At 44.9% G+C, this 60948-nt stretch overlaps 1 protein-coding gene across 1 annotated transcript; it reads right to left on the reverse strand.

Annotated features, from left to right (window-relative positions):
• Window positions 1–30864: 30864 nt before the first annotated feature.
• On the reverse strand, window positions 30865–45357 carry LOC121005217 (regulator of G-protein signaling 9-binding protein-like). Its single transcript, XM_040437819.1, has 3 exons — window positions 45195–45357; window positions 43090–43399; window positions 30865–32073 (listed from the first exon to the last, which is right to left on the reverse strand). The coding sequence occupies exons 2-3, from the start codon at window positions 43358–43360 to the stop codon at window positions 31541–31543; spliced, it is 804 nt and encodes a 267-aa protein (XP_040293753.1). The 5' UTR covers window positions 43361–43399; window positions 45195–45357; the 3' UTR covers window positions 30865–31540.
• Between the last annotated feature and the right edge of the window lie 15591 nt (window positions 45358–60948).

Consider the following 60948-nt stretch of genomic DNA (forward strand, 5'->3'; position numbering starts at 1 on the left):
AAGAGGTTAAAGAAAAATTGGGAAGCCTTTGCAGCGGCTTTTAAGCCTGCTATTGCCAGGTCCCTAAAGGTGTGGATGGGGGAGTTGGAGGCCTGCATTAAAGGGGATACCCCTAGGGAGCAGTTAATTTCTTCCTTCCCTACTATAATCCTTTGGATTTCTTAGCTGACGCTTCTGCGGATACCTTAAGACTTTCCGCTAGGGCTTCCTCCTTATCCAGCTCTAGCCGGCGGGCTATTTGATTAAAAGACTGAAATGAAGATGCTAGTTCCAAGGCCAAAACTGTGTGCTATCCTTTGTCAGGGAGAGTTTTTGTTTGGGCCTGTCCTTGACAATTTACTAGAAAAGTCCTCGGACAAGAAGAAGGGCTTTCCCTCTGTTAGGCACCCAGAAAGTCTTCCCGTTTCAGATTTAATAAGGGAGTCTTTAAGGGGGAAAGAAAGAGCAAAGCAATTTTCAGGTCCGGGTAAGAAGAGTAAGGGATTCAATTTTTCCAGGTCAGATACCACAAAAAAGCAGTCCCAATGACACCAGAGCACCTGTTGGGGGTCGTCTATCTCTTTTTGCACCTCAGTGGCAGAAGATCTCCAACAGCCCCTGGATAAATTGTCATATGGGAAGGCCTAAAGTGAAATTTTCAGAGTTTTCCAGTAGGGAGATTTGTAATTACAGATTACCGTTCAGATCCCGCAAAACAATCTGCCATCATCTCGGAGGTTTTTTCCCTGATACAAAAAGGGTGTTGGTAAGAGTCCCAGAGCAGGAATTGACATAAGGGTTTTAGTCAACTTTATTTCTGGTCAAAAAGACAAACGGTTAGTTTCGGACTATAATAAACTTGAAGTGTTTGAACCAATTTCTGCAGTACAAGAGATTTTGTATGGAGTCCATCAAGTCAGCAGTGAACAATCTTTTCCCGGATTGCTTTATGGCCACCGTATACCTGAGGGATGTGTACTATCATGTCCCCATTCATCCCAGCCACCAGAGGTTTTTGAGGGCAGCAGTCCAGTTAGAGAGACAGATTCTGCATCTTCAATTTGGGTGTCACCCTTCGGCCTCGCCCAAGCGCTGAGCGTTTTCACAAAGATTGTTTCGGAAATTATGGCTCACGTCAAGGAGAAGATAATTATACCATACCTGGACGATTTTCTGCTGGTAGCCCGGTCAGGTGATATTTTTCAGGGTCAGATTGCCTGGTTGAGAGAATCTGCGTTGGGAGATATACCTAGAGAAATCCAGTTTATGCCCAAGCCAGAGATGCAGGTTCCTAGGAATGATTTTGGACTCCAGTTCCCAGAAGTGCTTGCTACTAGTGATGGCCTTGCGGTTCGCACGGCGGTTGTTTCGTGGCGAACTTTGCTCGTTCGCGATTCGCCGAACATGCGGCGATGTTCGCATGCGCCATATTCTTTTTGCGCCGAACTTTGACCCATGACACATGCATCAGGTGGGACAGGATAGCCAATTGAGACATTTCAACACATGCCCACCCTATAACAGAACCCGATCTAGCACCCATTTTACATTCTGTGTTTTGCCAGTGTAGGGAGAGGTTGCTTTGTGGAGCAGGGACAGACTGTTAGGGACACCAAACGCTAGCTAATAGGGCCACAAAAGTCCTTTTTCTGACAAAGTATATTATAGTGCATTTGTATTGTGCAGCAGTTGTGTGCAGTTCTGCTGCGATACCGCAGGTATATAGAGGGACAAGCATTATTGGAACAACTATTTGCAATGGGTGTGATATACCTATTGCCCCAAATACTGATTCAGGAATTCTATATAACTTCTTCCACAAAATACTGATTGAGGGGTGCGATACACCTGCTTCTACAAAATACTGATTGAGGGGTGCAATATACCTGCTTCTACAAAAACTGATTAAGGGGTTTGATATACCCGCTTCCACAAAATACAGATTGAGGGGTTTGATATTCCTGCTTCTACAAAATACTGATTAAGGGGTTGGATATACCTGCTTCCACAAAATACTGATTAAGGGGTTCTATATACCTTTCTCCAAAAAATACTGATTATGGGGTTCTATATACCTGCTTCCACAAAATACTGATTGAAGGGTTCTATATACCTGCTTCCACAAAATACTGATTGAGGGGTCTGATATACCGACTTCTGCCAAATACTGATTAAGGCCTGCAATATACCTGCTTCCACAAATACTTCTCTTCTCTAGGGACTTTTGGCACAGGGTAATTTTGAAAATGACAGGCAGAGGAAGAGGCAGGCCGTTCCGCAGGGGTGGTAGGGGTCGGGCATGTGCACCAAGCCGGAGCCTAAGTAGGAAGTTGGAGAAGGTGCGTGCAACACCCCCAAAGACACCACCACCATAGCCTCTCCACTCGAGACAGAGGAATAATTTTCCCATCCATTCCCAGACTTTACCAATAATGCGCAGCCATTCTTGGCATTGGATAAGGAAGAGGAGGTAGCAATAGCCACCACCCAGCGGACTGACGACAGTACCCATATCGGCCCAAGAAGGGTGGTCCCCGCTTGTTGCTCCCTACTCCGAGATCTGGTGGTGAAGGTGACGATGATGACGTGTCGATGGACATCACATGGGTGCCCAGAAGAGAGGAAGAGGAGGGGAGTTCAGAGGGAGAGACGGAGCAGCAGATGGGGAGGAAAAGCAAGCAGCACTCGCAGTGCACAGGAAAAAAAAAGCAGACTGCAAATGTATCTGGAGCGCGCCATCCATTAGAAGATCTTACACGACCATGGCTCGCCTTGCTCACATTCGGCGGCGACACCACCTGCCCCGCAGACGTCTGATTTGTGACAGCCCGACGCGCTGGAACTCCACTTTGTATATGCTTGATAGGCTGCTCCAGCAGCAACGTGCCGTTAACGACTACCTGTACGAACTCTGCAGCAGGACAGGCTCTGGGGAGCTTGGTTTCTTTTTACCTCGCCAGTGGCTGCTCATGCGCGACACATGCAGACTTCTGCGGCCATTTGATGAGATCACCAAACTGGTCAGTCGCAGCAAGTGTACCATCAGTGACATCGCACCTTAAGCCTTCTTTCTGGAGCGCACATTGCGTCATGTCATTGATCAAGCCGTCAAGGAGCAGGAGCTGGAAGATGAGGAAGTAGCAATGCTGAATGAATTCCCAGGGGAGGCTACACCATCTGAGACAAGTCAGCAGGAGTCTGAAGAGGAGTCAAAGGTGGATGGTGGCTGGGGGGAGGAGGAGCAAGAAGAGCAGGCTGTAAGGGGGAAGTTAAATTTTTCAGGGATCCCTGGTGTTGTCCGTGGTTGGGGGGAGGAGACCGAGGAGGACATTCTCCTGGGCGATGAGCAGGAGCCAGGGCGCTCTACCGCTTCCAATTTTGTGCAAATGGGGGCCTTCATGCTCCAGTGTTTGAAGAGGGACCCCTGTATAAAAAGTATAAAGGGCAAGGACCGGTACTGGCTGGCAACATACTTAGACCCCCGGTACAAACACAAAATGTCAGACATGTTACCAGCATCACAGAGAGCTTTCCACCCACAGCGAAACAGGTGCGGATACCAATCCTACCGTGTCTGCAAGAAGAGGGCGGTTTGAAGATGTGTTGGTCACTTCGGATATGAGATCATGCTTGCAACCAACCCATCAAGAGCTGCCCTTCGGATCCAGCCTCATGGAACGCCTAGACCGACAGGTGTCCGACTACATCGGGTTAACGGCCGAGGTGGACGCTCTGAGAAGCAAGGAACCCCTGGACTACTGGGTGTGCAGGCTTGACCTGTGGCCAGAGCTGACACAATTTGCCATGGAACTCTTGGCTTGTCCCTCGTCGAGTGTCCTGTCCAAAAGGACATTCAGCGTAGCAGGGGGGATCGTGACCAATAAGCGCACTCGCCTAGCTCACGACAGTGTGGACTACCTCACATTTCTAAAAATGAATAAGGCATGGATCTCGGAGGCATTCAACACCTGTGACGACCACGTGTAATTACATTTCCTCATGCCAGCCCACACATATCCGCCACCACCCAGAACAAAGAATGGTCCTTGGCTTATGTATATACAGAGGCATAAAAGGCCTTTTCTGTCAGGTGAATGCATAATTTTTGGTGCCCGTACTGGCTTACAGTAAAATTTTTAGCCGGTGTACCTCCAGCCACATCATCACAAGTTCTTTTCTGTCAGCTGAATGCCTAATTTTTGGGGCCTGTACTGGCCTACAGTAAATATGTTATCCAGGACTATCCCCAGGACTAAAGGTCAACCACATAATCACTTGTTCTTTTCTGTCAGGTGAATGCCTAATTTTTGGGGCCAGTACTCCAATGGACTACAGTAAAATTGTTATTCAGTGAACGCCTAATGTACCTCCAGCCACATAATCACTTGTTCTTTTCTGTCGGAAAAATGCCTAATTTTGGGGCCTGTACTGGCCTACAGTAAAATAGTTATCCAGTGACCGCTTAATATACCTCCAGCCACATAATCACTTGTTCTTTTCTGTTAGGTGAATGCCTAATGTTTAGGGCCTGTACTCCACTGACTTATAGTAAATGCATAATTTTTGGGGCCTGTACTCCACTGGCATACAGTAAAATTGTTATCCACTGACCGCCTAATATACCTCCAGCCACATAATCACTTGTTCTTTTCTGTCCGGTGAATGCCTAATGTTTGGGGCCTGTACTCCACTGGCCTGCAGTAAAATTGTTATCCACTGACCGCCTAATATACCTCCAGCCACATAATCACTTGTTCTTTTCTGTCAGGTGAATGAATAATTTTTGGGCCCGTACTCCCTGGGCCTAAAATAAAAAAAATTCTAGGCTCTAGCAGGGCACATTTTTGAGAGTTTCCCTTTAAGATGCATAAAAATGGCCCCCGATTAAAATACATATTTTTTGTGGGAATTTTTGCCATTGATCCCCCTCTGGTATGTTACTGTCCATGTTGTGGGACTATTTGTGCACTTCTAGTAAGTATTTGGTGGCTGCAAATATGACCTGAAGGTTTTTCAGGTTTGCCTGCCATCAAATTGAATGGGGCCTGCCGCAAACGCAATTCGCGAAATGTCTCGGCCAATGTTAGTCCACCACTACTTGCTACCTCTGAAAAAAGCTTTACTAATCAGATCAAGAGTTCAGCTTCTTCACTCGTCTCCGTCAGTCACCATAAGAGGTGCCACGTCGGTACTGGGTCTCATGAATGCCGCTTTTCCAGGAGTGGAATGGGCCCAGTACCATTTAAGGCTTCTTCAGCTTCAGATCCTGCGGGATTGGGACGGAAGTCTCCCCTCTCTGGACACAGAGATATCTCTATCTTCCCAGACCCTAGATTCCTTGGGGTGGTGGATGGATCTAAAAAAATCTAGAAATTGGAGTTCCTTGGACCAGGGAGGCGGTTCTCCCCTTAACCACGGATGCGAGCCCATCCGGTTTGGGAGCCCATGTGGGGTCCCTACTATTGCAGGGGAATTGGAACAACAAATCTTTGTCCCATTCGCACAATTTCAGGCAATTGGATGCAATCAGGATAGCCTTAGTATAGAGTCTCCTGGCCTTCAGAGGCAGGAACTTAAAGGTCTATTCGGAAAACACGACAGCAGTGGCCTATATCAACTGGCAGGGAGGTACAAGGGCTCAGGCCCTAATGTCTCTCACTCATCAGATTTTCAGCCTAGCAGAAGCTTCTCTATTATCTCTTTCTGCAGTACATCTAAGGGGTTGAGACAATGTGAAAGCAGACTTCCTCAGTCGTCATCAACTATACCTGGGAGAGTGGTCCCTAGATCAGGGGGTTTTCAATCAAGTGGCAGCATTGTGGGGAACTCCGGAGATAGATCTCTGCCACCAGGTCAAACAGGAAGGTAGAGGACTTCTTTTCCCTTTCTCCGGAGGAGCATCCAAGAGCAGTGTATGCAATAGCCTAGTCTTTGGGGCAGGGCCTTCTGTATGCCTTTCCCCCGCTAAAATTGCTACCAAGGGTCCTTAAGAAAATCAGAGAGGAGGAGGCCACAGTAATAGTTATAGCTCCCTTTTGGGCGAGAAGGGTGTGGTTTTCCTGGCTCTGCAAAATGTCGATAGCAACACCATGGGTGCTTCCAGAATCTCAGGAGCTTCTGTCCCAGGGTCCAGTTTTTCACCCAGAGGTGAATAATCTGCACCTGACTGCCTGGTTATTGAGAGGGAGATTTTAAAGAAAAGAGGTCTCTCCGAGGATGTGGTAAACACTCTGTTTGCCAGTCAGAAGAAGGTTACGCTAATTTATTTATGGCTAATTGGGAAGATATCTACATAAGTCCGAGACTGGGGGAGGACCTGGTGCTCTGGCGGAGATTTATAGACGATATTATCTTTATTTGGAAAAGAGGAACTTATGACCTTTTTGGAGACCATTAATAATAATCCGCTGAATTTAAGATTTACTAACAATATAAACGATGTAGAGACCGAATTTCTGGATTTATTGATTAAGAAAGAAGAAGGTAGATACATATGTAGCACTTTTCAAAAGCCAACATCAAGAAATAGCTACATACTATTTACCAGTTGCCATCTTCCAAGATGGCTGCTAAACATCCCGATGGGACAGTTTGGCAGGCTAAAGCGGAATTGTACTAAGGAGGAACAATTTGAAGTGGAAGCTCAAGATATGAAAGTATGTTTTTTAACCACCTCCCGTCTGCCCATAGACTATAAACGTCCGGGAGGTGGTTCTCTATTTCTGAACGGATGTTTTAAAATGTCCGTTCAGAAAGTGCAGCTGCACGCTAATCGTGCAGCTGCTGATCGGGTTGCCCGCTGTCAGTGACAGCAGGGCAACCCAGAGAGAAGACAGGGACAGTGCCCAGGTGTCCCTGCCTTCTGGATCGCTGCATACACAGCGCTCACCGAGCACTGTGTATGCAGAGCAGGAAGCGCATAGCGCTTCCTGTTCCGGCCCGGCGGTCATGTGACCGCCGTGACCGGAGAGTGCAGGAGCTGTGTGAGGTCTTTCACAGACCTCGATCAGCCCTGCTCTGAGGCTGTACAGCGCAGAATTATGCTGTACAGCCTCTCTGGGGGGTGCATTTCTTCTGTAACTGGGGCTACTATGTCAGCCCCAGTTACAGGAGAAATCAACAGTGAAAAAAAAAAAAAAAGTGAAGTAAATGTCCCCCAGAGGTCTTGTATGACCTTATGGGGGACGAAAAGTGTAAAATAAAAAATAAAAAAATAAAGGGTTGAAAAAATAAAATAGAAAAAAGGTTTCACATGTAAAAAAAAAAAATTCCCCAAGTAAGAAATAAAAAAAAATGTTAAAAATAGAAAAAATAAAATAAAATAGACATATTTGGTATTGCCGCGTCCGTAAAAACCAGCTCTATAAAAATATCACATGACCTAACCCCTCGGGTGAACACCGTAAAAAAAAAAAAAAAAACGGTGTCAAAACAAGCAATTTTTTTCACCTTACATCACAAAAGGTGCAACACCAAGTGATCAAAAACGCGTATGTCCCACAAAATGGTACCAATAAAACCGTCACCTCATCCTGCAAAAAATGAGCCCCTACATAAGAAAATCTCTCAAAAAAGAAAAAAAACTATAGCTCTCAGAACATGGACACATTAAAACATAATTTTTTTGTTTCAAAAATGCTATTATTGTTTTTTTTTTATTAATAGCGTTTATTTAACATTTTCAAAATAGTACAACAATCCCATAGGGAAAAAACAATACTGCAATACAGTCATACACGTGAGCAAGATCAGACAATTCCATCAGTGTCATAATATACGACAGTAAGAGACTTAAATGCATTTGGATACAAAACATTCTTGTTGTCATAAAAAAGGAAGGGAAATAGATGTCTGCTCACACCCACTCACATCCATACGTCCACACACACACTTGGGTGGCACAGCCCCAACCAGTAATGGATCTCAAACTGTGCCCTCCGCCTGTACCCATATACCCCAGATTTTGTCAAACCGATCAGGGGTTCCTCTCGCTTCATAGGTCAACTTGTACATCTGGAGATCGTTGTTAATTAGTTGTACCCATTGGCTTATCGTGGGACACTTGGGAGGCTTCCAGTTCAACAGTATATTCTTCCTACCATAGAACATTAAGAGCCGTAGGAGAATTCTACAATATTTGGAAGGAGTCGCCTCAGCAACTAGCCCCAGAACACAAACAATAGGATCGCATATCCCTGGTAAACCCAGTTTAACATTAATGAAATTACACACCCCCTTCCAATAATTTTGTAAGGCCGGACAGGACCAAACCATGTGGAAAAAGGATCCTCTGCCGCTTCCACATCTGTCGCATCCAGGATTTGGTATCTGCCGCATCTGATATAAACGTACCGGAGTCAGATATACCCTATGCATCCATTTGACCTGAATAAGTCGATCTCGAGAGCTCACAACAGACCCCCTCCACCCTAGACGCCATTCCTCCAAGTGAGAATCCTCCAACTCTGGGATATCCGCCGACCACTTAACAAATGATCGCTGGATAGGAGAGTCCTGCATTTTAATAATTTCACCATAAAAGGAAGAAATTGGTTTATATGGTTGTTTCCTTCTGGCTATCGATTCCAGAGGACCACACTCCAAGCTTAGGGACAAGGAGTGGAACTGTTTCTCACAAGCGTGTCTCAGTTGGAGGAACCGGTAAAAGCTCGTCTGTGGCAACAGGAAGTCCGACCGCAAATCCCCAAAGGAGCGAAAGACCCCATCCTGGAATAGCTGCGTCAGATATTTAAGCCCCTTCCTAGGCCAAAATTCAAAGTCTGGCAAGTGTAAAAGCTCAGGGAGATGCCTGTTACGCCATAGTGGGATATACGGAGACCAGATATCCCCTGCTTGGGTGTCCATATGTGTATTTACAAACTTTGCCCAGGCTTCTATAACCGTTATCATAGCTTCTGTGTATGTCCCACTCAACAAAGAACCACCTCCCCTGTAGACCAAGTTTGTTAGAGCTTCATACGAACCCACTAATGCCGCCTCCAGCACCACCGCCGGATTATTGGAGTCTGCTCTAATCCACCAGGAAGCATACATCAGGCGTGTCGCTATGTAATAAACATATAAGTCAGGAAGTTGTAGACCACCCTGCAAGTAGGATGCCTTCAACGTCTTCCTTGCTATCCTAGGGTTCCGATGACACCATAGGAATCGGGACATAACCTTATCTATGACATCAAAGTGGGATTTCGGTACCCTCACTGGAGCCGCTCTGTATATATATAACAGTTTCGGTAGTAACACCATTTTAAAGATGTTGATCCTTCCTATTAAAGTCAAGGGGAGATTTTCCCATGCTTCCAACTTGCGTGTGACATATTCCATAGTGGGCCTCAGGTTCAGATGGCAAAATTTCCGAGGGTCTCAATGTATGTGGATCCCCAAATATAGAAAGCTGTCTACCACTTTCAGGGGGGATACTGGAGATATCTCTATCGCTTCTTCACTGTCCACTATACATAAGCTTGATTTAGCCCAGTTCACTCGTAGCCCTGAGAACCTACCATATCCATTCACCACATCTAGCAAAGTTTCTAAGGATGGGCCAGGGTCAGCTAAGTACACCAACAAGTCATCCGCGTATAGCGAAACCTTCTCCTGTATCCCAGCCACCGTCCACCCCTCTATCAAGGAGCTATTATTTATCAATTGAGTAAGAGGTTCCATTATCAGAGCGAACAACAACGGGGACAGGGGGCAACCCTGCCTTGTACCTCTGTATAATTTAAATGGTCGGGAAAGAGACCCATTTACTCTGATGCGCGCTGAAGGTGCCTGATACAGTAACTGGACCCATTGAATGAAGGAGTGAGGAAAACCAAGTCGGGCCATTGTCTCCCAAATAAAATGCCATTCTACCGAGTCTGCTATTATTAAAATGCTATTATTGTGTAAAACTTTAATAAATAAGAAAAAGTATACATATTAGGTATCGCCACGTCCGTAACAATCTGCTCTATAAAAATGTCACTTGACTGAACCCCTCAGGTGAACGCTGTAAAAATAAATAAATAGAAACTGTGCTAAAACAACCAATTTTTTGGTCACCTTGCCCCATAAAGTGTTATAATGAATGATCAAAAAATCATATGTACCCAAAAATAGTAGCAATTAAACTGGCACCTTATCCCCTAGTTTCCAAAATGGGATCACTTCTTGGGAGTTTCTACTGTAAGGGTGCATCAGGGGGCTTCAAATGGGACATGGCATCTAAAAACCATGTGGAGTTCCTTTTCTTCTGTGCCCTGCCGTGTGCCCATACAGCAGTTTATGACCACATGTGGGGTGTTTCTGTAAACCGCAGAATCTGGGTAATAAATATTGAGTTTTGTTTGGCTGTTAACCATCGATGTGTTAAAGAAAAAAATTGATTAAAATGGAAAATCTGCCAAAAAAGTGAAATTTTAAAATTTGATCTCCATTTTCCTTTAATTCTTGTGGAACGCCTAAAGGGTTAACAAAGTTTGTAAAATCGGTTTTGAATACCTTGAGGGGTGTAGTTTCTACAATGGGGTCATTTATGGGGGTATCCACTATGTAGGCCCCACAAAGTGAAAAACCCTTGTTTGCAAGCACAGAGGTCAAACGTTTCTTGTAATTGATGACCAAGTTTGCGCACATTTTAGGAGGAATGTTGGTCCACTCCTCTTTGCAGATCATCTCTAAATCCCTAAGGTTTCGAGGCTGTCTCTGTGCAACTCTGAGCTTGAGCTCCCTCCATAGGTTTTCGATTGGATTAAGGTCCGGAGACTGACTAGGCCACTCCATGACCTTAATGTGCTTCTTCTTGAGCCACTCCTTTGTTGCCTTTGCTGTATGTTTTGGGTCATTGTCGTGCTGGAACACCCATCCACGACCCATTTTCAGTTTCCTGGCAGAGGGAAGGAGGTTGTCGCTCAGGATTTCACGATACATGGCTCCGTCCATTTTCCCGTTTATGCGAATAAGTTGTCCTGTGCCCTTAGCAGAAAAACACCCCCAAAGCAAAATGTTTCCACCCCCATGCTTGACGGTGGGGACGGTGTTTTGGGGGTCATAGGCAGCATTTTTCTTCCTCCAAACACAGCGAGTTGAGTTAATGCCAAAGAGCTCTATTTTGGTCTCATCAGACCACAGCACCTTCTCCCAGTCACTCTCTGAATCATTCAGGTGTTCATTGGCAAACTTCAGACGGGCCTGCACATGTGCCTTCCTGAGCAGGGGGACCTTGCGAGCCCTGCAGGATTTTAATCCATTGCGGTGTAATGTGTTTCCAATGGTTTTCTTGGTGACTGTGGTCCCTGCTAATTTGAGGTCATTAACTAACTCCTCCCGTGTAGTTCTAGGATGCTTTTTCACCTTTCTCAGAACCATTGACACCCCACGAGGTGAGATCTTGCGTGGAGCCCCAGAGCGAGGTCGATTGATGGTCATTTTGTGCTCCTTCCATTTTCGAACAATCGCACCAACAGTTGTCACCTTTTCTCCCAGCTTCTTGCTAATGGTTTTGTAGCCCATTCCAGCCTTGTGCAGGTCTACAATTTTGTCTCTGACATCCTTGGACAGCTCTTTGGTCTTTCCCATGTTGGAGAGTTTGGAGTCTGCTTGATTGATTGATAATGTGGACAGGTGTCTTTTATACAGGTGACTAGTTAAGACAGGTGTCCTTAATGAGGGTGACTAATTGAGTAGAAGTGTCTAACCACTCTGTGGGAGCCAGAACTCTTAATGGTTGGTAGGGGTTCAAATACTTATTTCACTCAATGAAATGCAAATCAGTTGCTATCTTTTATTTAAAGTTATTTTTTCGATTTTCCTTTTGATGTGCTATCTGCCACTGTTACAATAAACCTACCATTGAAATGATACTGTTCTGAGACTTTTCATTTCTTTGTCATTGGACAAACTTACAAAATCAGTGAGGGGTCAAATAATTATTTCCCCTACTGTATAATAGAGGAATCTCAATCCAAAACAAGAGAGAAAGATAGAACCACTTTCTTCAAATTTAAAAATAAAAATAGAAATGAAAATATTAATATGAATGAAATAGAAATGATTTAACCCCTCAGGTTTAATATTCACAGCATTTCAAAAGGTGACAAAACATTGGAAGGGAGGTGATCATATATCTAGGATGTCCCGACAAGAGTCAAGGAGGATTTTTGAGTTTGATACCATCCAACCAAGTGGTTTGAATGCAGAACTCAAAATCTTCGGTTTCCTATAAATAGGACGCCCCTAGCTGACGGACGACAGGAGTCTCTGTCATCAGTTCCCCCCCCCCCTTCCCCCCGTCTTTCCTTGACTAGGGGCCTCCTATACAACTACACAGCATTTCAGATAGTATTTTCAACACGACCTTTGAAGGATATGTTTTTTCAGAGGATATATTTATGTTTTTGAAAAAACTTTCAAAAACATTCTGAAGGATTCTCTTATATATACATTTTTTATACACTTTTTATGCATATTTTTATTATTTTTTATAAATATAAATAAAATGAATGCAAAAGAAATTTTCATTTCATGAAATGCACTGGAGATATGCAGCAGGAATTAACAGCCTTTTCAACATGGGAGTTGTACAATGATAAAAAACTAAAATCTCAATGGGATGATCCAGGATTCCATTCCTGCTTTTACGGACGATTTGGACATGATAAATCACTGTTGTGCGATCGGTATACTTGGCCACTGAGGAAGGAGCAAGTTCATGCTCCGAAACATGTCTGGTGAACAAGTATACCACTAGTCAAAATAATTTCGGTGGAGCGCTCCAAGAAGAACAAAAACATATTCACAGCTACCCGACCCCATTCCCGGTTAGTAACACGTGCAACGCCGGCAGCACATTGAGGAGGCGAACGCACTAATAATCCGCGGACGAGCGGGAGAATCCGGAGTAACATGGAGACGCCGCTATAACACGTGGGAGGCCAAGTTTGGATAACAGCTGCGATCGGAGGTTCTAAATTTAACGGGATACGGGTCAGTCTGTTCTCTCAAACTGTGTGGGACGCCACACATGGAGACAGACAAACCGTAAGTAAATCATTTTACACATTATAAGTGAAATAAGAAAGGAACTATCTCGCAAAGCAAATATTGTTTATACCCCAGCAATAGTGAAGTTACGGAGGAACTGTAATTACCAAGGAATTGCTGTGATTTTATCTTCAAATACCGATACGTATAGAGGATTAAGGAATAATCCCATTGCGGTTATACCAGCGTTGCACTACATTGCACTTTATTACTATTACTGTTGCTACTGTCACTATTATTGCTTACATTGTCGAAACAGTGTTGCTGGAACATTGCTGCAATTGGAATAGACATTGTTATATCGTCATTTTCTTGTTGAGATATTGCTAGAATACCGGCACGCTGGAACATAGCTGCAATTGTTATCTCGTCATTTTAATGCTGCTATCATTGCCCATATATATTTTTAATGCTGCTATTATTGCCTATATATTTTGTTGATGAGACATTGCTAGAATACCGTATTGCTAGAATATCGCACCATATGTATTAAAGTTTATGCTATTTTTATTTTATATTTTTTTTATTCTTAATGGTTCGAATAAACGTGTTTTTTTATCCATACAAAACAGTTTTTCCATGACCCCATAATTAGAGTGCCTGCCCATCACTACTACCATACTTCTGATCTTAGAGTTTGGAGGACCTTTTTCAGATTCGCCAATAAACCTGTGGATGTGCTAGAAGCTCCTGCCATCCCTCTCATATTAGATTTTCTACAGGAAGGATGGAACAAAAAACTTAGGCCCAGCACTTTGAAGGTCCAGATTTCAGCCTTAAGCGCATTATTTGAGTTTAAGTTAGCGGAACATCCTTGGATCAGGAGGTTTATAATAGCAGTGTCTAAGTTATTCCCGATCTGTAAAAATAGAATTCCCCCCTGGAATTTAAATTTGGTCCTCTCCTCTCTCACTTTAGACCCTTTTGAGTCTATTGATAAAATCTCCTCAAAGTTGCTCTCCCTTAAGCTGGTTTTCCTTCTTGCCATTGCTTCGGTAGAAGAGTTATTGAGATTTCTGCTCTTAGTTGACCCTCCCTATTTGTTGATCCTGGAGTATCGGGTAGTGATTTCTTCTGATCCTTCTTTTTTACCAAAAGTCTCTTCATGTTTTGACCGTTCTCAGAATATTGTGTTACCTTCCTTCTGTGCTTCCCCTAAAAATAAAAAGGAATCAGAATACCACTGTCTAGATGTTAAGAGATGTCTTTTGCAATATCTACAGGTCACTCAGCCTTGGAGATCCTCCTCACGTCTGCTGATTTTGTTTCAGGGAGCAGGAAATGGATCTGCAGCCTCTTCTCACACTATTGCTAGGTGGATTAGACAGGCCATTTCCTGCCATTCCAGCTTACTCTTCTAAGGGAGCTGTTCCTCCCTCGGGGTTTGGGGCTGACTCTAAGAGATCAGTCTTCACGTCATGGGCAGAGAGAGCTTCTGCCTCTATAGAGCAGATTTGTAAGGCAGCTACCTGGAGCTTTCCGCATACGTTTTTTAGGCACTACAGACTACAGTTACCTTCTAATGAAGGTCTTACCTTTGTTTGTAAAGTACTTCAGACTGTGGTCCCACCATAGACAAGTTCTTGACTATTCTCCAGGGGTTCTGTCATAGGCGAAAACGTTTGGATCACACTTACCGGTAATCGGTTTTCTTTGAGCCTACCCAACCCTATATAAAAATTGTATAGAGGTGTGTGTGTGTGTGTGTGTGTGTGTGTGTGTGTATATATATATATATATATATATATATACATATACACACACACACATACACACACAAATATATATTGTAAGGTTGTTAAGATGTTATGTTTCTTAGTTCTTGAGAAAAGAACTGGAGATAGAGGGGATGATCCCTCCTTTAAAAGCGGTTCTGGTTCCTGTACTGAGGAGGTGGAGGCGGTCTTTCCAGGAGTGCTGTCATAGGGTCAAAGAAAACCGATTACCGGTAAGTGTAATCCAAACCTTTTTGCCACTGTTGTGTAAAATGTTGCAGTGCGACACCATTGACTATCACAAAAAAATTAATTAAATAATTGCGCCACTTTTCTGCGACAAGAGTCGTGTGCCACATGTAGCCCTAGCCTTACAGAGAGGGAGCTGCTCAGAGAGGACACAACCCCTGAGCTGTCAACCTGAAGAGAAGCTAGCAGAGCAGCAGTGGTTGTGATAATAACTTGGCACAAACCCTTTTAAAGTGGGAAAAATGGCCCCAGTGGGTTACGCAGAGGTTGCAAAGGCGCCATAGTCACTTCAAACAGCTGATCGGCAGGGACATGGGCCCCCGCCGATCTCATATTAATGATCTACCCTAAACACTCCTATGTGTCAAACGCAGTGCAAAAACTCCTCCTGTGTGACAATATTTTCAAAAAGTCGCAAAAACTGGCGAAAAAATGTTCGGAAATGACTCCCTATCCACTTAAGAAGAATATCGATCCATGTCCTAGTATTAATGGAGCAGAGGCTTTTTGCGCACTTTGATTAGGATAGTAATGGTCCCTCCCTGGTGTACACAGCCTGAAAATCTCAATTAGAGTAATGCATGGCTAGAAAATGTAATCTCCTGAGACACGTTTAATGACCGCCTTTCAAATGAAAGTGTATGCTTTCTGCCTCTGAAAATTGCAAATAGATTTAATTGGCCAAATAAAAGATCCCATTACTTCTTTATTAGTAAAAGTGAAGGTCTACACCCGCCGAGGCTCCAGGCGGTTCACTGCAGATAATAAATGCTAAAACAAGCAGTTGTCGCTGCGTTTCTCATGCGCTATCAGCTGCTCTGACAGTAAGGTCTCATTCAGATTTGGGGGTCATTACAAACGGCGCCAAAAACACCTGTTTTTGGCGTAACAAAAGTTGCAAGGGCCTTTTTTGCTCGACATTCGAGACTTGGGAGTCTTGAGGGAGTGGTGGGGGCTGTGTCAATTTACCAAAATTTACGCCTGAAACAGTAAACATTAATGCACAATCGCTGTACACCTCGTCATAAATAAGGTGCATCCTGAAGCACAAAGGGGAAACACAGACCTGTGTAAAGAAGCCGCTCTTTGTAAATGACCTCCCATGGAGGTAATTTTTTGAGGGACTTGAGACTATTTTAGTTGCAAAAATAGTCGCAAGTTCCTTTTTTCTCTGGCCTTGTGAAAATATTTAGTTGCATGTCTGGTTTTACGCTGCGTTCAGTGGTTGGGTGATGTGGTGAGGTGTCTGTGGTTTTACGCTGCATCTGGTGGTTGGGCGATGTGGTGGGGTGTCTGCTAACATTTACGACTGGAAACAGGTGTAAATGTTGGTGAAAAACTACTCCAGCCAGGGGCTGGATTCGTTTTTACTCTAGGCACATGGAATGCTGAAGGTGCGCCTAATTTATGACAAGGTGCACGCCTCATCATAAATTACCCAAATCTTAGATCAGCGTAGGGTGGAATCTAAGACCGAAGTAAAAGCCAGTCTTAGTAAATGACCCCCAAAGTAACAGCGTGATAGAGAGCTATGATGCTGTGAGTTCACATCACTATGCCTGTGGTCCAGCCAAGATTTGCGTAATATAGACATCCATATTACAACTGTCTGAATGAGTTCAAGGGCCAGCAAATCTGTTCATGGGTTGGATCCAATGGGTAAAATCTGTGGCATTGCCGCAACAGAATAAGGGTGCATTTATGTGAAATCAGTTTTTTCCAGCATGTGATAATGGACTTTCCCCATTTAGGCCCCCAGTAGATATAATGACCCCCCACTATAGTGGCCTTTGTACATATAACGCCCCCCAGTAATGCCCATTTTACATACAATTCCCCCTAGTAGTTGCCTCTTTCAATATAGTGCCCCCCCCCCCCCCAGTAGTGGTCTTTTTTAATGTAGTGGTCTCTTTTAATATAGGGCCTCACTTAGTAGTGGTCTCTTTTAATATAGTGCCACCCCAAGTAGTGTTCTCTTTAATTATAGCCCACCCTCAGTTGTGCATCTTTATAGTGCCCCAAGTAGTGTTTGTAAACCAAAAAAAGGACAAAATGCTCACCTTGTTCCTGCTGCCTGTCCACATCATTCTTCCAGCCTGCTGCTACTTCCTCCTCGGCTGCCTGTATTATGACACAGGTGCTCTGCTCCGGGTTTCTGGTAGTGTGATGACCTGGGGCAGCAGGGTCATCGCAACCTCTTGCACATTAGCCAATAGTTCCCTCCCCCGCCACTCAGTGACGGTGCTCCCAGCGGACCAGTACCAGATGGCCCACAGCCCGGTAGTGGTCTATGGTCCAGTGGTTGGGGACTGCAGCTATAGACTATGCTATGACTAAGAACATGTATCAGATTTTTTAAAACTCACAAGCGTCATTTTGACCGTATTTTTCGGACTATAAGACACATCAAGCATTTAAAGGGGGAAAATAAGAAAAAATATTTTTCATCAGACCTCAGATCAGACCCCAAAATCAGACCTCCTTTCTTCATCAGCCTCAGATCAGACCCCACATCAGCCATTAAAAAAATTAATAAATAAACTTACCTCGCTTGCTCCAGGTGGCGCTGCCACTCTACAGATCCAGGACTCCCCAATCCTTGGTCTTCTTCCAGCTCACTATTAGAGATGTCCCGAATAGTTCGCCGGCGAATAGTTCCCGGCGAACATAGCTTGTTCACGTTCGCCGCGGCGGGCAAACATATGCGATGTTCGGTCCGCCCCCTATACATCATCATTGAGTAAACTTTGACCCTGTACCTCACAGTCAGCAGACACATTCCAGCCAATCAGCAGCAGACCCTCCCTCCCAGACCCTCCCACCTCCTGGACAGCATCCATTTTAGATTCATTCAGAAGCTGTATTCTCAGTGAGAGGAGGGACAGTGCTGCTGCTGATTCAATAGGGAAAGCGTTAGCTAGGGCATTGTTCTGTGTCCACAGACTCATCTGCTGTAAGGACAGCGTCCTGACAGCACCCCAAAAAGCCCTTTTCGGAACTGGTACATCAGTCTGCTTTTTTTAAATTATATATATATATATATATATAGCTGTTGCCTGCCCGTGTGTGAGGGGCTGCAGGCTCAGTCACAGACAGCACTGTGTGCACACCATTCATACAGGGTGTGACAGAAAATACCTCGCAGATAAGAAAAAAAATACTATTTAATCTTTTTCTGTGATATAATCACATTTGCAAGCCAGTGTGTGTCAGGCCCACACAGACTGTATTGTGGCCACTGGCTAGGCCTCCACTCATACCGTTACAGGGTGTCACTCACTACAGAAAATACCACTCATATCGGGTGTGACAGTAAATTGCACAGCGCAGACGCAGTGACCGTGGATTCAAACAAAGGGGAGGGAGCCAGCGTTTTTTTAACCATCTCCCCGTTCGAAAAATCTATTTAATAAATGGACCCCAGATTGGGGACGTAACAGGGATTAAACTGATGAGAATAGTACTACAGAAAATACCACTCATATCAGGTGTGACAGTAAATTGCATGGTGCAGACGCAGTGACTGTGGATTCAAACAAAGGGGAGGGAGCCAGCGTTTTTTTTAACCATCTCCCCGTTCGAAAAATCAATTCAATTCACCTTTCGGGGACCCTTGGTGTTGTACGTGGCTGGGTGGAGGAAGAAACCTTCAATGACATCAACGGGACATGGCTAGCTTGGTATCCAACCTTGTGCAAATGGGGAGTTTGCGGTTGGGCAAATGGACTGTTTGCGGTGCATTAAAAGGGGAGTTTGGTCTGTCAATGTCTGTGAAGCGGGCGTAACCCTTACACTACCTGATCGATACAACATCATACCTGATCGTATACACACACTGGATGTTTTAAACCACGTTGTTCAAAAAAATTTGGATTGTTAGGTGATTTATGCCCTTTATGGATTAAAACCTGACTCTGCGTCAACTACGTAATTTTCCATGGGAGTTTTGCCATGGATCCCCCTCCGGCATGCCACAGATCAGGTGTTAGTCCCCTTGAAACAACTTTTCCATCACTATTGTGGCCAGAAAGAGTCCCTGTGGGTTTTAAAATTCGCCTGCCTATTGAAGTCTATGGCGGTTCGACCGTTCGCTAACATTTGCGGAAATTCGCGTTCGCCAACGGAAAATTTTATGTTCGCAACATCTCTACTCACTATGCCCTGTGACCTGAAGTCGCACAGCGTCAGATCATAGTGCGTGCCTAATGGAAGCGGTCATTAGCATTCTGACTAGAAGACGCACTGCCATTTTTTCCTCACTTTTTAGGGGGAGGAAAAAGTGTGTCTTATAGTCTGAAAAATATGGTATGTAACAAAAATATATTTTATAAACAAAAATTATTTTTAAAAATAAAATAAAAAATACAAATAAAAAGGAAAAAGTGAAAAAAAAAGTGTAAGTGTGTCCCTAGAGGTCTTTTAACTACCTATTTTTGTAATATATTTCTGCCACATAATATGTCAATTATATGTAATAATAAAAACGGCCAAGTCAACCAAAGCCGTCGCCCTATTGCCGTAAAACTTTACATATTACATATGAAAAAGGACTGACCTAAAATAGTGAACTCATTTAAAATTTTTATTTTGGTGTCAGTTTGCATATTTAAAGAATAAGGAGCTATAGTTTTGGGGGGGGGAATGATTTTTTAAAAACCTTTTGCCGTTTTCCCCCAATAAAACAAAAGTTGTTAAAAAATAAAAACCGGATTCCAAAAAAGTTGGGACACTATACAAATCGTGAATAAAAACTGAATGCAATGATGTGGAGGTGCCAACTTCTAATATTTTATTCAGAATAGAACATAAATCACGGAACAAAAGTTTAAACTGAGAAAATGTACCATTTTAAAAAGGGAAAAATATGTTGAATCAGAATTTCATGGTGTCAACAAATCCCCAAAAAGTTGTGACAAGGCCATTTTCACCACTGTGTGGCATCTCCCCTTCTTACAACACTCAGACGTCTGGGGACCGAGGAGACCAGTTTCTCAAGTTTAGAAATAGGAATGCTCTCCCATTCTTGTCTAATACAGGCCTCTAACTGTTCAATCGTCTTGGGCCTTCTTTGTTGCACCTTCCTCTTTATGATGCGCCAAATGTTCTCTATAGGTGAAAGATCTGGACTGCAGACTGGCCATTTCAGTACCCGGATCCTTCTCCTACGCAGCCATGATGTTGTGATTGATGCAGAATGTGGTCTGGCATTATCTTGTTGAAAAATGCAGGGTCTTCCCTGAAAGAGATGACGTCTGGATGGGAGCATATGTTGTTCTAGAACCTGAATATATTTTTCTGCATTGATGGTGCCTTTCCAGACATGCAAGCTGCCCATGCCACACGCACTCATGCAACCCCATACCATCAGAGATGCAGGCTTCTGAACTGAGCGTTGATAACAACTTGGGTTGTCCTTGTCCTCTTTGGTCCGGATGACATGGTGTCCCAGATTTCCAAAAAGAACTTCGAATCGTGACTCGTCTGACCACAGAACAGTCTTCCATTTTGCCACACTCCATTTTAAATGATCCCTGGCCCAGTGAAAACGCCTAAGCTTGTGGATCTTGCTTAGAAATGGCTTCTTCTTTGCACTGTAGAGTTTCAGCTGGCAACGGCGGATGGCACGGTGGATTGTGTTCACTGACAATGGTTTCTGGAAGTATTCCTGAGCCCATTCTGTGATTTCCTTTACAGTAGCATTCCCGTTTGTGGTGCAGTGTCGTTTAAGGGCCCGGAGATCACGGGCATCCAGTATGGTTTTACGGCCTTGACCCTTACGCACAGAGATTGTTCCAGATTCTCTGAATCTTCGGATGATGTTATGCACAGCTGATGATGATAGATGCAAAGTCTTTGCAATTTTTCGCTGGGTAACACCTCTGATATTGGTCCACTATCTTTCTGCACAACATTGTGGGAATTGGTGATCCTCTACCCATCTTGGCTTCTGAGAGACACTGCCACTCTGAGAAGCTCTTTTTATACCCAATCATGTTGCCAATTGACCTAATTAGTGTTAATTGGTCTTCCAGCTCTTCGTTATGCTCAAATTTACTTTTTCCAGCCTCTTATTGCTACTTGTCCCAACTTTTTTGGGATTTGTTGACACTGTGAAAATTGGAATCAACGTATTTTTCCTTTAAAATGATACATTTACTCGGATTAAACGTTTGATCTGTCATCTACGTTCTATTACAAATAAAATATTGACATTTGCCTTCTCCACATCATTGCATTCAGTTTTTATTCACAATTTGTTTAGTGTCCCAACTTTTTTGGAATCCGGTTTGTATATTAAAAAGGGGTCACATAAAAAAAAGTTGCAATAATTATTTTGGTAGTCCAATGAATAAAAAAGCTACAACCATTAAACCATCTTGTGCGCAAAATCACAAGTCAAAGTGTCTGGTCATTAAAAGGCTAACCAATGAGCGCTTTCCCCGCTACTAAGGGAAAGTGCTTACTGGTTACTGCATGGCGCCGGTCACACAGATATAACCTATAACTGGGGGGCAGGAGGCGGTAATAACCAATGAGTGGCGTCCGCTGCAGTAAAGGAAAGCACTAATTTATGAATATAAATCAGGACGGAGGGAAATGTCGTTACTTTAGCCCCTTTTACACTGCACGTTTTTCACGACAATTACTGGGAACAGATTCAGAGGAATGCTCATTCCTGATAACTGGCTGTATAATTGTGCCGCCGATAAACGAGCAATCACTCGTTTGTTGGCTGATTTCCATCTTTCATCAGGAAGAAAGTTGTTTGATTATCACCAGAACATCTCTCAGTGTAATCAGGGGTGTGCTGCCGACTGCGGTAGCGATTATTTCTCCCCATTCACCTTGCATCCTGTGTAATAGGCAGATGCAAACGAGCACTGATTTTTTTGTGGCCTCTTCAAATAGAGCAATGTGACAATTAGGGATGAGCAAATCGAGCAATTTTTTTAATAGGAAACTGCCGTATTTTTCACCCTATAAGATGCACCTGCCCCTAAAACACACCTAGGTTTTAGAGTAGGAAAATAAGAAAAAAATATTTTTCATCAGACCTCAGTTCACACCCCCATCGTTAATCAGACCTTACCTCAGAGCCACAATCTGACCCCCAATGTTAATCAGACCTTAGCTCAGACCCCCAATCTTCATAAGACCGCCAATCAGACCTCAGATCACAGCCCCAATGTGAATAGGAACCCCCCATTCAGACCACCAATGTAAATGACCCCCAAACAGACTTCAGATCAGACCCCCAGTATGAATGACCCTACTAAGTAGACCTCAGATCAGAGCCCAATGTGAATGACCCCCAGACATTAAAAAACAAGTAATAATTAACTTACCTCTCCTGCTCCAGATACCGCCGCTGCACCTCACATCTACACTCTTCTAGTTCAGCCTGCCGCGAGCTGTGCTGTGAACCGACACACAGAGTAAGATCACAGCATGCCGACGTCCTCACGTTGTGCACAGTCACAGCACATCGAGTGGCCGAGGATCAGGAAGCAGTGAGTACAGAGGCCGGTGAGCGCTGCATACACCACTTTCCAGTCCTACTGTACTAATGAGCGCTTCCATAATGGAAGTGCTCATTAGTATTCGCCCCATAAGACACACTAACATTTTTCTCCCACTTTGGAAGGGAAAACAGTTCATCCTATAGGGTGAAAATATGGTACATACCTCCTCTGTACATCAATATGAATAAACCTCATCTATAAGTTTTCACCCAGATAGTGACATACCTTGTTTCCCTCACTATAAGATGCACTTTTGTCCCCCCAAAAGTGGAGGGGAAAATGACAGTGCATCTTATAATGCGAATACTAATGAGCACTTCCTTTATGGAAGCACTCATTAGTACATTAGGACCAGGGAGTGGTTAATATAGCGGATGCTGGCTTTACTCACCACTCCCTAAGCCTTCTTCTCCTTTGTCCTGACAGTGTACAACACTAGGGCTATGACAAGCATTGGATCTCCAGAGTGGCGGCGCCATCCAGAGCGTGACAGGTAAGTTTATTTATTTTTTGTCTGATCTGAGGTCTGATAAAGATTGGGGTTTTGATCTGAGTTCTAATGAAAAAAAAAATATATATTTTTTTTTTCCTCCTCTAAAACCCTAGGTGCGCCTTGTGATCCAGTGCATCTTACAGTATATCCTTTTTTTTCATCACATTTTTCTGTTTTTATTTTCAGATTTTTTTTAATTCAATTTCTGGACATGATTATGGGGGCAGCCATCTTGCCTTGCCTCTGCGTTTACACACCAAATCCGCACCAAAATCCACGTGTGTTACTTACAGATATTGTTGTGGATTTTGTTGCAACTTTGTCCCAATCGCACACCTTAAAAATTATCTGTCTTTTCTATGTGCAGAAACTGACCTGTGGTGATGATTTTGTAATCCGCAGCATGTGAATTGTTTGTGTGGATTTCAAGATCCTCAACACAGGTCAATTTCCGCACGGAAAAAAAATAATGCAGTGTACATGAGATTTGGCAAGTCTCATTCCCCTTTCTGGTGCTGCTGTTTTTCCACATGAAATCTGCAATGTGTGTACGAAGCCTTAGTCAAAGTTCTGTGTTCAGCAACAGGGACAACACGTCAAATAGCTGTGCATCACACAGAACGTTCCCAGTTGTTGTTGCAGCTTTCTGTGTTGATAGCTTTTGAACCACAAGAGATATTGCAAATCTGATTGCGGCAATCGATTTCTGAGGAAATTATGATATGCTACATAACCCCCATTCCCATTTGAAAAATTTTCCCTTGATCCAGTACGGCGGCTTTAAAAATGGCGGCCATGTTCCAGACTTAGCCTAAAAGATAGGCCCACTCACCAATTACTTGCTGGGGTATTTAGATATTTCATTTTCCCTTTTGTTTCTCAAATAAAAGGGTGCCCTGAGACTTTAAACTCATTGTGTGTGTGTGTATATCACACACATACATACATACACAGTGGATATAAAAAAGTCTACACACCCCTGTTAAAATGTCAGGTTTCTGTGCTGTAAAAAAATGAGACAAAGATAAATCATTTCAGAACTTTTTCCACCTTTAATGTGACCTATAAACTGTACAACTCAATTGAAAAACAAACTGAAATCTTTTAGGTGGAGGAAAAAAATAAAAATAAAAATAATGTGGTTGCATAAGTGTGCACACCGTCTTATAACTGGGGATGTAGCTGTGTTCAGAATTAAGCAATCACATTCAAAATCATGTTAAATACACCTGCCATCATTTAGAGCCTCTGATTAACCCCAAATAAAGTTCAGATGCTCTAGTTGGTCTTTCCTGAAATTTTCTTAGTCGCATCCCACAGCAAAAGCCATGGTCCACAGAGAGCTTCCAAAGCATCAGAGGGATCTCATTGTTAACAGGTATCAGTCAGGAGAAGGGTACTAAATAATTTCCAAGGCATTAGATATACCATGGAACACAGTGAAGACCGTCATCATCAAGTGGAGAAAATATGGCACAACAGTGACATTACCAAGAACTGGACATCCCTCCAAAATGTATGAAAAGACGAGAAGAAAACTGGTCTGGGAGGCTACCAAGAGGCCTACAGCAACATTAAAGGAGCTGCAGGAATATCTGGCAAGTACTGGCTGTGTGGTAAATGTGACAACAATCTCCCGTATTCTTCATATGTCTGGGCTATGGGGTAGAGTGGCAAGATGAAAGCCTTTTCTTACGATGAAAAACATCCAAGCCAGGCTACATTTTGCAAAAACACATCTGAAGTCTCCCAAAGGCATGTGGGAAAAGGTGTTATGGTCTGATGAAACCAAGGTTGAACTTTTTGGCCATAATTCCAAAAAATATGTTTGGCGCAAAAACAACACTGCACATCACCAAAAGAACACCATACCCACAGTGAAGCATGGTGGTGGCAGCATCATGCTTTGGGGCTGTTTTCCTTCAGCTGGAACTGGGGCCTTAGTTAAGCTAGAGGGAATTATGAACAGTTCCAAATACCAGTCAATATTGGCACAAAACCTTCAGGCTTCTGCTAGAAAGCTGAACATGAAGAAGAGGAACTTCATCTTTCAGCATGACAACAACCCAAAGCATACATCCAAATCAACAAAGGAATGGCTTCACCAGAAGAAGATTAAAGTTCTGGAATGACCCAGCCAGAGCCCATACCTGCATCCAATTGAAAATCTGTGGGGTGATCTGAAGAGGGCTGTGCACAGGAGATGCCCTCGCAATCTGGCAGATTTGGAGTGTTTTTGCAAAGAAGGGTGGGCAAATCTTGCCAAGTCAAAATGTGCCATGCTGATAGACTCATACCCAAAAAGACTGAGTGATGTAATAAAATCAAAAGGTGCTTCAACAAAGAATTAGTTTAAAGGGTGTGCACACTTATGCAACCATATTATTTTTTATATTTTTTCTTCCCTCTACCTAAAAGATTTCAGTTTGTTTTTCAATTGAGTTGTACAGTTTATAGTCACATTAAAAGGGGAAAATGTTCTGGAACGATTTATCTTTGTCTCATTTTTTTACAGCAAAGAAACCTGACATTTTAACAGGGGTGTGTAGACTCTTTATATCCACTGTGTGTGTGTATATATATATATATATATATATATATACACACACACACACACATACTACCACTACAGAGGGGCCGCTATATACCAAGAGGGCCATTATATATACTACCAATACAGAGACAGCATTATAATACTAGGTGCACTACCTACAGGAAGGGGAAGGAGAGCATTCTATATACTACCATTACAGGGGGGCATTATACTACAAGGGGAGGGGTGAGAGCATTATACATGCTGGCACTGCAGCACAGCTTTCTAAATACTGGGGCTACTATAGGGGGCTTTATTACTTCTGTAGGCTCTATAGGAGTGTATTACACTGTATGTTTCTAACACTGTATGTAGTTACATTGTTAATACGGTTGAAAAAAGTTCAACCAAGGGATTGGTGGGGGCGTGAATTCCAGAAGGAAGTAAGACTCAGATTTCTATATGTTTTCATAAGCATTAATGTCATTTACTTTTAAGAATTCATCCAAACCCTTTTTAAAACTGTCCACTGTTCCTGCTGTGACCACGTCCTGAGGACGTCTATTCCACAGCTTCACAGTTCTTACAGTAAAGAAGCTTTGATGCTTCTGGAGACTAAACTTTCCCTTCTCCAGTCGGAGGCAGTGCCCCTTGTCTTATGAGGGCATTTTACATGGACCAGCTTTCCACCGTATTTTTTGTATGGCCCATTTATATATTTTTATAGGTTAATCATGTCCCCCCTTAGACGTCTCTTCTCAAGACTAATAAATTCAATTCTTTTAATCTTTCTTCATAACTAAGATCCTCCATGCCCCTTATCAGTTTAGTCGCTCTCCTCTGTACTTTTCCAGCTGCAGTGCGTCCTTTCTATGGACTGGGGCCCAGAACTGAACTGCATATTCCAGATGAGGCCGCACCAACGCTTTGTAAAGAGGTAATATTACATCCCTGCCCCGCGAGCCCATGCCTCGTATAATGCATGACAATATCCTGGTGGCCTTAGAAGCAGCTGATTAATATTGGCATTGTAATGTCCAACCAAATATGTCTTTAACAGTGGGGCTGGTTTGGATTGAGAATTTGGTACAGGAAGGAGGGGGTGCTGTTTAAATTTTTGAATCAGCCCTGGCCTTAGTGGCCAGTATGAAAACTGCAGGATTTCTGATTTAAAAATAACATCCCCAAAAATTATTTAAAAATATATTTAACATAAAAATATGATTTTGTGATTTAAACAAAAAGGTTCATTTTCCGATATAACATTACCCTTTAAAAAGGCGTTGCCATTACACCTAGAGGCTCAGCTTTCTCTGCAACTGCCCCACCCTAAGCACGTCAATTGACAGGGCAAGGCAGAGAAAACACTATCATGTCTGGTTCTGTCAAACACAGTGGAGAAGGTGCGACAGCTGCAGAGAGAGCGGAGCCTCTAGTTGTAAAGGCAACGCCCTTGTTACTCCTAGAGGCTCATTTGCATAAATCAAAACATCATTCTTCTCAGCAATGTGGGCACATATGAACATGGGACCAACACAGGTGTCTTCAGCTGCCAAGAGCACGTGTAACAGATCAGCCAGTGTCATAGGGACACATCTGCTGACAGATGTCCTTTAAAGTGCACCTATCATACTCTAGATCTCCATGAGTGCTGTGCCCAAGGAACAGAATGGATTAGTACCAGACTCTCCCCCCTTTCATCATCGGTTCTGTTATCATCCAGATCTGCTCCATTTGTGGCACAAGTCACAGAGCAGACATTGCTTTCCTGGTGGTCTAGGGCAGTAAAAGTGCTAGTCCTCCACTGCCCTAAACTACCAGGGACAAAGACATTAACACCTTTCAGTGCTCTAGGCCACTAGGGGCAGAACCCCCTTCACTGCACTAGGCCACCAGGGATTCAAACATTAAAGAGTACCTGTCATCACGAAATTCATTGTAATCTGAAAGCAGCAGGTTATAGAGCAGGAGGAGCTGATCAGAATGATATATAGTTTTATGGGAAAAGATTCAGTAAAACTTGTCATTTATATTTCTGATTTCATTGTATACGGGGGAGGTCTTATCATTGAAAGATAGCTATCTCTGTATACAGACTTAGGCTACATGCACACGACCGTATGCGTTTTGCGCTCTGAAAATTGCGGATCCGAACAGACGACATCCGTATGCCAACCGTTTATTTTTTTGCGAATCCATTGTAACAATTCCTAAAACGAACAGGAATAGGACATGTTCTATTTTTTTTGCGGGGCTATGGAACGGACATACTGATGCGGACAGCACACGATGTGCTGTCCGCATTTTTTGCGGACCTATTGAAATGAATGGGTCCGCATACTATCCGCAAAAAAAACGGAACGGACACGGAAACAAACAATGTTCGTGTGCATGTAGCCTTACACAGAGAATGATATCAATCACTGATAACACCTTCCCTGTGTACTACTGAAGTCAGAAAGAGGAGAGATAAATTAAATGTTTTACTGAATCTTTTCCCACAAACTATACATCAATCTGCTCAGCTCCTCCTGCTCTATAACATGCCGCCTTCAGATTGCACTGCATTTTATGGCGACAGTCTTTTTTTAACCCCGTTTACTGCCATTTGCCATTAGGGACATGGATATAAACCCCGTTCAGCACCCTAGGCCAACAGGGATGCGAACATTAACCCCTTCAGTGCTCTAGATCACAGGGACACAGACATTAACCCCTTAAGAACATCCGCCGTATATGTATGGCGGAAGTTCGGTCCCTAAACATGGCGCCCGCTCGCACATGCAGCAGCGGGCGCCTTAGCTGCCGGGTTTCTGCTATTTTAAATAGCAGAGATCCGCGGCACATGTATGCGATCAGCCATAAGGCTGATCGCATACATTTTACCCTTCAGATGCTGTGGTTCCCTGACTGAGATCAAGCAGGCTTCGGTGCCTATTTCAGGTATATACCAATACAGGCCACTAGGTGGCAGCATTGTATTGTTATATTGAAAATGAAATGTTCAATGATGGCTATTTAGCCATCAATGAACACTATGGGCAATCGAATGATTGCCAGTTATTGTCATCCAAGGTGACTTAAAAAGTGAACGTAAAAAAGTTTTTACAAATATGAAAAAAAAAAAAAACCTAAAAGTTCAAATCATCCCCCTTTCCTTAAAATAAAAAAAATAATAAACATCATGTGCATCGTAGCGTGCAAAAATGCCCATGCAATTAAAATATAACAATATTAATAGCATACGGCAAATGGCGTAGCGGAAGAAAAAAATAAAAACAGCCAATTTGCCATTTTTTTGTCATGTCAACTACCCAATAATTTTTTTTTTTATGAAAAGTGATCAAAAAAGTGCATACACTGAAAATTGGTATCACTGAAAGGAACAGATCATCCCGCAAAAAATTAGCCTTCACACAGCCCCATATACATAACTACAAAAATATTATAGGGGGTCAGAATATGGTTATAAATTTATTTTTATTTTTCCCTCAAAGGTTTTCATTTCATTATTAAAACGCAAGAAAAATTATACAAGTGTGGTATCGTTGTAACCGTACTGACCTGGAGAATTTAGATAACAGGTCAATTTTACCGCATAGTGTAAAATGTAAAATAAAAATAAAAACTTTTATGAGAATTACGTTGCAGAATAACTGTAAATGGCACCATTAGAAAGTACAACTTGTCCCGCAAAAAATAAGCCATCATAAGGCTATGTGAATGTAAAAATAAAAAAGTTAGAACTATGGGAAGGCGGGGAGTGAAAAACAAAAAACAGGAAAATCCCATGGTCCTCAAGGGGTTAACCTCCTTCAGTAATCTAAGCCACCAGGGACACAGAAATGAAGCCCCTTCACTGCCCTAGGCCACCAGGGACACAGACAGTAAACCCGTGCACTTCCCTAGCCCAGGGATGCTCAACCTGTGGCCCTCCAGCTGTTGCAAAAGTACAATACTGTACTATAGCTGTAAGTTGTCAGGCATGCTGGGGGTTGTTGTTGTTGGAGGCCGCAGGTTGGGTATCCCTGCCCTAGGCCAATCAGGGATGGAGACATTCACCTTCTGCAAGTCCATAGGCCACCTATGATGCAAGCATTAACCCATAGGCCACCAGGGATACAGATGTACACCACTGCTTCACTGCCCTAGACAACCACAATGGGGCTGTTACCATTAACCCTTTAACCACCACAATAGCTCCTTCATCCCAATAAACCACCGGGGAGGCAACATTTTATCCTATAAGGGAACCTAGATATTCTATGAGCTGCCCTGATTCACAGTGACATTGGATGCAATCTTTATTTATGGCTTTATGGATTGAAGACACCATAAACTGGACGCTGTCTGGCACTGGATGGCTAAGGAAACATTGTCTATGGGTCAGGCACATACAGTACAGACCAAAAGTTTGGACACACCTTCTCATTCAAAGAGTTTTCTTTATTTTCATGACTATGAAGGCATCAAAACTATGAATTAACACATGTGGAATTATATACATAACAAACAAGTGTGAAACAACTGAAAATATGTCATATTCTAGGTTCTTCAAAGTAGCCACCTTTTGCTTTGATTACTGCTTTGCACACTCTTGGCATTCTCTTGATGAGCTTCAAGAGGTAGTCCTCTGAAATGGTTTTCACTTCACAGGTGTGCCCTGTCAGGTTTAATAAGTGTGATTTCTTGCCTTATAAATGGGGTTGGGACCATCAGTAGCGTTGAGGAGAAGTCAGGTGGATACACAGCTGATAGTCCTCCTGAATAGACTGTTAGAATTTGTATTATGGCAAGAAAAAAGCAGCTAAGTAAAGAAAAACTAGTGGCCATCATTACTTTAAGAAATGAAGGTCAGTCAGTCAGCCGAAAAATTGGGAAAACTTTGAAAGTAAGGGCTATTTGACCATGAAGGAGAGTGATGGGGTGCTGCGCCAGATGACCTGGCCTCCACAGTCACCGGACCTGAACCCAATCGAGATGGTTTGGGGTGAGCTGGACCGCAGAGTGAAGGCAAAAGGGCCAACAAGTGCTAAGCATCTCTGGGAACTCCTTCAAGACTGTTGGAAGACCATTTCAGGGGACTACCTCTTGAAGCTCATCAAGAGAATGCCAAGAGTGTGCAAAGCAGTAATCAAAGCAAAAGGTGGCTACTTTGAAGAACCTAGAATATGACATATTTTCAGTTGTTTCACACTTGTTTGTTATGTATATAATTCAACATGTGTTAATTCATAGTTTTGATGCCTTCATAGTCATAATAATAAAGAAAACTCTTTGAATGAGAAGGTGTGTCCAAACTTTTGGTCTGTACTGTACATCCCTTGTCAGAACGCTCTTCTATCTACAGGGAACGATTCCGATAGTAACACATATAAAAGGAACGGACGCAATTCCCTGATATATTAAAGTGAAACTCTTTACCGTAATCACAGACAGCACAGACATAACATTAATGATTACATAAATGGAAGATGGGACATGGACAGAAAACCACAAACTAGTTCAGTCAACATGGATGTGATTACACTGAACATTAAAGAGATGGACTGAGAACGTCTTCCAGTAAGTGCTTTGTTATGTATGGACCCTGAGGAAGACTCCATGCATGCTTTGTAATGGATTATACCATTCAGTTTGCTCCAATAGGAAAAACAAAGATGGTGCTTATATACGGATGCAGACACCACTGGCCGCTAGAATTGGCGATTGTCCTCACAATGTGGAATTTTCAAGCCATCCGAAATGTCAGATAAAAACCTGGTAACACTAGCTGCTTCATATCGTTCCATGGGATGAGCAGGTATCTGCACCAGCGAGGTGGGCTGCAAACGTCTCAGAGTTCACCCCACATCGCAAGGTTGCTTTTATAGGTAGACATATGAACCCCAACACCTGCTAAACAAAGATGTCAAGCAAGCAGCCTCATACCCTTTCCTATAGTATTCACATCTTTGGGCACCGTGACCAGCTCTTGGTTTGAGAACTCAATGGTAAACGTTCATTACGAAACCATACACAGAGGCCGAGCCAGCGATTGTCTCCGAGCACAACAGCCCCTGTTGGAAACATCTTCCCCAGCTAGTATTTCATTGTCGGAGCCCTCATCCAGGTCACAGTTTGAGCTAATCTCTGCCCAAGCCTCCTCGGTGGCCTCTACTGTCCATATGGGAATGCTGACTTTCATCTGCATGTCATGAAGCATCCTTTCCACGTGCTCGATCTGACCGGCCAGATCTGGGGAGCAGGGTCTCTCAGCTCTTTGGGTGTTGTCCCGTACTCGGATGCTGCTGGGTGACTTTATGTTGCGTGCTCTATAGGCGACTTCTGATGTTTTACCTATGACCCCCGTGTTGACCAGTCTCTTTCTTCGGCCATGCAGAGGAAAGAGTTGACAAAGGTGGTGAGCTTTACACAAATCCTGCTGGAAGAGCTCTAGGGTGGAGAGGAACAGCACCCAGGTTCTCTCCAGCTCTACTCTGTCCTCCTGGGCCACCTCTTGCTCCATCAACAGGACCATCAACGTGTTCATCAGATCTGTTGGTGAGGAGATAAAGAGATAGGGTTATATGTACAAAACCGTATATCCTTCAAAACTATGATATTTTACCAGTGAGAATCTGTCGTTCTGCCAGTCCCATTTAGAATAAATCCATATGTCTCCATACAGAAGTATGGCGCGTCATCACTGCTGGCATGAGCCGAATGGGTACCTCTGGAGCATCGGTGCTGAACTGGCGATGGAAGCAGAAGGCGAGTAATATTTTTTAAAATTTTATTAGAAATTCTGCTTCTCTATTAGCAAGTTTTTCATCATTTTACTGGACAAAAGAGTGCAGGACACTGTGCTAAACTGTCCAAAGCAGATGTGAATACACCCTTAAAGTGGTTATGCCACCATTAAATATTACTATATTATAATGCAGCATGAAAACTAGTTATTTTTGTAATTTACAATGTTACAAAAATGCTCCAGTTGTGAGATATTCCCTTTACTTCATTGTAATGGCTCCCACTGATGTTTAATCTGTACAGTAAGGTGCATGTCCACCTACTGAGGTGGTTGCACATGCTCAGTTCCATCCTTTGACTGCCATCAGCCATATCTACTGTTAGAAGCTGTGGCGGTTACAGGGAGAGAACTGCAGGAGAAAGGAAATACCTCTGAGAAAGGACATGTCCCCCTGAGCTGCAGCAAAAAGGACACGCGCCTTAGACTGTCAGCTTGATATAAATCTAGCAGAGCAATGAATGAGGAGATCTCTGGATCCATGTGAGGTACAGGCCTGGTTCTAGCTTTGTCATGTACGATACAATGTCAGATTTTTACTCATTATTGTGCCATAACACCTTTTAACTGCCCACCCATGTGGCACCCCCATCCTCAAATACCTGCATGCTTGGCTTAGTCAAAAGTGCATGTGTTGTCAGTTGGGAGAGCGGATTAAGGCCCCTTGCAGACTAGTGTGTCCGGATTATGTCCGGATGCGTTGCGTCTGCGATCAGGGAAAATTGTGCGAGTAGGTACGCAATTGCAGTCAGTTTTGACTGCGATTGCGTTCCGATGTTCAGTTTTTATCGCGCGGGTGCAATGCGTTTTGCACGCGCATGATAAAAAAAAAAACTGACTGTGGTGCCCAGACCCGAACCCGGACTTCTTCACAGAAGTTCGGGTTTGGGATCGGTGTTCTGTAGATTTTATTATTTTCCATTATAACATGGTTATAAGGGAAAATAATAGCATTCTTTAATTCAGAATGCTAAGTAAAAGGTCCATTGTGGGGTTAAAAAAATAAATAAATGTAACTCCCCTCATCCACTTGATCGAGCAGCCGGGATTGTCTTCTTTCAGGACCTGCCAAAGGACCTTTGATGACGTAATCGCGCTCACCACGCGGTGAGCGCGATGACATCACTGAAGGTCCTTTTCCAGCCAGGTCCTGCAAGAAGAAGAAAGAAGACGAGCCCGGCTGCGCAATTAAGTGGATGAGGGGAGTTACATTTTTTTTTATTTTTAACCCCACAATGGACCTTTTACTTACGGTAGCATTCTGAATTAAAGAATGCTATTATTTTCCATTATAACCATGTTATAATGAAAAATAATAAAGTAAATGGGGTCCCTGGTAACTTATCCCTCGTCTCCTTAGCAACCATGCGTGAAAATCACACTGCATCTGCACTTGCTTGCAGGTGCTTGCGTTTTTCACGCATCCCCATTCTTTCTATGGGGCCTGCGTTGCGTGAAAAACGCAGAATATAGAACATGCTGCGATTTTCACGCAACACACAAGTGATGCGTGAAAATCACCGCTCATCTGAACAACCCCATTTAAGTAAATGGGTCCGGATTCAGTGCGGGTGCAATGCGTTCACCTCACGCATTGCACCCGCGCGGAATTCTCGCCCGTGTGAAAGGGGCCTAAGACAGCGGCTTTTCTCCCCAAGAACACAAGGACTGGGCATTTTGAAATCTAACATGTCCTAGCTGGAAGGTCCCAATATATACAGTCAGGTCCATAAATATTGGGACACCGACACAATTCTAACATTTTTGGCTCTATACACCCCCACAATGGATTTGAAATGAAACGAACAAGATGTGCTTTAACTGCAGACTGTCAGCTTTAATTTGAGGATATTTACATCCAAATCAGGTGAACGATGTAGGAATTACAACAGTTTGCATATGTGCCTCCCACTTGTTAAGGGACCAAAAGTAATGGGACAATTGGCTTCTCAGCTGTTCAATTGCCGGGTGTGTGTTATTCCTTCATTATCCCAATTACAATGAGCAGATAAAAGGTCGAGAGTTCATTTCAAGTGTGCTATTTGCATTTAGAATCTGTTGCGGTCAACTCTCAAGATGAGATCCAAAGAGCTGTCACTATCAGAGAAGCAAGCCATCATTAGGCTGAAAAAACAAAACAAACCCATCAGAGAGATAGCAAAAACATTAGGCGTGGCCAAAACAACTGTTTGGAACATTCTTAAAAAGAAGGAACGCACCGGTGAGCTCAGCAACACCAAAAGACCCGGAAGACCATAGAAAACAACTGTGGTGGATGACTGAAGAATTCTTTCCCTGGTGAAGAAAACACCCTTCACAACAGTTGGCCAGATCAAGAACACTCTCCAGGGAGGTAGGTGTATGTGTGTCAAAGTCAACAATCAAGAGAAGACTTCACCAGAGTGAATACAGAGGGTTCACCACAAGATGTAAACCATTGGTGAGCCTCAAAAACAGGAAGGCCAGATTAGAGTTTGCCAAACGACATCTAAAAAAGCCTTCACAGTTCTGGAACAACATCCTATGGACAGATGAGACCAAGATCAACTTGTACCAAAGTGATGGGAAGGGAAGAGTATGGAGAAGGAAAGGAACTGCTCATGATCCTAAGCATACCACCTCATCAGTGAAGCATGGTGGTGGTAGTGTCATGGCGTGGGCATGTATGGCTGCCAATGGAACTGGTTCTCTTGTATTTATTGATGATGTGACTGCTGACAAAAGCAGCAGGATGAATTCTGAAGTCTTTCGGGCAATATTATCTGCTCATATTCAGCCAAATGCTTCAGAACTCATTGGACAGCGCTTCACAGTGCTGATGGACAATGACCCAAAGCATACTGCAAAAGCAACCAGAGTTTTTTTAAGAGAAAGAAGTGGAATGTTATGCAATGGCCAAGTCAATCACCTAACCTGAATCCGATTGAGCATGCATTTCACTTGCTGAAGACAAAACTGAAGGGAAAATGCTCCTGACAGTCTGCAGTTAAAGCACATATTGTTTGTTTTATTTCAAATCCATTGTGGTGGTGCATAGAGCCAAAAATGTTAGAATTGTGTCGATGTCCCAATATTTATGGACTTGACTGTATTAGATGGTCAGCCGGTCCTGCAGAAATCTGCTAGTTCAGCCGTTATCTACTGTGTAGGGTCCGCTTAACTTCTACCTTCTAGTCTTGTTCCCGACTCCACCTCTTTATCTTCGTATCTAGCCACTTTATGTCTACAAAATGTCCATCCACACCATCTGAATCCTGCTTTATGTCTCTCAAAACCGTTCTTTTTGTGATTATACTACTCAAAAAAATCGACCACTGGACCAAGTCTATGACCTTCTAGCCAGAAAAGTCAGCTGTTTGCTGGGGGGTGTCATGTGTCCCCCATATGAATGGAAATGCAGGTCGCACATGTCTACTGCTGCTCTATTCATTCTCTATGGAACTGCTGGAGATAGGAGAGTAGAGTTCTCAGTTATCTCTGACTGTCCCATAGTGAGCCTGCACAACCTGGGCACGTGAACACAGTTCTTGGGGGTTGGTGGGTATCCCAGCAGTTGGACCCCCACAATCAAAAATGTTATCCTGTGGGGATAAGTTTCTAACGTGGCATAACCATTCAAGGTTAAAGTCATCGACAGGTGATCACTGGTCCTGTTTAGTGGAAAAGTGTCAAAAACATTTTGTGTTTGGCAGCTTCAGAAATATAGCGCCCTGCAGATTCCAGAATTTTACCAGAAAACTGGAGCAAATACATTGTTAAATCCCTTTATGATTAGTGTCCTGAGGGAAGAAAGGGATGCAAATGAAATCTAACAAGCTCTGCCTCTGATGCCACCAGATGTAAGGCAGCTATCCTGTAAGTCAATGTTCAACCCTTTAAACAGGCCTTGAGACATGACTCAGATATTAAATAAACCAGCATCTCATCTGTAGACACCTGTTTCTAGGTAATTGCCCCTCATCAGTACAGAGCAGAGAGTACTGGGTGAGAGGCCAAGTCGGGATTTGGGGGGGTACTATGGCTCCTTGGGGAGAGAGCGCCTTAAATCTGCATGAGGAGACTTATAGGCCATAAATGGTCCTCTGGAATTCTGGGAAGGGATGAACACTGACTTATAGGATAGCTGCCTTACATCTGGTGGCATTAGAGGCAGAGCTTGTTAAGAGCTCATTTGCATCCCTTTCTTTCCAGAATTCCAGAGGACCATGTATGGCCTATAAGTCTCCTCAAGCCGATTAAGGCACTCTCCCCCCAAGGAGAGTTAGTACCCCCCCCCCCCCCCAAATTCTGTCCTGAGGGAAAAAATGGCCTCTACCGACTATTTAGAATCTGAATACATCCAAATAGAAGCTAAGAAGTAGAAGAGCTACAGACCAGAGGAGAAGGTCCAGAGAAATCCTACAGATGTCTAGGTACCAGCAGCAGCAGCAATAAAGGACTCTGGAGACACCAAGCTACAAGAGTTTTCTAGGACTTTAATATTGAAGACTTATCCTTGAACAGGTCATCAATATCAGATCAGTGGGGGTCTGACTCCAGATTCCCCCCCTCTTCCAGTGCTCTGGACCAGACACCAGAACAGCACCACTTTGCAAACTGCGTAGCGGGTGTGAATGGTATTGCAGCTCTCTCCCATTCATTCTGCTCTGGGGCGCAGTGGTTCCCTCAGACAGCTGATCCATAGTGGTGCTGGCAGCTGGATCTCCACCAATCTGATAGTGATGACCTATTCTAAGGAAATCAGGGAACCTGCAGTCATGTGCTATCTCACACATTGGTGCATATCTCTAGGATATGCCACGAATGTCAGATAGACGCGGGTCCCACCTCTATCTCTAGAACAGGGCCCCCTGAAGCGAAAAAGAGCACACTGCCCATGCATGGCATGCTCTCCATTCACTTCTATTCGAGTTCCGAAAAAGAGCCGAGCGAGCACACTTGGCTATTTCCACAACTCCCATAGAGGTGAATGGAGAGGGCACCAAGCAAGTGGCCCACGAACTCCGGACTCTTCCCCGATGAGAGAACGGCCAGCGAACACTTGAATACGTATTTGCATTAGGTGCTCGATTGACTTAAGTGTCATCTTATAAAACTTTTGGCATGCCATAGTGAGTGAGGGACTAGGTGCCAAGACCCCACTTGATGCTAAATTGAAGGGGCTGAAGTGCTGAGCTGGGGTCTCCTCGGTCAGTGAAGCGCGGTGTATGGCTCCATACACGTTCCATCAGCCCATACACCGCTCACTCATCTTTCTAAGGAGAGTTGAGCAGAGCTGGTCCAAAGAGAGAGGGCAGAGCACCTCCCAAAAAATGCAGATAGAGATCAGATGGGACTGGTATGTGAGAACCCCGCCTATGACTGCCTCCCCAATAGTCAGTGTCCTTCCATTGATCCCCAATGATCACAGCAGTATCTTTCCTTTATAACGGTGGTCAGTACTGTCTTGGGGGGGGGGGGGGGGGGGGGGGGGGGGGGGGGCATATAATAACCGATTGTGAGATCCCCTAATACTTCAGTTCCTGATGTCTCCCTCTCTGCTTAATAAGCCTTAATTAACTACTATATTTGTTTTATGAATTCACGTAACCATTAGGAGAGAGATGCCATTAATATCAGTGTGCTGCCCGGCAGCCATCATTATACCGTCATCCCTGTGCTGGATGGCATGAAGTGAAATCATTTTAATAGAGCAGTGAGCGTGTACAGGTGGGTGTTCTCCGCTGTCGTCCCCTGGAGGCTCAGAAATGATGAGATACCCCTTTAGATGTTCTTCTCGGCCCATGGCTCAGCAGACGAGCGCTGCTGGATAATTGACGCCGGGGTCAGTATACACTGCATATAGGTATCCGAGCATGTGAGAGTAATATGTACACAGGGGTCTCTGCGCGCTAGAAATACTATGACAAAGCAGATCTTCCCCGTATCATTTGTCTCAAAGATCAAAGCCAAAACCAGTCCATAGCACAGTACCGTCAAGACTACATGTATACTGAGAGACCTCATCTGACAATTAAAGGGGTACTCACACCAGGATTTTTTTTTTTTTTTAACTTTCTAACTTTACCAATCTCCTGTTCCAACACTTTCCGGGTCGCTCTGCCAGCACCTACACGTCCAGATTCTTCCAGACACAGGAAATGTGACTTCTCGGCCCGGCCAGTAATCAGCTGAGATGGGCGACCACTGGCCGAGCAGCCACATAGAGGATTGGGCAAGCAGCAGAAGATCAGTAAAATGGGTATTGCTCTTTTTTTTTTTTTTTTTAAAAGGGGTTGTCTCACTTCAGTAAGTGGCATTCATCATGTTGAGAAAGTTAATACAAGGCACTTACTAATGTATTGTCATTACCCATATTGCTTCCTTTGCTGGCTGGATTCCCTTTTTCCATCACACTATACACTGCTCGTTTCCATGGTTACAGACCACCCTGCAATCCAGCAGTGGTGGTCTTGCTTGTACAATATAGGAAAAAGCACTAGCCTATGTGCGCTCCCACGGAGAGGCTGACGCTTTTTCCTATATTGTGCAAGCACGACCACCACTGCTGGATTGCAGGGTGGTCTGTAACCATGGAAACGAGCAGTGTATATTGTGATAGAAAAGGGAATCCTGCCAGCAAAGGAGGCAATATGGAAAATCACAATACATTAGTAAGTGCCTTGTAGTAACTTTCTCTACATAATAAATGCCACTAACTGAAGTGAGACAACCCCTTTAACCCATTCTGCCCCGTTTTTTCTGGGATGGACAAGCCCCTCATACACATGGGTGTAAGCTTCGTCATACTGGCCAACTATCTAATGTGTATGGGGCATGCTCTGATTCTTTCCACGTGCCCGATCCTTTGATCCTGAGGGAGGCGAGACATCCGGAAGTGGCTGATGACCCCTTATTCCCCTCCACAACACAGTACGCATGTATATGGGCAGCTATCTAAAGGTTAGAAGAAAACAATGGCAGATCTCTGCAATCGCGGTAAGCAGGAAAGTCGCAGTGTAGCAAAACGTGTCAGAACTGCAGCTAAAGGACTCATTTTCAGTTTTGCTGAACTTATCTTAACCACCTCAGCCCCCAGTGCTTAAACACCCTTAAAGACCAGACCACTTTTTACACTTCTGACCTACACTACTTTCACCGTTTATTGCTCGGTCATGCAACTTACCACCCAAATGAATTTTACCTCCTTTTCTTCTCACTAATAGAGCTTTCATTTGGTGGTATTTCATTGCTGCCGACATTTTTACTTTTTTTGTTATTAAATCGAAATTTAACGATTTTTTTGCAAAAAAATGACATTTTTCACTTTCAGTTGTAAAATTTTGCAAAAAAAACGACATTCATATATAAATTTTGCTCTAAATTTATTGTTATACATGTCTTTGATAAAAAAAAAAATGTTTGGGTAAAAAAAAAAAATGGTTTGGGTAAAAGTTATAGCGTTTACAAACTATGGTACAAAAATGTGAATTTCCGCTTTTTGAAGCAGCTCTGACTTTCTGAGCACCTGTCATGTTTCCTGAGGTTCTACAATGCCCAGACAGTACAAACACCCCACAAATGACCCCATTTCGGAAAGTAGACACCCTAAGGTATTCGCTGATGGGCATAGTGAGTTCATAGAACTTTTTATTTTTTGTCACAAGTTAGCGGAAAATGATGATTTTTTTTTTTTTTCTTACAAAGTCTCATATTCCACTAACTTGTGACAAAAAATAAAAGGTTCTATGAACTCACTATGCCCATCAGTGAATACCTTTGGGTGTCTTCTTTCCAAAATGGGGTCACTTGTGGGGTAGTTATACTGCCCTGGCATTCTAGGGGCCCAAATGTGTGGTAAGGAGTTTGAAATCAAATTCTGTAAAAAATGGCCGGTGAAATCCGAAAGGTGCTCTTTGGAATGTGGGCCCCTTTGCCCACCTAGGCTGCAAAAAAGTGTCACACATGTGGTATCTCCGTATTCAGGAGAAGTTAGGGAATGTGTTTTGGGGTGTCATTTTACATATACCCATGCTGGGTGAGATAAATATCTTGGTCAAATGCCAACTTTGGATAAAAAAAAAAAAAAATGGGAAAAGTTGTCTTTTGCCAAGATATTTCTCTCACCCAGCATGGGTATATGTAAAATGACACCCCAAAACACATTCCCTAACTTCTCCTGAGTACGGAGATACCAGATGTGTGACACTTTTTTGCAGCCTAGATGCGCAAAGGGGCCCGCATTCCTTTTATGAGGGCATTTTTAGACATTTGGATCCCAGACTTCTTCTCACGCTTTAGGGCCCCTAGAATGCCAGGGCAGTATAAATACCCCACATGTGACCCCATTTTGGAAAGAAGACACCCCAAGGTATTCAATGAGGGGCATGGCGAGTTCATAGAAATTTTTTTTTTTTGGCACAAGTTAGAGGAAATTGATTTTATTTATTTTTTTTCTCACAAAGTCTCCCTTTCCGCTAACTTGGGACAAAAATTTCAATCTTTCATGGACTCAATATGCCCCTCACGGAATACCTGGGGGTGTCTTCTTTCCAAAATGGGGTCACATGTGGGGTATTTATACTGCCCTGGCATTCTAGGGGCCCTAAAGCGTGAGAAGAAGTCTGGAATATAAATGTCTAAAAATTTTTACGCATTTGGATTCCGTGGGGGTATGGTGAGTTCATGTGAGATTTTATTTTTTGACACAAGTTAGTGGAATATGAGACTTTGTAAGAAAAAAAATAATAATTTCCGCTAACTTGGGCCAAAAAAAATGTCTGAATGGAGCCTTACAGGGGGGTGATCAATGACAGGGGGGGTGACCAATGACAGGGGGGTGACCAATGACAGGGGGGTGACCAATGACAGGGGGGTGATCAGGGAGTCTATATGGGGTGATCACCACAGTCATTGATCACGCCCCTGTAAGGCTCCATTCAGACGTCCGTATGCGTTTTGCGGATCCGATCCATCTATCAGTAGATCCGTAAAAATCATGCGGACATCTGAATAGAGCTTTACAGGGCGGTGATCAATGACAGGGGGGTAATCAATGACAGGGGGGTGATCAGGGAGTCTATATGGGGTGATCAAGGGTGAATAAGGGGTTAATAAGTGACAGGGGGGGGGGTGTAGTGTAGTGGTGCTTGGTGCAACATATTACTGAGCTGCCTGTGTCCTCTGGTGGTCGATCCAAACAAAGGGGACCACCAGAGGACCAGGTAGCAGGTATATTAGACGCTGTTATCAAAACAGCGTCTAATATACCTGTTAGGGGTTAAAAAAAAATCACATCTCCAGCCTGCCAGCGAACGATCGCCGCTGGCAGGCTGGAGATCCACTCGCTTACCTTCCGATCCTGTGAACGCGCGCGCCTGTGTGCGCGCGTTCACAGGAAATCTCGCGTCTCGCGAGATGACGCGTAGATGCGTGACTGTGCGCAGGGCTGCCGCCTCCGGAACGCGAATCTGCGTTAGGCGGTCCGGAGGCGGTTAAAGGGGTTTTCCAGGAATAAAATACAGATGGCCTATCTTCAGGGTATGTCATTACTAGCAGATCAGTGGTAGTGGGGTTCAACACCCAGGGCCCCCACCAATCAGCTGTTTGAAGAGGCCACAGTCGAGCGCTGCGGCCTCTTCCAGCGACGTTGGTCACGTGGCCCATGTGCATCTCGGTCCCATTCAAGTGATTGGTCCTGCGCTGCAGTACCCAGAACAGCCACTATGCAATGGAGAGCACTGTGCTTGATATGCCATGAGGATCACTGGGCCCTTTCAAACAGGTGATTGGCAGAGGTGCCTGGTGTGGGATATTGATGACCCACGCTGAGGACATATCATCAGTACTGTACTCCCACTAATCCCCTTTAAAAAGGAACATTCTGAGCAAAACCAATACAATACACTGTGTTGTGCCTGAGAGGGTGGAGCAGGACACAGGCTCTCTTTTGTGTTCTTTGTGTCATGCTCCACCCCCTTAGGCCCTGCGCTATGCATAACGCAGTGGATATGGTTTGCAAGGAGTGTTCCTTTAAAATTACTCTGCAGAATACAGTTTACGGTGCATGTCATATGATGTTCATAAGGCAATTGCTTACAAGATGATTCCCTTAAAGGGAACCTGTCTCTGGGATTTTGGTTATAGAGCTAAAGACATGGGTTGCTAGATGGCCGCTAGCACATCCGCAATACCCAGACCCCATAGCTCTGTGCTTTTATTGTGTTAAAAAAAAACGATTTGATACATATGCAAATTAACCTGAGATGTGTCCTGTACGTGAGATGAGTCCAGCGTGAAGGAGCCCAGCACCGCCCCACATCCTCCAAATCTCCTTCTTCCTCCCCGACGTCACAAAGCTAGAGCGGCGTAATCTCGCGATGCGCAAGCTAGCGCATGCGCAGTGTCGGCATAGTGTTCCTTCCCTGTGCTGGCATCAGCCTCAGGGAATGAACTGCGCATGCGCTAGCTCGCGCATCGCGACATTACGGTGCTCTGGCTGTCTGACGTCGGGGAGTAAGGAGGAGATTCTGAGGATGCGGGGCGGTGCTGGGCTCCTTTACGCTGGACTCATCCCAGGTTAATTTGCATATGTATCAAATCGTTTTTTTTACACAATAAAAGCACACAGAGCTATGGGCACTGGGTATTGTGGATGTGCTAGCGGCCATCTAGCAACCCATGTCCTCAGCTCTATATAACAAAATCCAGGTGACAGGTTCCCTTTAAGTCACTATAAAACACAGGCCGGACATGTTCTTCTTCTGTCCATGGGCTGCACTCACCTGTGCTCAGCTCGAAGGCTTTCTTTCGGCTCTCCTCCAGCTCCTCCCGCAGACGAGGACTGTCCGACGTGCCCCCGACGCACATCACCAGCTGCCGATAACAGGCTGTCACCTTATTCAAGGAGTTATGAACCTTCTTACAGTCCGCAACCGTGCCATGACCGCTGCCCTCCGCCGCATGCGCGTGCTCACGTTTTCCCCGCAGGGTTAACGTTCTGCTGATGGGGTGCAGGTTCGGCGCTGCCGGGCTGGCACCTTCCTGGGCCGACATGCTTAATTTGTACCTTTCCTGGCATAAGGGGCACCTGGCAAACACAAGAAGAAACAATGGCGTCATCTCTGTCAAGAAGCCTCTGCAGTCACATCATAGAAAGCATTTCCCAGAAGTGACATAAGCCACCGGTGAGGACATCTGTCAGCGGGAGCCCGTCACTCCGCGGGAAGCAATAAACCTAACAAGGTGGCGGCACGTAAGGAGGACTCGCGGCCGGCTTGTTGACATCTCACATTGATGGGTTTACTATATTTACAGGGCAGTGACATGAACGCCGCTAATCTGCCCACTGACCTCACCCTTACCTCCTGCCACACGTCTGTCCAGTAAACACAATATTAGATGCCACCCTCTGCACGCTGGCTTGGTGCCATATTAAGGGAATTGCGGGATAACCAATTTACTAAAAACACTGTGACAATCGCTCCTTTTAAAAGCGGGAGGGATCGGACTACTCATTCTCACTGTGCCCGTCTGAGGGGGTCCGTTCATACAATGCTGACTGCGGTAAAAGGCAGGTATACACGGAGGACAGCATCTGCAGGGAAACTGCTTAAAGGGGTATTCCCTATCTCAGACATTCATGGCCTATCACTAGAATATGTCATCATCTATGGAACCTGCTCCTATCTCCAGGACGCGGCGTCTGAAGTGAAGGAAGGCGGTGAATGGAGGGCGGTGCGCTGTATTTCATTTCGGGGGCCAATCTGGAGATAGGAGCAGGTCCTAGTGGCGAGATCCGCACCTATCTGACATTGATGGCATATCCTAGCCATGCACCATCAATGTCTGAGGTGGGAAGACCCCTTTAATTATTGGAAGCACATCCGCAATCACAGTACATTCACACATTAGGGTCTTTTTTCACACTAACATTTTTCTCTTCCGCTATTAAATTCCGTCCTAGGGGCTCAATACCGGAAAAAAACGGATCAGTTTTATCCTAATGCCTTCTGAATGGAAAGCAATCCGTTCAGGATGCATCAGTTCAGACCCTCTTACGTTTTTTTTGGACGGAGAAAATACCGCAGCATGCTGCAGTTTTCTCTCCGGCCAAAAATCCTGAACACTTGCCGGAATGCCGGATCCGGCAGTAAGTGTTCCGGCAAAACAGATCCTGCTTTTAGGACCTTTAAAAATGCAAAAAAAAAAATAATAGTAATCCCGGATCCATTTTTCCCAGATGACACCGGAGAGACGGCTCCGGTATTTCAATGCATTTGTCAGACGGATTCGCATCCGGATCCGTCTGACAAATGCCATCACTTTGCGCCCGGCGACGGAACTCCCTGCCGTAAGTGTGAAAGTACCCTTACGACTATAAATCTGCCCCAATATACGTGAAAGGGGGAGAAACAGCATATTATGCAATTCCCTAATACTATAGGTATAGTGACTTTCACCCTCATAAAAGGGGTCCGCGGGCGATGGGGGTACGGCGGAGAAGCAGATCACTATCACACAGAAGACCCCATAATTGTCATATGTGCTAAGACCAAAAAAAACGGACATATCAGATCGGAGGGGGGCCCACGGGTCTGAGGGTCTTAGGAAGGAGCACCCACCACCTATTAGCCGGGTACCCCGATTTCTGGACCACTTGGGTCCACAATGGGCAGACTCCCACCACTCCGACAAGGCTACAGCCAACTGGGCACGGGCAGTGTTTTGGATGGGGCAGTGTGACCCCAGCAGGGCGCTGGTCCGCTCCATCTAAGGGATGCCAGTGCCACCTGTCTTACCAGGGGCACAGATGACCAGTCACAGGTAGACTTGTCCATGGGCTGTCCCCCATTTTTCTGCAGCATGCCTCGGCTGGCACTTACCTGCTCCGGTGGGTACCTCGGCTGGCAGCGGCGGCCTGTCACATCCTCCCCGGCCGAGGCTTAGCGGAGTGTAAATAGGATAATGGAAGGAAGCAGCTGCTCTGCCGATTAAAGCCTCATGGAGCCGGATTTCCCGGGGGAGCTCGCCCGCCCCTCAGTGTGGGAAAGGCACAGGGTCCGCCTGTGGGAGGAGGAAGCCGCTGTGCCAGCTGCGGGGAACTACGACTCCCAACAGGCTCTGCTGGGTGCTGGAGTCTCCTCAGATCAGAGCTTAGTCACATATCGATGTGGCCACCTACCTCCTGTCTGTGTCGAGTGACTGGAAGTATCCCATCCGAATTTCAGGGAAAATTCGAATTTCCTCATGATTCCTGGTGACTGATCAATTTTTTCACTGAAATGATGGGGGGGGGGGGGGAATAAATTCATCCATTTAAGTGCAAAAAGTTCACCGCGGCCATCTTGATTGATGATCCCGCGCAAAATCTTGTGTGTGGTGACGTGTGACATCACCACGCCGGCCAGGATCTTCAATCTTCACGCTCAAATGGATAAGGTGAGTATTTTATTTTTTACTGATTAACCCCTGAAAGCCCTCCTTTTTCATCTCAGATGCTGCGATCAGCAATGAATGCGGCATCTGAGGTGTTCAGTGACGGTTGGTGGCACAATCGCCGTTCCCCGTCATTTCACCCGCTACTTGTGCTTCGTGATGAAGTCATTCGTCACAAACAGTGTTGAGCGAACTTGTGTTTTGAGTTCTGCGTCCAAAGTTCGGGTTCGGGTTATCGAAGAATCCCGTTATGGATTCCGCTACCACGGACCATAACGGAATTTTGAATCCATAAGGGGATTCTTCGATAACCCGAACCCGAACTTTGGACGCAGAACTCAAAACACAAGTTCACAAAGCAAATTTCTTTGTGAAATTCGGCAAAGAGGCCAAATCAAATTTTTGTAAACTTCGCTCTTCTCTACTCCTGTCCACAGGTTACCTGGCATTGCTGTATGGGAACAGGTGCCCTGCTAGCTGGGGCAGACTGAGAGGGGGCCCTGGGCACCGAAGGCGGGTCCTTACCAACCACATTAGGGTACGGCTACATGGCGACATTTCGTTAAATGTATTGCAAAATACCGCGACGAGACAGTCGCCAAGTAATCCAACTCAGATTTTTTGTGTGACTATAACGTTGCAGTATGTCACATGGCGACACCATTATAATACATTACATGAAATGTGTCGCCATGTAGCCGTACTCTAAGGCATCATTCACTTTAAGTTAATGCATTGGACCTACCTTTTTTTGGCGCTACAGTGATCAAGACCGAATTACACTGCCAAAAACTGGCAGCAGTAGAAGTGAGTAAGCCTCTGTTCCCACGGAGGGTTTTGAGAATGCTGCAGTTTTTTAATAGCCATGCTGTGGACCCACTCATGGCTGAAACCCATTGAATAAATCTATCTGCCGTAAGTCCACAGCGGACATGTGTACCTGCTGTAAGTCCATAGCGGACATGTGTACCTGCTGTAAGTCCATAGAGGACATGTGTGCCTGCCGTAAATCCATAGCGGACATGTGTTCCTGCTGTAAATCTATAGCGGACATGTATACCTGCCGTAAGTCTATAGCGGACATGTATACCTGCCGTAAGTCTATAGCGGACATGTGTACCTGCCGTAAGTCTATAGCGGACATGTATACCTGCCGTAAGTCTATAGCGGACATGTGTACCTGCCGTAAGTCTATAGCGGACATGTGTACCTGCCGTAAGTCTATAGCGGACATGTGTACCTGCCGTAAGTCTACAGCGGACATGTGTGCCTGCCGTAAGTCTATAGCGGACATGTGTACCTGCCGTAAGTCTATAGCGGACATGTGTACCTGCCGTAAGTCTACAGCGGACATGTGTGCCTGCCGTAAGTCTATAGCGGACATGTGTACCTGCCGTAAGTCTATAGCGGACATGTGTACCTGCCGTAAGTCTACAGCGGACATGTGTGCCTGCCGTAAGTCTATAGCGGACATGTGTACCTGCCGTAAGTTCAGAGCGGACATGTGTACCTGCCTTAAGTCCACCGATGACATGTGTACCTGCCGTATGTCCACAGAGGACACGTGTACCTTCCATGAGTTCACAACGGACATGTGTACCTGCCGTAAGTTCAGAGGTGACATGTGTACCTGCCGTAAGTTCAGAGGTGACATGTGTACCTGCCGTAAGTTCAGAGCGGACATGTGTACCTGCCGTAAGTTCAGAGCGGACATGTGTACCTGCCGTAAGTTCAGAGCGGACATGTGTACCTGCCGTAAGTTCAGAGGTGACATGTGTACCTGCTGTATGTCCACAGAGGACATTTGTGCCTTCCGTGAGTCCACAGCGGACATGTGTACCTGCTGTAAGTTCAGAGCGGACATGTGTACCTGCCGCAAGTCCACCGATTAAATTTGTCCACAGAGACAAAAAGTTGCAAGATTCATAGCATAATGCTGTCACAGATTTCTCCCAAAGATATAAAATTTGCATTAGAGGTTATGTGCCGATACTGTGGTTGATTTTCTCCACTCCTGTCAGTTCAATAATGGCTCAAATCCTACTTATCACAATCAACTACCTTATGTGTCACCCCCAATTCCTCATAGATTGTAAGGCCTCTTTCACACTTGCGTTGTCCGGATCCGGCGTGTACTCCACTTGCCGGAATTACACTCCGGATCCGGAAAAACGCAAGTGTACTGAAAGCATTTGAAGACGGAACCGTCTTCCAAATGCTTTCAGTGTTACTATGGCACCCAGGACGCTATTAAAGTCCTGGTTGCCATAGTAGGAGCGGGGAGCGGGGGAGCGGTATACTTACAGTCCGTGCGGCTCCCGGGGCGCTCCAGAATGACGTCAGAGCGCCCCATGCGCATGGATGACGTGATCCATGCGATCACGTGATCCATGCGCTTGGGGCGCCCTGACGTCACTCTGGAGCGCCCGGGGAGCCGCACGGACGGTAAGTACACTGCTCCCCCGCTCCCCGCTACACTTACCATGGCTGTCAGGACTTTAGCGTCCCGGCAGCCATGGTAACCACTCTGAAAAAGCTAAATGTCGGCTCCGGCAATGCGCCGAAACGACGTTTAGCTTAAGGCCGGATCCGGATCAATGCCTTCCAATGGGCATTAATTCCGGATCCGGCCTTGCGGCAAGTGTTCCGGATTTTTGGCCGGAGAAAATACCGCAGCATGCTGCGCTTTTTGCTCCGGCCAACAAACGTTCCGTACCGGAACTGAAGACATCCTGATGCATCCTGAACGGATTACTCTCCATTCAGAATGCATTAGGATAATCCTGATCAGGATTCTTCCGGCATAGAGCCCCGACGACGGAACTCTATGCCGGAAGACAATAACGCAGGTGTGAAAGAGCCCTAATCCGTTCAGGATGCATCAGGATGTCTTCAGTTCCGGTACGGAACGTTTGTTGGCCGGAGAAAATACCGCAGCATGCTGCGCTTTTTGCTCCGGCCAAAAATCCGGAACACTTGCCGCAAGGCCGGATCCGGAATTAATGCCCATTGGAAGGCATTGATCCGGATCCGGCCTTAAGCTAAACGTCGTTTCGGCGCATTGCCGGAGCCGACATTTAGCTTTTTCAGAGTGGTTACCATGGCTGCCGGGACGCTAAAGTCCTGACAGCCATGGTAAGTGTAGCGGGGAGCGGGGGAGCAGTGTACTTACCGTCCGTGCGGCTCCCCGGGCGCTCCAGAGTGACGTCAGGGCGCCCCAAGCGCATGGATCACGTGATCGCATGGATCACGTCATCCATGCGCATGGGGCGCTCTGACGTCATTCTGGAGCGCCCCGGGAGCCGCACGGACTGTAAGTATACCGCTCCCCCGCTCCCCGCTCCTACTATGGCAACCAGGACTTTAATAGCGTCCTGGGTGCCATAGTAACACTGAAAGCATTTGGAAGACGGTTCCGTCTTCAAATGCTTTCAGTACACTTGCGTTTTTCCGGATCCGGAGTGTAATTCCGGCAAGTGGAGTACACGCCGGATCTGGACAACGCAAGTGTGAAAGAGGCCTTACTCTCCATTCAGAATGCATTAGGATAATCCTGATCAGGATTCTTCCGGCATAGAGCCCCGACGACGGAACTCTATGCCGGAAGACAATAACGCAGGTGTGAAAGAGCCCTAAGCTCTTGCGAGCAGGGCCCTGACTCCTAGTGTTACAGTTGTATATCAGCCAGTTATTTTTGTTTTTGTTTTGTATATGAACCCTATGAACTTGTAAAGCGCTGTGGAATATTGTGCCGCTATTTAAATAAATTTTATTATTATTATTATATGTGCCCCCTCACAGTAATATGTCCAGCTGTGCCCCCTCACATAATATGCTCAGCTGTGCCCCTCTTACAGTAAAGTAATATGTCCAGCTGTGCCCCCTCACAGTAATATGCCCAGCTGTGCCCCCTCACATAATATGCCCAGCTGTGCCCCTCTTACAGTAAAGTAATATGCCCAGCTGTGCCCCCTTCACAGCCGGAAAGAAAATAATAATAAACTCCACATACTCACCTCCTTCCCCAGCAGCAGGATGATACCTGTAGCTCCCGGCCGGCCCTGCCCAGACCTGCAGTGTGGAGCGCAGACAGGGGGAGGAATGATGGAGCGGCTCATGCTTCATCCTCACAGATAGCTGTCTCTGCTTCCTATAGAAGCTGGGACAGCTGCCAAAAAGTGGGACATACCTCCCCCGTACTGGGACAGCCCCTGAAATCTGGGACTGTCCCGCTGGATCCGGGACAGTTGGTAGGTATGCGTGTGTTGCAGACCGCAAACTGCGGGTCCGCAAAACACTAGCACCGGCCGTGTGAACTCAATAGGTCAACGATCCGCAAGATGTGGTGAAGAATAGGACATGTCCTATCTTTTGCGGTGCGGAGGCACGGACCCTGAAGCACATGGAAACACACGTAAGCCCTTCCGTGGACTTGAGAGTCTGTGCCTCTGCGCCACAAAAGATAGAACATGTCCTATTCTTCACCACATCTTGTGGATCGTGGACCCATTGAAGTCCACAACACGGGCATGGTGGCACCACGGTCGTTTGAATGTAGCCTTAAGCTAAAAGTGTATAGTGGGTGCTAAGGCCCATGTGGGGTGCCCAGACTGTTCTCACTGAGGTTACAAGCTTGCTGAGTGCATCACCCTCTTTATAAGAAAGGGCCAAAGATCTACATCATCGCAGTGCCAAATATATGTGGGAGACCGGGCAAAGGCCAAAGAACTGTCGGCACAAGGGGCAATGGGAAAACTGATGAGTATGTGACTATTTTGGATTTTTAGATGTATGCTGTTTATAACGAGGAATTCAAAAAAATCGCTCAGTACCTCTGCTATTGTACTGAAACGCGTCACATCTGTCACTTGCAATACCAAATGTCACCACTGTCAATGGCAAATACTTTCCATAGAAAGCAATGAAACAGCGCCCCCAATTCTAATCCAATTAAACATATCAACAAACAGAACAGAGTAGAACGTAGCAGCATCTGTCTCTGCGCTGCAGCGGTGGCCGTAACCCCTGGAAACGAGCAGTGTACAATGTGATGGAAACATGGATCCAGCCAGCCAAGGAGGCAATATGGAGAATCACAATACATTAGTAAGTGCCTTGTATTGCATTTGCTGAATAGAAAAATAAACTGCAATAAAAATGATTGTAAAAAATCATTTACATCCCCCCAAAATAAAATAAAATGTTTTCAATATATGTACCCCAATATAGTGCTGTTAAAAAATACTCTTCTCGCAAAAAAAAAAGGAAAAACTATCTCATGCAGCTACATCCGCCCAAAAAAATCTATGACTAAGTTATGACTCGAGACGTTAAAAAAAAAAATGTTAAGGGGTTAAATCAACAAGCACCAGAAGAGCTACTACAACCACAAGCATCCTTTTAGCGATTTGCCAATGAGTTTTTACATGGTAAATTCTGCTCCGTAGAATATCCCCCCCCCCCCCCCCACATCGCAACGTCTCGAGTACAATGACTTTTATCACTGGTTATTTTCTTTCCGCCGTGGCGCGGCACTGGCCCCGTGATGCCCCTGTGTCTGTAGACGGACATCTCCCGCTCCCTTTAGCGTACATGTCGGGGCCTGCCCGCTGTAAATGTGAGTCCCCAAATGCTACCCATGGATATCCTTAGGGCTTTTCTCGTTTTCCATTGAACTGTACTTGTCAGCTTTGGAAAAAGATGCAGCCTGCGCTGCGGGGAGGACTGCTGCTGCTCGCACCACCGTTACCTGGCAACCAGGCAGCTATTAACCCCCTCTGTGCCAATGACCGCGCCAAGATAAGGGAAGCGACACAAAAACGATGTTTTTCATCTTTCATGTCATGTCGTGAGCAGAATGAATAAGAATAAGAGGCATTTTTACTTCGCATTGCACGTTGGCGTCGTGAAAAACACTGCAGACATTACAATGGCACAGCTGCCAGGCTGGCATCAGCATCACAGTCCTCATCCCACCGCAGCCCCACAGTAGTAGCATTTGTCAGGTTTTACCTGTCATCTGTAACAATCGAGACACATAAGTCTGCGTGGGAGCTGTGTACACAGAACGGTAGGATCTGTAGAATCAAAGCTATATGTAAAAGTGAAGGTGCCCTTTATCCCCTCTCCTGACAGGTCCGTTTTAGTAACTACTTGTATTCCTCATGGAATAACAATTCTTGAGCATCTATTCTTAAGGCCCCTTTCACACAGGCGAGTTTTCCTCCCGGGTGCAAAGCGTGACGTGAACGCATAGCGCCCGCACTGAATCCTGACCCATTCATTTACATGGGTCTGTGTATGAGCGTTGTTTTTCACGCATCACTTGTGCGTTGTGTGAAAATCGCAGCATGTTCTATATTCTGCGTTTTTCATGCAGCCCTGGCTTCATAGAAGTGAATGGGGCTTCAGTGAAAAAACGCATTACATCCGGAAGCAAGTGCGGATGCGATGCGTTTTTCACTGATGGTCGCTAAGAGATGTTGTTTGTAAACTTTCAGTTTTTTATCACGCGCTTGAAAAACGCGCGGAAAAAACTGAACGCAATCGCAGACAAAACTGACTGAACTTGCTTGCAAAATGGTGCGAGTTTCACTGAAGGCATCAGTAGCTAAACCGTCACGCTCGTGTGAAAGAGGCCTATGACTCTGTGCTGTGCCATTCCTGCTAGTAGTTAATAATGAATTGCTAGTAGTTTGCAATGAAGGTCCAGATAGGTGTTACCAGTTGGGGGTGTTTCCCTGCTAAGTGTATAATGGCAGCTTTGATTGGATAGTGTCAGACTGTGCAGGGACACGCCCTCAACACCCAGATGGACCTTTATTACAAACTACTGGCAAAAAAAAACATTTTGCCATTGGGATTTTTTTTCTTATGGCGCTCACTGTTTATGAAATGACAACCTATTATTTTGGACATTTTTGGATGAGGCGATAAGAGTTATGTTAATTTTTTTTATATGATAAATATGAAAAATGGAGGTACTGTATTTGTTGTTTTAAAAAAATATACATTTTACTTTACTAACCTTTTTTTTTTTTTTTATAGACCCGCTTCAGTTTTTGTCCGGCCGCCTCACGGCTTGTTTGCCATGCTGCAGCTGGACCTCCGGCCCTCCCCCGTTATAGTGAATGAGCCCGGAGTGGACCACCGGCAGTACGGTGGACTTGCGGTAGCACGGATCTGGCAGGCTGTTCCTCCGCCGGAACAACCTGCCGGAAAAGGGAATTGTGAAAGTAGCCTAGGGCCGAATGCACACGGCCGTGTTCCGCGGCCGAGAGCGGTCCGTGGTATGCCGGGCTGGATTCCTGTGGTTGCTATGACGCCGTGCGCTTCATGCCGCCGCTGCTGTACAGTAATACACTCGTATAGATCATACCAGTGTATTACTGTAGTGCAGCGGCGGCATGAAGCGCACGGCGTCATAGCAACCAATGACGCTGTGCACTCCTGCTCTGAACAGGAATCCAGCCTGGCATACCACGGACCGCTCTCGGCCTTAGGGAGTTGAACTTGCAACCATTTCTTCTCTTGTGCAGAGCACTGCAATACTTCTGTATCGCATTGTCTTACATTGTCATTTCCCCACCGGGGTTTTCACAAGGTCCTCAGCTGCCCTGACAACTACTTTACGTCTTTTGATTGGTGAGGCGATCGGGGGCCCCTTTAACTGCTCAGATGCTATAGTCTCTAGTTTAACACATTCAGTACCGTGTACATTTTCTGCTTGCCTATGACGTACATGTACTGTATGTTGTGGTGCGCATCGGTGTTACATGAGCTTAACGGGGCATATTTTGGGAGGATTTTTATGGACGTCATCTGATAGGATGAAATCATCCACAAAGCCTTGCGATCCTCTGGATTGCACAGATGCAGATGAACTCCAAATCCTTTGCATGAATGTAGATTTAGAGGGTAATTGTCAGCAGTTTTGACCATGCAGGAAAAACACCTTGGGTTGAGCTTTTAATCATCAGGAGTAGTGTGAATATTAGGGCTGCAGCTATTGGTTATTTTAGTAATCAAGTATTCTACCGATTAATCCAACAATTAACCGAGTACTCTATTAAGAAAAAGCTAATTTAAAAAACGTTTTCTATAAAAACTCATCAACTCCCTTGTCAACAGTTCCCCCTCTAGTGCCATTAGTTCCTCCCCCAGTGCCACCAGCTCCCCCCAGTGCAATCAGCTCCCCCTCCAATGCCCCCAGCTCACCCCCAGTACCACCAGCTGTCCCCACTGCCATCAGTTCCCCCACTCCCCCTCCTAGCCATCAGTGCCCAGCCGTAGCGCCAGTGAACTAAAATACTTACCTTTCCTGTAGGGGCGCTGCTGACACTCCAGAGATCTTCCATCCTCTTCTTTACGCGCTGCACCGAGACCGGACTTTACATAGGGTCAGGTCATAGTGCGCGCTTACATGCACTATGTCCTGACGATGTATGTACGTTGCTGCGCGGGCAGGTGGATGACCATGGAGTGTGAGTAATAGAAAGCTCTTCACTCACACTCCATTGCACAAACGAATCATCAATGCAAAAAATTAGCATCAAGGATTTTTTCGTGTCGAGTTAGGCTACTTTCACACTCGCGTTTTGTGCGGATCCGTCTTGTATCTGCGTTTGCGTTATGTATTTTAAAAAAAGTCTAAGTTAAAACGGATCCGGGGGACGGATCCGTTTTCAATTGCACCACATTGTGTCAGTGAAAAAACGGATCCAGTAGGCTCCACATAGTCAGACGGTCACCTTTGCTTAAATGCGCTAGAGGCGGAGCTTCACTGTGATGTGCTTTCTGCTCTCTGCAATGAGCTGCTTCACAAAGCCTCTGCTCTGCTCTGAAGGGTGGCTATAGTGGTCGCCTGCTCTGAGCAGAAGGGAGGGGCTGTGACAGCAGAGAACACTTCACCATGAAGCTCCACCTCCAGTGCACTTAAAGGGGTTTTTCCGAGGCTTAAATGGGTTGTCTCATCATGGACAATGGGGGCATATCGCTACGATATGCCCCCATTGTCATATAGGTGCGGGTCCCACCGCTGGGACCCGCACCTATATCGAGAACGGAGCCCTGCAAGTGAAGGAGGGCGCACTGCGCACGCGCAGCCGCCCTCCATTCATTTTCTATGGGGCCGGCGAAAATAGCCGAGCGCTGACTCGGCTATTTCCTTCGGCCCCATAGAAATGAATGGGAGCCGGGGCCGCGCATGCGCGCTACGCTCCCATTCACTTCTATGGGGAGCCAGCTTGGTGGTGGCCGGACCGGAGTCCTCCAGACACTACCTTGCGGGGCTCCGTTCTCGATATAGGTACGGGTCCCACCGGTAGGACCCGCACCTATAAGACAATGGGGGCATATCCTAGCGATATGCACCCATTGTCCATGATGAGACAACCCCTTTAAGTACTGATGACCTATGCTCTGGATAGGTCATCAGTATTTGATTGGTGGGGGTCCAGCACTCCACTGTTTGAGAAGGCAGTGAAGTTTGCAGTAGCTCCGATGCCTTCTCTCAGCTTTCCCACACGTTCATCAGTCACTTGGCCTAGAAGCAGCTGAGCACAATACCAAGCACAGCTGCTATACACTGTACGGTGCTGTGCTTGGTGAGCAGAGAGAAGGCCGCGGTGCTCACAGGAGTGCTGGTGCCTTCTCAAACTGCTGATCGGCGGGGGTCTCCACCAATCAGGTACTGATGACCTATGCAGAGGATAGTATTTAAATCTCAGAAAACCCTTTTTACAGAGTAGAATCAGGCAGAATACAATTTCATTCTCTCAGTACTCCTGATACCTACTGTTATCAGCAGTTTATCATGGTCAAAGGTTCCCTTTAAAAGATAACATGTGCCCCCCCCTCCAGTCACCACTAGAGGGAGCATGAGGAATATTGTCTTACCATTGAGTCAAATGCATAACAGTATGCAGTAAGCTCCCTCTAGTGGTTATTGCAGGCAGTCAGCATGTTACATTTTATATACACAGTACATCTATGTGCAGGATCAGGATATCTGACTGCTAAAAAGATATATCCTAAAAAAAAAATATGATATTCAGAAAAACACTTTTAAGGGTACATGCACAAGGCACTGTAGTTGCAGATTTTCCATGTGGGTTTCAAAACCACACCAAAATCTGTATGTGTTACTTGCAGATTTTGACATGGATGTGCCCCAGATCCCAACCTTTGCATTGCAAAGGGTTAAATCTGTGCTGTAATCTGCACAGTTGACATGCTGCAGATATCGATATCTACACCGGAGGTCAATTTCTGCGTGGAACAGTGTACATGAGATCTGGAAAATCTAATGAACGTTGCTGGTACTGTATTACACTGCTGGTACTGTATTACCATCCTGGTACTGTATTACACTGCTGGTACTGTATTACACTGCTGGTACTGGATTACGTTGCTAGTACTGTATTACACTGCTGGTACTGGATTACACTGCTGGTACTGTATTACCATCCTGGTACTGTATTACACTGCTGGTACTGTATTACACTGCTGGTACTGTATTACCATCCTGGTACTGTATTACACTGCTGGTACTGTATTACACTGCTGGTACTGGATTACGTTGCTAGTACTGTATTACACTGCTGGTACTGGATTACACTGCTGGTACTGTATTACCATCCTGGTACTGTATTACACTGCTGGTACTGTATTACACTGCTGGTACTGTATTACCATCCTGGTACTGTATTACACTGCTGGTACTGTATTACACTGCTGGTACTGTATTACCATCCTGGTACTGTATTACACTGCTGGTACTGTATTACACTGCTGGTACTGTATTACGTTGCTGGTACTGTATTACACTGCTGGTACTGTATTACACTGCTGGTACTGGATTACGTTGCTGGTACTGTATTACACTGCTGGTACTGGATTACGTTGCTGGTACTGCATAACGTTGCTGGTACTGCATTACGTTGCTGGTACTGTATTACACTGCTGGTACTGTAGTACGTTGCTGGTACTGTATTACACTGCTGGTACTGTATTACACTGCTGGTACTGTATTACACTGCTGGTACTGTAGTACGTTGCTGGTACTGTATTACCATCCTGGTACTGTATTACACTGCTGGTACTGCATTACGTTGCTGGTACTGTATTACACTGCTGGTACTGTAGTACGTTGCTGGTACTGTATTACCATCCTGGTACTGTATTACACTGCTGGTACTGGATTACGTTGCTGGTACTGTATTACACTGCTGGTACTGTAGTACGTTGCTGGTACTGTATTACCATCCTGGTACTGTATTACACTGCTGGTACTGGATTACACTGCTGGTACTGTATTACACTGCTGGTACTCTATTACACTACCGGTACTATATTATGCCGCTTGTACTCTATTGCACTGCTGGTATTGTATTACACTGCTGGTACTGTATTACACAGCTGGTACTCTATTACGCTGCTGGTACTGTATTACACTGCTGGTACTGTATTACACAGCTGGTACTCTATTACGCTGCTGGTACTCTATTACACTGCTGGTACTGTTTTATGCTGCTGGTACACTATTACGCTGATGGTACTCTGTTACACTGCTGGTACTGTATTACGCTGTGGAACAATTGCACATAGTACTCATCGTGTGCATATACCCATGGAGTAAAGGAGTGCTTGGTGCAATCTTTACATAGCTGGTTAAAGGGAACCTGTCACCAGGATTTTGGGTATAGAGCTGAGGACATGGGTTGCTAGATGGCCGCTAGCACATCCACAATATCCAGTCCCCATAGCTCTGTGTGCTTTTATTGTGTAAAAAAACTGATTTGATACGTATGCAAATTACCCTGAGATGAGTCCTGTATGTGAGATGAGTCAGGGACAGGACTCATCTCAGGTAATTTGCATATGTATAAAATCGTTTTTTTTACACAATAAAAGCACACAGAGCTATGGGGACTGGATATTGTGGATGTGCTAGCGGCCATCTAGCAACCCATGTCCTCAGCTCTATACCCAAAATCCCAGAGACTGGTTCCCTTTAAGTGGCTTGTTAGTTTTTAAGGAATGGAAATTATAGCTATGTGAAGACAATGGCCTAGATTTACTAGTGTGTTGGCATCACAAATATGTGCAAAAAGAAGCACAAAAAGGGGCAGGGTCTAAGATGCTCCATTTTGCTCCAAAATTGCAAAATTCTGTCTGAAAGTAAGCCAACCAGTAGTCTCTAGAGTCAGAGAAAAGCGTCTCTCCCTGCACCACATTCATCATCCTGAGCCCCCGTGATAGATCTGGTGCCGGTCTAGACTGCCGGTCTAAGCTCGCACCATCTATAGGATTATAAATCTGGCCCAATACACTGTACATTATCCACACAGAAATAAAATGGTTTCCAATCCCCCTTGGGCTTTGTGATAACCAGCAAATATCTTCAATGTTAAGAATTCAGGGCTTTATTTTAGGAGACAACCATGAGCCAAATTTAACATTAGATTTTTATTTTTTTTCCGGGAACCTACACTGATCTTTGCCTTGCACCCGCTTTGTATAGTATGGTCCTACCTATTGTCTTCTCCCTTGTCAGTTACTGCTGGAGGAGATGAGAACTTTCCTTAGTTGAGGGATGTTTCTGCTCCTTTCTTCTCAACCCCTCCCTCCGTCCTCAAACCCTGCTTCTCTCCCCACATGGAATGCATCTATTTTGGGAAGACTCTACACACCCCCCTCCTCTGTCCCTATGGGCTGACTCTCCCTAATTATAAACAAGCTGAAGAGGGACATGCAAGCCTGCCGGCTCAGAATAGTTCCCATTCCTCTGAGAAAGGATCTCTGAACGCTGCACCTGCCTCCAACACTCCCACACATATTGAGCAGAACTTCTACCGTTCTCTTACAGCCGGGGGGCGCTATACATCTGTCATATAAGATGCGAACAGCGTCTTCCTGCGGTGTTTGAAGGATGGTTGGACAGTGGAGTCATTTTGGATCCAGTTAATAAAGGATTAAAATGATGCTACTACTTCCTACTTCCATTTTCAGCACTGTGACAACCAAGATCTAAACGTGTAACCAAAAGTCACCCATGAAAAAGAAGGCTTAGGCTAAATGCACACGATCAGGATTGCGTGCGGAAAATCCGCACTGTAGGTCATGTACATTGTATTCTATGAGAATTTGAAATTCTCAGTGCACACAATGCGGATTTTTTCTGTGCGGATTTTTAAATCCGCCGCATGTCAATTTATTTTATTTTTCCTGACCGGATTTTCTTCATTCATTCACGCAAATCTGCACCAATTGATGCGGATTGACCGCACAGATTTGCCTGCGAACACCTGCGGATTTCAGTGCGGATGCTCCGCACATGAATCCTGAACGTGTGCATCTACCCTAAGGGTCTCCTCCTAATCTAAAGAGCAATCCACCATTTACTAAAATATCACCTTTTTAATTGATATCAAGGTTCCAAATAATCTTGTGGAAAGTTATTGAAATAAAAGCAAAAAAAAAACAAAAAACTACTCCCACTATTGTCCACATAGGATTTTTTGGGGAAGTCAATTAATGAAACATGACTAAAGGCTCCCATACACATTGTTGTCAGCTAAACCCTCCATTTTTGGTGGAACCAGTCAACAATCAAATGTATATGGTGAGCGCCTGACTCTCCCTGATGATGTTTGAGGAAGAGAAAGATCGGGCACATTTTTTTTACCTAATCTTTTTGTTTCCACATACGTGGTCGGCTGAGCGTGTATGTGTATGGGGGAGATAGCTGTCGGCTGAACAATCATCCAGCTGACAGCTGTTTCAAACAAAGCTAGGACCAGTCTTGTACCTCACATGGATCCAGTGGTCCACAGGAGCCCAGGGCAGGCCCAGGGGGCCTTCCAAACTGTTGAACAGTAGTAGAAATACTGTCTGCACTGCTAAGCTGAGAGTTAGGCTTAGCAGTGTGACTAAGACAGAGCTCAGCAATGCAATGGGGCAGGTTTTAGCAGTGTGACTAAGACAGAGCTCAGCAATGCAATGGGGCAGGTTTTAGCAGTGTGACTAAGACAGAGCTCAGCAATGCAATGGGGCAGGTTTTAGCAGTGTGATGGTGGGATCTGGGGCCAAATCCACCCCTATGCCTACCCTCATTGATTAAGTGAGTGGAAATTAACACCTCAAAGTCATGCCCACGTCGAATGGTCAAATGCTGGGACGGTTCATACGTGAATGGTGAGCTTTGGTACTACTCAGGGCACTATGGGAGCCTTATACTGGGGAAAATTATTACTACTGGGGGCACTATGAGAGGCATTATTACTATTCGGTACAATATGGAGGGCATTGTAGGAGGAGCATTATTACTAATGGGACACTGTTGGGAGGACTATTACTAATGAGGGAACACTGGAAGAGAATTATTATTTTTGGTGGGAGTTTCGGAAACACTATTGCTATGGGGGGGGGGGGGGTTACCCTGTCACAGTAACTTCGGGAGGCACTATATATATTACTGGATATACAATATAACACAATCACTGCTTAGGTAATAATATTGTCAGGGAAACTATTTACTTTTCAAAATTACTATATTATCTTTATGGCGCTATTATTTCTGCAGTATAGTAATTGGGTAAGTTGAGGCGCACAGCAGGTACAGTATTGGGTGAAGCAGCAGAATGATACTCTGGGAGCACCAAAATGGGGAGTTTGTGCTGAGAAAGTGGGGAGAATAATAGAAATGTGAGGAACCTAACGTTGGTCTGACAAACTCTGCAGAGATGAGACATGGGTGGAACAAGTCATCATGGTGGACTGGGTTGAATGGAGAAGATGGGAAAAGAGAATGTCTACATCAAAGGAAACGTCACTGAATGTTATAGGTACGTAGTGCTGTATTCTCCTGTATGTTTGGTGATTCTGCATGTTATTTAAAAGTAATATCCTTTCAACAAGAACATTTCTCTTTGGCTCAGGGGAGGGGGAATGGATCCAGAATGATTTACTGCTTGGACCTGGGATCTTTTGAGGCCCTGGCCTCCTCCTTACACGTGTACAGCCTGCTTGCTATACATCTTACCTCTCAGCATGCATATTGTTTTGTCTAGCATTACTGATATGCAGAAGAATTACATCAACTAAACTACTATTCTGTGAGCAGTGCGGTGAGAGATGTGTGGTGAACTCTCAGAGAATCTGACTCCATATTTACACATCCATTAGTCTGTGCCTAATTAGCATCT

Source organism: Bufo bufo, chromosome 6 (genome assembly GCF_905171765.1).
Source record: "Bufo bufo chromosome 6, aBufBuf1.1, whole genome shotgun sequence".
Lineage (NCBI taxonomy): Eukaryota > Metazoa > Chordata > Amphibia > Anura > Bufonidae > Bufo > Bufo bufo.

Coding starts and splice junctions, on each gene's coding strand:
- LOC121005217 (XM_040437819.1), bottom strand. CDS start 43,360: ATGTCGGCCCAGGAAGGTGCCAGCCCGGCAGCGCCGAACCTGCACCCC. Junction 32,074..43,089: donor AGCCTTCGAGCTGAGCACAG/GTGAGTGCAGCC, acceptor CCTCACCAACAG/ATCTGATGAACACGTTGATG.